Source organism: Haematobia irritans, chromosome 5 (assembly GCF_050003625.1).
Source record: "Haematobia irritans isolate KBUSLIRL chromosome 5, ASM5000362v1, whole genome shotgun sequence".
Classification (NCBI taxonomy): Eukaryota; Metazoa; Arthropoda; class Insecta; order Diptera; family Muscidae; genus Haematobia; species Haematobia irritans.
This window is the reverse complement of record NC_134401.1, coordinates 117101607-117173695: the sequence shown is the minus strand read 5'-3', so window position 1 is coordinate 117173695 and position 72089 is coordinate 117101607. Positions and strand designations below refer to the sequence as shown.

The 72089-nt window shown below is 31.6% G+C and overlaps 3 protein-coding genes across 3 annotated transcripts; 1 reads left to right on the top strand and 2 right to left on the bottom strand.

Annotated features, from left to right (window-relative positions):
* Positions 1-23953: 23953 nt before the first annotated feature.
* On the bottom strand, positions 23954-39528 carry shg (DE-cadherin). Its single transcript, XM_075309515.1, has 2 exons — positions 37354-39528; positions 23954-29434 (listed from the first exon to the last, which is right to left on the bottom strand). Exons 1-2 carry the CDS (start codon positions 38401-38403, stop codon positions 25535-25537), a joined length of 4950 nt encoding a protein of 1649 aa, XP_075165630.1. The 5' UTR covers positions 38404-39528; the 3' UTR covers positions 23954-25534.
* Positions 39529-43103: 3575 nt separating this feature from the next.
* Positions 43104-43941, bottom strand: LOC142238024 (uncharacterized). The gene is made up of 2 exons (XM_075309514.1): positions 43398-43941; positions 43104-43339 (listed from the first exon to the last, which is right to left on the bottom strand). Exons 1-2 carry the CDS (start codon positions 43868-43870, stop codon positions 43126-43128), a joined length of 687 nt encoding a protein of 228 aa, XP_075165629.1. The 5' UTR covers positions 43871-43941; the 3' UTR covers positions 43104-43125.
* A 3555-nt stretch (positions 43942-47496) lies between these two features.
* On the top strand, positions 47497-58514 carry Pof (RNA binding domain-containing protein painting of fourth). The gene is made up of 4 exons (XM_075310534.1): positions 47497-47958; positions 48639-50096; positions 55614-57410; positions 57475-58514. Exons 1-4 carry the CDS (start codon positions 47598-47600, stop codon positions 57693-57695), a joined length of 3837 nt encoding a protein of 1278 aa, XP_075166649.1. The 5' UTR covers positions 47497-47597; the 3' UTR covers positions 57696-58514.
* The last annotated feature ends 13575 nt before the right edge of the window (positions 58515-72089 follow it).

Here is a 72089-nt window from a genome sequence, read left to right as displayed (position 1 = left end):
CTTATTTAAGTGGCCTGGATTATATGTCCAACGTAGGTCCACCTGGGAGACATAGCACCGAGAACTAGAAGAATTGGAAGACGTAACACAAGCCAGATTTTAAGGGGTTAACTCGGCAGAAACTGTAATTGAAACCGATGGTACTTGACTAGAAACAAGAAGTACGCATATGTAATAGGTACTTTTAGATAATATGGCACTACAAAGGACTGAATAGTCAATGTGAGCCTGAAAATAAAGAGGACTGTGGCTTTAAGATAACCTAACCTGCTAGTACTGCATCTAAAAGCAATTTTTAGAATATATGCTATCGCAATGAACGGATTCTCCAAATTATCCGGATGTACCAGACTTCCAATGTAAACCCAACTAACCTATTCGCATGCCCCAATCAATTTTACAAGCTTCTCTTTACATGACACATCTTCAGTATGACTCACGATTTTTTTCTGTGCATTACAAAAATTTTGTTATCACTTTCACATCTCTAATTGGGATGACCCTCATAAAACTTTCATTTGGCTCATTCTAAATGAAATCAGATCGAAGTTTTTCAATAAAAAAGATCTTTATCAATTAAAACCTAATTTTAGTTAAATGTAAATCCAAGCGATTACATCCATGACCCACCCTCTTCATTCATTTATTCTATCAATGCCAAGTAATTGTTTTAATCCCTTGTTGACCATACAAACTACTTTCTACTTTCCCCATGGTTGTTAGTTTGGTATTTTACGCGAGTAGATTGTAATTAAATGAATTGTGATATGGCATTTATTCCACTGCGAATTGCGCCTATATATCTATGGGCTGGTCAGTAAGTTTGATATATGTATTCAACTCCTACTCCTATTTTGTTTTTCTAAATGCATCCACAAACGTCATTCGTTCTTCAATTCATTCATTACTAGAAAACCAGCAATGCATGCAGCAATGAAGGAGAATGTAATAAATTCCAACATTTCCATTAAAACACAACCATTGGGCCATCAAAACCAAACCAACAGCCTGCCTTTCTGTCATCTTGCTTGCCGGCTAACCAGCAATCAACTTCTGTTTCTGTTTTAATTAATTTGTTTTTGTTGATTTTTTTTTTCAACCACTTGTACTTTATGTCACTTCAAAATATAAAAAAAAAACAACTGCTGCATTACTATGAAATATCGCGGAGATAGAGAGGAAGAGGGTGTGTTGCTACTTGTAGTAGCTGCAAGAGGTTTATCTCTACGATCACAGCTTCTATTGCCAATTGCAACACATTTTGGTTTTGGGGTCACAGTGGAGTGTTCAACATGCCATGGTTGCTATAAACAGTCATATGCTCTCCTTAGGCACTAGATGCAAATTTGCATAAGGAACTTATGTATCTGTTTTACTAAATATGCATGACAGATTCAAAGACAGATTCGCAGAACTTATGCCAACTTTTTTCCGCAATCTCATTCCTGAAGTGTTGACCATCAGATTACAACCAGCTTTCAGAGAAATTTCTTCAATATTAAGCTTAAAATCTAGCTTCCTGTCCAATATAACTTCAAAGTTATCACCAAATGAAAGTTGATTGCCATTTAAATTTGGGAATCATACATCTAACCATAGGCACATTTGCAGGATTTATCCTAAATTATTTTACATTATTTCTTCGACCCTTCACAGGCATCCGGAGGTCTCCTCAGAATAATATCTCTAATTGTTTCAGAAAATTATTAACAGGTTGGCTGATAAGTTCCCGGTCTGACACATAGATGGCGTCGCTAGTATTAAATGCATTTATATAGTACCAACCTTCAAATGATTCATGTCAAAATTTTACGTCTGTAAGTCAATTAGTTTGTGAGATAGAGCGTCTTTTGTGAAGCAACTTTTGTTATTGTGAACAAAATGGAAAAAAGGAATTTCGTGTTTTGATAAAATACTGTTTTCTGAAGGGGAAAAAATACGGTGGAAGCAACGACTTGGCTTGATAATGAGTTTCCGGACTCTGTCCCAGCAAAATCAACAATAATTGATTGGTATGCAAAATTCAAGCGTGGTGAAATGAGCACGGAGGACGGTGAACGCAGTGGACGCCCGAAAGAGGTGGTTACCGACGAAAACATCAAAAAAATCCACAAAATGATTTTGAATGACCGTAAAATGAAGTTGATCGAGATAGCTGAGGTCTTAAAGATATCAAAGGAACGTGTTGGTCATATCATTCATCAATATTTGGTTATGCGGAAGCTCTGTGCAAAATGGGTGCCGCGCGAGCTCACATTTGACCAAAAACAACAACGTGTTGATGATTCTGAGCGGTGTTTGCAGCTGTTAACTCGTAATACACCCCGAGTTTTTACGTCGATATGTGACAATGGATGAAACATGGCTCCATCACTACACTCCTGAGTCCAATCGACAGTCGGCTGAGTGGACGGCGAACGGTGAACCGTCTCCGAAGCGTGGAAAGACTCCGCTGGCAAAGTAATGGCCTCTGTTTTTTGGGATGCGCATGGAATAATTTTTATCGATTATCTTGAGAAGGGAAAAACCATCAACAGTGACTATTATATGGCGTTATTGGAGCGTTTGAAGGTCGAAATCGCGGCAAAACGGCCCCATATGAAGAAGAAAAAAAAGTGTTGTTCCACCAAGACAACGCACCGTACACAAGTCATTGAGAACGATGGCAAAAATTCATGAATTGGGCTTCGAATTGCTTCCCCACCCAACGTATTCTCCAGATCTGGACCCCAGCTCTGTTAACAGGTTGGCTGATAAGTTCTCGGTCTGACACATACATGGCGTTGCTAGTATTAAATGCATATTATTTTTATATAGTACCAACCTTCAAATGATTCGTGTCAAAATTTGACGTATGTAAGTCAATTAGTTTGTGAGATAGAGCGTCTTTTGTGAAGCAACTTTTGTTATTGTGAAAAAAAAATGGAAAAAAGGAATTTCGTGTTTTGATAAAATACTGTTTTCTGAAGGGAAACAATACGGTGGAAGCAAAAAATTGGCTTGATAATGAGTTTCCGGACTCTGCCCCAGGGAAATCAACAACAATTGATTGGTATGCAAAATTCAAGCGTGGTGAAATGGGCACGGAGGACGGTGAACGCAGTGGACGCCCGAAAGAGGTGGTTACCGACGAAAACATCAACAAAATCCACAAAATGATTTTAAATGGCCGTAAAATGAAGTTGATCGAGATAGCTGAGGCCTTAAAGATATCAAAGGAACGTCTTTCCGAAGCGTGGAAAGACTCAAAAGTCCGCTGGCAAAGTAATGGCCTCTGTTTTTTGGGATGCGCATGGAATATTTTTTATCGATTATCTTGAGAAGGGAAAAACCATCAACAGTGACTATTATATGGCGTTATTGGAGCGTTTGAAGGTCGAAATCGTGGAAAAACGGCCCCATATGAAGAAGAAAAAAAGTGTTGTTCCACCAAGACAACGCACCGTACCACAAGTCATTGAGAACGATGGCAAAAATTCATGAATTGGGCTTTGAATTGCTTCCCCACCCAACGTATTCTCCAGATCTGGCCCCCAGCGACTTTTTCTTGTTCTCAGACCTCAAAAGGATACTCGCAGGGAAAAAATTTGGCTGCAATGAAGAGGTGATCGCCGAAACTGAGGCCTATTTTGAGGCAAAACCGAAGGAGTACTACCAAAATGGTATCAAAAAAATTGGAAGGTCGTTATAATCGTTGAAGGGAACTATGTTGAATAATAAAAACGAATTTTGACAAAAAAAATGTGTTTTTCTTTGTTAGACCGGGGACTTATCAGCCAACCTGTAGTGCTATCTTGCGCTAAGAGCCATAGACGGTGTACGGTTCCCAGTGTCTCATTTGGTCTTAATGTATAGCTACCCTGATAGTATAGAGCGTGGGGTAACATATCGTTTTTCGCGTACGGAGGAATTCTAGTTACTGTGTGGGTCAATGTTCTCTACACTTGGCAGTGCATCTTACAGCGAGACCTTGCTTAAGATAAAATATAGTAGTTTCGTATTTCGCATCTCTTTTCTATTTGAAGAAAGCGATGGATGATTCAAACGTTAGAGTTCATGAAATGCGTAATCTGGTTCTTTTGTAGTTAAATCTTTTGCGTGTTCCAAAGATAACGGAACATGGCGAGTAAGTGGTAGCATTCCCTGTAGAATTGGATGTATCATTTCCCATATAAGAATGGTTGTCTTTGACATTCCATTCGGATGCCGAAACAATATCTCCGTTTGTGAGCATACCTCTATTGTTCTCAAAGTCATTAGGGAATTCGCGAATATATTCCCACCACGGGTTACTCCTTCATTGAGTCAGAAAGAAGCCTCAAATTATGTTTCAAGTATACAATATCGCAAAACAAAACCGTATACGATCCACCGAAATTGTACGGACTGACTGACTTTCCTCCAATCCCTTAAAATTTCAAAGGGAGAATTTGAGTACCTCGACCTGAGCAGCTGATAATGGTTGTATTGCGTTCAAACAAGACCTTATAACTACTCCACTTTTGGGCGATAAGAAAATCAAAGAAACGTATTCATCGCTAAGAATTCACACTCACAATCGAAGATGTGAGTCTTAGAAACGAAGAATTGTCAGAAGCTATTACCGAAGAAACGGAGCCTCCGATCAATGTGCAGACCATATATGGAATCCTCCAGAGACCTGTCGCTCCTTAGCCAACCTGGTTCGTAAGACTTTAATATTAATTCAGGGTGGTCGGGGAATTATTAGAGATGCAGAGATTCTTGTCGGTCTCTTGTTTGGAACCTCATGAATTGCAGTGGGTATATCAAAATATGGACCATTTCAGGCAAATCGGATGAAAATTGCTGACAGAAGTATTGGGTTTGCGTCGTTTTCTACTTTTTCTACATTTACGACGCGTATACATTTACGACAGTTGCAAACCTTAAAAAGCTCGATACAGACCATCTCTGGTGTGGACCCACAATATCTCCAGATTTTGAATTTCAGGTAAATCTGATTAAAATTACGGTGTCAAGAAACCAAATCAGGAGATTGGGCTATACCAAACCATGGAGCGATACGCACCATACTCGCTACACCTAATTACGGACCTAAACTATCTCTAAATTTTTAGGTATCAGAGATCGGGCTATATCAAAACTTGGACCGATACGTAACATATTCGGCACACTTATTTATGCACCCAAAATACTTCTAGATTTTGAAATTCAAGAAAATCGGATAAAAACTGGGGATGTCTAGACGCTCAAGAATCCAATTCGTGGGATCGGTTTGTATGGTGTCTACACCCTCAAAAAAAAATCGCTTCTCTAACATATGTTCCAAACATATTTTGCAGGAAGCACATATATTATTAGATATTGCCGAAACATTAATATGTTTGTTTTATGTGAACATATTATATATTTGGAAGCATTTTGAGCCCAAAAATATTATATGCTTGGAAGAATTTTCTCCCCACGAAGATTGTGCTCATTCCCTCACATAATTTTCACTTCCACGAAATTTTTAGTTCTTGGCACCTTTTTCTGTAATACGAATAATGTTGAAGAAATTATTCAATTTTTTAATTTTTTTAAATTTTACCTTTCGCCTGGACGGAGAATCGAACCGGGAAACATGCAATTTGTAAGCCAACATACTACCACTGGGCTACGTAGCTGTTACAGTCACCAATACACAATTATCGTTATAAGTTACATTTATATAGAATAGTTTGCAGCACCCACGAGCCCATGCAAACATAACATTATTTAACAGAAACATACATTTGTTGGCCACGTGGAGCAGTGGTTAGCATGTCTGCCTTGCATGCAAAGGGTAGTGGGTTCAATTCATGCTCCGACCGAATCAATAAAAAAAAACTTATCGTGTTTTGTACTTAATTTCATTTTTACCTTTAAGGCCATTAAAAAATGTGTGTTCATAATGCCAAAATGATAAACAAAACACTTGTCCACACATACATAAAATTCTCCTCTCAAGGCGAAAACACATGCTGTTTTTTTCAAATCTCTATGCTCTTTACTCCGAATACTCATTCTAATATTCAAATTAAATAATTGGCCTTATCATAAAGCAGTTTTCCGAAACAACATACAACCGTTTCACAGAAATTGTAAACATATATATGTTTACTCGAAGTTTGAAAATTTATATATGTTTACATTCACACATATTATTTTTATGAAACATTCATGCCCCAAACATAATATATTTTAACATATTAACATATGTGTCCCAAACATTTAGTGTTAGTTTTGGAACATTACATGTTGGCACTTAAATATATTGTGTTTAAAAATTGTGCCCGAAACACATTTTGTTTATATCGGAACATATGAAAAACATATTTTTCTAACAGTGTACATATAAATCTGGACCGATCTTTAAACTTGACCTGCCTGCAGACAAAAGACGAGTTTATGGAAAATTTCAGAACGATAACTTCATTATTGAAGACTGTTGCGTGATTACAACAGACAAACGGGCAAGGTTATATCGTTCTAGAATTTCTACCTGATCTAGAATATATGTAGCATCATAAAATGTGGAGTAGTTTCTCAAGTTGGGCCTCATACTTTTCGTAATCTGTTATAAGAAGAGTTTGCAATATTTCTGTTTCTTTCTCTTCTATAAAAAGGAATTTGCTTGTCATTGAGATCACATAGAATCGGACAGAACTTCAGTGTAGATTCTAAAACGCTCCCCTATCCAACATCGCTTTTTCCACTATACATCACCAAACTGACAATAAAAAACACAGCAATGACCGATGATATCATTCCATCCATCTCAACTCATTCAAGTGATATAAAATTCGATTGAAAACGAGATGCATGTGGTACATTATGGCAAGATTGTCTCTACGAAATAGACAACAAGACAGGTAGCCACTAAGAAACAGCCGTCCAAATAGAAAGACAAGGACGTGCGTATCAGTATTGGCAATCATGATACAACAGCGGTGAGAGTTGCAGCTGCTTTCCAATTTGAATTTCGACAAAAAAGTGAATTTCAAACATTTCTAGCGAATGTTGTTGAACGGCATCAATGTGGTTCGAAGTTTATCAATCGCTTCGATTGGTTGTTTCGATTGTTCCATGTAACCAATGATGTCCATACCACTTTGAGGATATCTATAGTCCATCTAAGATACCTTGCTTTACTCATTACTTGATTTTTTTTGGGTTTTTTCTATTGTTGCATATCGAATTAGAGTCCGTCTGTCCATATGCTCTTGTTTTCATTTTAATTTCCTGCATTTTATGTTAGTTACTCTTTTTTTTGTTTTGGTTTGCAATTGTCTGAATATTTTTTCTCTCCAAGATGTATCTTTGTCCCGTACACTTGTTCGTTCATTCGGTTTCTGACTTTTACTTCATCATTTAATGCAGCAGCATTCATGTGCCGGTCGCATTGTTACTGTTTTCCGTTGCATTTGGTGCTCCAGTCTGGTCATCAATTTGTAATAAGAGCACGCGTTCATGTGCAACATAGCCGTCGACTTGTTAAATATGTTGTTTTGATCAATACAAATTCGTAACGGTGTGGTATGATAACTCTTGGATAAACAGGGGACAATTCGATATCATAAACTGCTGGATCAAATTGTGTTGATCACTAAAATGGCGGATGGTAGCCTCTTGCGTGGGAGTCTAGCGCTTGTAAACATGGTTCCCACAGTTGGTAGAATTCTACCAAAATGGTAGATTTTGTACTGTTTGGTAGATTGGTGGAATTCTTGATGTTTTTGTACATTTTGCAAAATATTCCTTTCGTACTAAGAGATACTTCAATTTTGACAAAATTTTCTATAGAAATAAAATTTTGCCTAAATTTTCCCTAGAAATACAATTTTGATAACATTTTTTTCTGTAAAAAAAAAAATTGACAAAATTTACTATAGAAATAAAATTTTCTATAGAAATAAAAATTTTAGTACATTTTGTAAAGAAATAAAATTTTGCAAAAATTTTATATAGAAATAAACTTTTGACAAAATTTTCTAAAGAAATAAAATTTTGAAAACATTTTCTATAGAAATAAAATTTTGACAAAATTTTCTATAGAAATAAAATTTTGACAAAATTTTATATAAAAATAAAATGTTGCAAAAATTTTCTATAGAAATAAAATTTTGCAAAAATTTTCTATAGAAATAAAATTTTGCAAAAATGTTCTATAGAAATAAAATTTTGTCAAAATTTTCTACAGAAATAAAATGTTGCAAAAATTTTCTATAGAAATAAAATTTTGACAAAATTTTCTATAGAAATAAATCTTTAACAAAATAGTCTATAGAAATAAAAATTTGACAAAATTTTCTACAGAAATAAAATTTTGCAAAAATTTTCTATAGAAATAAAATGTTGACAAAATTTTCTATAGAAATAAAATTTTGCAAAAATTTTCTATAGAAATAAAATTTTGACAAAATTTTCTATAGTAATAAAACTTTAACAAAATAGTCTATAGAAATAAAAATTTGACAAAATAGTCTATAGAAATAAAATTTTGACAAAATTTTCTATAGAAATAAAATTTTCACAAAATTTTCTAAAGAAATAAAATATTGACAAAATTTTCTATAGAAATAAAATTTTGATAAAATTTTCTATAGAAATAAAATTTTTACAAAATTTTCTATAAAAATAAAATGTTGCAAAAATTTTCTATAGAAATAAAATTTTGCAAAAATTTTCTATAGAAATAAAATTTTGCAAAAATGTTCTATAGAAATAAAATTTTGACAAAATTTTCTACAGAAATAAAATGTTGCAAAAATTTTCTATAGAAATAAAATTTTGACAAAATTTTCTATAGAAATAAATCTTTAACAAAATAGTCTATAGAAATAAAAATTTGACAAAATTTTCTACAGAAATAAAATTTTGACAAAATTTTCTATAGAAATAAAATGTTGACAAAATTTTCTATAGAAATAAAATTTTGCAAAAATTTTCTATAGAAATAAAATTTTGACAAAATTTTCTTAGAATTCTTCGTAAAATTTACGAAGAGAATTCTTTCGGTGTAACGAACTTAAATTTACATGAAATTGGCAGCCAACGTAGAGGGTGCATCATTTTAGCAAATGTTAATGTGGTAAAATTTTTTACTACTTTTGCTTTTTCCGATTTATTGGATGGGAAACAGTAATACTTTGTATGTTATTATAATATAGTGCTTAATATTCAAATATGTTGAGGAGAAGATACCTTTCCTTGACAAACCACACTTAAAATACACAAGGGAGGTACACCCTCTCCCCGACATTTTTTAAGACGAACCGTTTTACATATGCATATCCGCCGTATTTGTACCTATAAACGAAAAAGCAAGTAGTCCGATTTGTTTGAAAGAATTCAAATCTTTTCGAATTTGTTTTCAGCACGAAGGATATGGTTGACTAAGCTAACGCAAAATGTTCCTACAAATACGCTTCGGAAGACGCAGCGAAGCGGGCCGGGTTACGCTAGTTTTCTATACAAATAAAATTTTGACAAAATTTTCCATAGAAATAAAATGTTGACAAAATTTTCTATAGAAATAAAATTTTGACCAAATTTTCTATAGAAATTACTTTTTGATAAATTTTTTTTAAAATTTTATATAGAAATAAAATTTTGACCAAATTTTCTATAGAAATTACTTTTTGATAAATTTTTTTTTAAAATTTTATATAGAAATAAAATTTTGCAAAAATTTTCTATAGAAATAAAATGTTGACAAAATTTTCTATAGAAATAAAATGTTGACCAAATGTTCTATAGAAATATAATGTTGACCAAATTTTCTATAGAAATAAAATTTTGCTAAAATTTTCTATAGAAATAAAATTTTGACAAAATTTTCTATAGAAATTAAATTTTGATAAAATTTTGATAAAATAAATTTTGATCAAATTTTGTATAGAAATAACAATTTGCAAAAATTTGTCTAAAAAATTTTCTATAGAAATAAAATTTTGCATAAATTTTCTATAGAAATAAAATTTTGACAAAATTTTCTATAGAAATAAAATTTTGACAAAATTTTCTATAGAAATAAAATTTTAACCAAATTTTCTATAGAAATAAAATTTTGACCAAATTTTCTATAGAAATAAAATTTTGACCAAATTTTCTAAAGAAATAAAATTTTGACAAAATTTTGCAAAAATGTTCTAAAGAAATAAAATTTTGCAAAAATTTTCTATAGAAATAAAGTTTTGATAAAATATTCAATAGAAATAAAATTTGTTATACAATGTTGCCGAAATCAGATAAATAGCATGGTTGCGATAAACATGTTCCATGAAACATGTTTGGTCTGATCATATCCCTTCTCTAGGTGCAGCCACTAAAACCTAAACTTACTGAAATCAGAGAGAGATCTCAATTCCGTTTCCCTTGTTTTCAAACCTGATCGTGGATCTTCATGTGATTGTAATCTGAATCAAAAAGTCGACTTTTTCAATATAAAATTTTAGACAAAAAGACGATTAACCGAAAAATCAATTTTCGCTTGATTTGCCCAAAAGTCTTTTAGTCGAAAATTTGATTTTCGTCTTTTATATTCCTCTACGATGGCCAACATTTCCTGAAACCACAATTGGAATAAAAACCCGATTGAATATCCATCCCCATTAAATCGATCCATCCCTCGTAAATGTGTGACCAGTTAATATTGTACACCAGTGGCACATACAAAATGTTGCCCATATCTCAGCTTGATAATAAATGTATTTTTAAGTATTTTTTATAGAGGCTCTCCATATCTACCGTGCATCATACTTGAATGCCACTACCGACAATGATGCTACGTTGATACTATGTCCAAGTCCAAAGTAGTTATTCGGTTATATGAATGGACTGATGGTTGTGTGGACCACTCGCATATCTCTTGCTAAGTACTTAAGTGAAATTTAAGTCAAGTGTTTTTCTTGGGTTCGTTTTCTCGATTGCATTTGGTTGGTGATGGTGTTGTTGTAGTTCATAATATTATTGTTATTATTTTTATTTTTCCACAAAAAAACAAAAATACCGAAGAAAAATATGCCCCTGGTTCTTCCTTTGCATTCGGCTTGAATTGCAACAGCAACATTTCCAAGCGATCAATGACATGTGTTATTACTTTGGTCGATATTTTCAAAATACTGCGCCTGCATCACTGGCTCATTGGTACCGGAGAACCTACTCCGGAAATTGATTTCCAATTGAATATTGAACACATATGTATACAGGCTAAAAAATGTCTATGGGAATCTTAAGTGTTTCTCATACTAGCAAAATACAACACTTCTCATGTTCAGGAGGAGGGTATGACCGACCAAGCAACTGGCTGGCCTGCCTAGAAGCGTATGATTTGAAAAAGTATTTTTGTTGTTTTTCAATTGTTGCTTCGATTATTCATAAAATCAAATGGAAAAATTCCAAAACATTCGACAAAAAACTAAAAAAAACTGACAGGTTCAAATGTTTAGTTCAAATGAAATGAATCGTGAGTAATTTCAAGTGTTAGAGTTGCATTTTGCTCTCAAGTAAATCATATGACCATATTGGACACTTTAGGTTGAACCAAGTGCATTTAAATAATCGAAAAATGAATTATTAACATTTCATGGAAATCCACAAAATTAATGCAACAGCTGGATGCAAGTATATGCATTAGAAGAAATTCTATATAGGAAGGCACAACTTTAAAAGCACTTCCAGAAGATGCACTCCCAATGACGTTCTTTGTTTTAGCTACCCAGGAAGTTCTTTTAATTCAATTTTTTATAACTTGGGTTTTTCATACTTTTAATGGGTAATTTAACTTTTTTTGTTTCAAATAGGTTAAAAACAGAATAAGAATTCATAAAATGGTACAAATTATTTAAATTTTGTCGAAAAAAATGTTAAATCCAATCTGAAAAAATTGTGAATTTTTGAATATATTTGAGGTCAAACGTTTCCGACAAGCCTTAGAATCCATTAAAAATTATAAAAATTATTTATTTGACAAAATATCACAGAATTTTTTAATTTACATCCAAAACATTGAATTCGGATCACACCTAAAAAGTGATGCAAATTCAGTGCAACGGCTGTTGAAATGGAGGACTTCCGTCCTATGACAAGCCCATGTTAAATTAATCGCTTCTGCGTCAATTTTGCACCACTTCCAGATACAAAAAGAACATTTTCTATGACTCTAAGATAGTCTAGTTGTTTAGTAGTCCAATAATTACTTATCCTCATGCAAGAGCAATTTACTATATATATGTAATATATTCTTGTAAACGGCTAAGATCGAAATATACGTGCCAGATAGGGCAAAATTTTCTGGAACAAAATTTTCTATAAAATAAAATTTTGACAAAATTTTTTATAGAAATAAAATTTTGAGAAAATTTTCTATAGAAATAAAATTTAGAGAAAATTTTCTATAGAAATAAAATTTTAACAAATTTTCCTATAGAAATTAAATTTTGACAAAATTTTCCATAGAAATAAAAGTTTTACAAAAATTTCTATAGAAATAAAATTTTGACAAAATTTTCTATAGAAATAAAATTTTGACAAAATTTTCTATAGAAATAAAATTTTGACAAAATTTTCTATAGAAATAAAATTTTGACAAAATTTTCTATAGAAATAAAATTTTGACAAAATTTTCTAAAGAAATAAAACGTTGACAAAATTTTCTATAGAAATAAAATTTTGAACAAATTTTTTTATAGAAATAAAATTTTGAGAAAATTTTCTACAGAAATAAAATTTGAAGAAAATGTTCTATAGAAATAAAATTTTGGGAAAATTTTAAATAGAAATATTTTGACAAAATTTTCTATGGAAATAAAAGTTTGACAAAATTTGCTATAGATATAAACTTTTGACAAAATTTTCTATAGAAATAAAATTTTGCAAACATTTTCTAAAGAAATAAAATGTTGACACATTTTTTTATAGAAATAAAATTTTGAGAAAATTTTCTATAGAAATAAAATTTTGCAAAAATTTTCTATAGAAATAGAATTTAGCAAAAAAAAAATTTTATAGAAATAAAATTCTGACCAAATTTTCTATAGAAATAAAATTTTGCAAAAAAAAATTGTTCTATAAAAATAAAATTTTGCAAAAATTTTCTATAGAAATAAAATTTTGCAACAATTTTTTTAGAACTAAAATTTTACAAAAATTTTTTATAGAAATAAAAGTTTGCAAAAATTTTCTATAGAAATAAAATTTTGCAAAAAATTGTTCTATAAAAATAAAATTTTGCAAAAATTGTCTAAGAAATAAAATTTTGGAAAAATTTTCCATAGAAATAAAATTTTACAAACAAAATTTTCACAAAATTTTCTATAGAAATAAAATTTTGACAAAATTTTCTTTAGAAATAAAATTTTGACAAAATCTTCTATAGAAATAAAGTTTTGACAAAATTTTCTATAGAAATAAAATTTTGACAAAATTTTCTATTGAAATAAAATTTGACAAAATGTTCTATAGAAATAAAATTTTGGCAAAATTTTCTAAAGAAATAAAATTTTGGCAAAATTTTCTATAGAAGTAAAATTTTGACAACATTTTCTATAGAAGTAAAATTTTGAGAAAATGTTCTATAGAAATAAAATTTTGGGAAAATTTTAAATAGAAATATTTTGACAAAATTTTCTATGGAAATAAAAGTTTGACAAAATTTGCTATAGATATAAACTTTTGACAAGATTTTCTATAGAAATAAAATTTTGCAAAAATTTCCTAAAGAAATAAAATTTTGACAAAATTTTCTATAGAAATATTTTGACAAAATTTTCTATAGAAATAAAATTTTGACAAAATTTTCTATAGAAATAAAATTTTGACAAAATTTTCTATAGAAATAAAATTTTGACAAAATTTTCTATAGAAATAAAATTTTGACAAAATTTTTTATAGAAATAAAATTTTGACAAAATTTTCTATAGCAATAAAATTTTGACAAAATTTTCTATAGCAATAAAATTTTGCAAAAATTGTCTATAGAAATAAAATTTTGCAATAATTTTTTTAGAAATAAAATTTTGCAAAAATTTTCTATAGAAATAAAAGTTTGCAAAAATTTTCTATAGAAATAAAATTTTGCAAAAAATTGTTCTATAAAAATAAAATTTTGCAAAAATTGTCTAAGAAATAAAATTTTGCAAAAATTTTCCATAGAAATAAAATTTTACAAACAAAATTTTCACAAAATTTTCTATAGAAATAAAATTTTGACAAAATTTTCTTTAGAAATAAAACTTTGACAAAATTTTCTATAGAAATAAAGTTTTGACAAAATTTTCTATAGAAATAAAATTTTGACAAAATTTTCTATTGAAATAAAATTTGACAAAATTTTCTGAAGAAATAAAATTTTGGCAAAATTTTCTAAAGAAATAAAATTTTGGCAAAATTTTCTATAGAAGTAAAATTTTGACAACATTTTCTATAGAAGTAAAATTTTGAGAAAATGTTCTATAGAAATAAAATTTTGGGAAAATTTTAAATAGAAATATTTTGACAAAATTTTCTATGGAAATAAAAGTTTGACAAAATTTGCTATAGGTATAAACTTTTGACAAAATTTTCTATAGAAATAAAATTTTGCAAAAATTTTCTAAAGAAATAAAATTTTGACAAAATTTTCTATAGAAATATTTTGACAAAATTTTCTATAGAAATAAAATTTTGACAAAATTTTCTATAGAAATAAAATTTTGACAAAATTTTCTATAGAAATAAAATTTTGACAAAATTTTCTATAGAAATAAAATTTTGACAAAATTTTCTATAGAAATAAAATTTTGACAAAATTTTCTATAGAAATAAAATTTTGACAAAATTTTCTATAGAAATAAAATTTTGACAAATTTTTTTATAGAAATAAAATTTTGACAAAATTTTCTATAGCAATAAAATTTTGCAAAAAAAATTTTTCTATAAAAATAAAATTTTGCAAAACTTGTCTATAGAAATAAAATTTTGCAACAATTTTTTTAGAAATAAAATTTTGCAAAAATTTTCTATAGAAATAAAAGTTTGCAAAAATTTTCTATAGAAATAAAATTTTGCAAAAAATTGTTCTATAAAAATAAAATTTTTGCAAAAATTGTCTATAGAAATAAAATTTTGACTAAATTTTCTATAGAAATAAAATTTTACAAAAGTTCTCTATAGAAATAATATTTTGACAAAATTTTCTATAGAAATAACATTTTTACAAAATTTTCTATAGAAATAAAATTTTGACAAAATTTTCTATAAAATAAAATTTTGACAAAATTTTCTATAGAAATAAAATTTTGACGAAATTTTCTATAGAAATACAATTTTTAAAAAATTTTCTATAGAAATAAAATTTTGACAAAATTTTCTATAGAAATAAAAATTTGTCAAAATTTTCTATAGAAATAAAATTTTGACAAAATGTTCTATAGCAATAAAATTTTGACAAAATTTTCTATAGAAATAAAATGTTGACAACATTTTCTATAGAAATAAGATTTTGACAAAATTTTCTATAGCAATAAAATTTTGCAAAAAAATTGTTCTATAAAAATAAAATTTTGCAAAAATTGTCTATAGAAATAAAATTTTGCAACAATTTTTTTAGAAATAAAATTTTGCAAAAATTTTCTATAGAAATAAAAGTTTGCAAAAATTGTCTATAGAAATAAAATTTTGCAAAAAATTGTTCTATAAAAATAAAATTTTGCAAAAAGTGTCTATAGAAATAAAATTTTGCAAAAATTTTCTATAGAAATAAAATTTTACAAAAGTTCTCTATAGAAATAATATTTTGACAAAATTTTCTATAGAAATAAAATTTTGACAAAATTTTCTATAGAAATAAAATTTTGACAAAATTTTCTATAGAAATAAAATTTTGACAAAATTTTCTATAGAAATAAAATTTTGACAAAATTTTCTATAGAAATAAAATTTTGACAAAATTTTCTATAGAAATAAAATTTTGACAAAATTTTCTATAAAAATAAAATTTTTACAAAATTTTCTATAGAAATAAAATTTTGACAAAATTTTCTATAGCAATAAAATTTTTACAAAATTTTCTATAGAAATAAAACTGTGAAAAATAAAATTTATTTTTGTTTGGTAGGGTTTTGGTAGGTTAGGTTTGGCTCTAGTGGCAACCTGTTTAGTAATCAACCAAATTGGGATCCACATTTTACCTTGTCTTCACCATATATGATACGAGTATACTATCCAATTCGATATCAAGTGTATCAACGAGATATAAATAAAATATTATTATAAATTTGTTGACTCGATTAAATGTTCTTACTATACAGTTTTATATTTTACGCCACCGACTTACTTTGACCTATATATTTTATAGTGAAATTGTAGCAGTAATGCTACAATACAATGAGTAAAAGAGAGTAAGTGGGAGAGAGTAAAGTTTGACATGTATACGAAAAAATAAACCGTTACATGTTTGCACTCTCGTAATCATTCATTATCGGCATAAATATTAACCGATATGGGGAGCATTTATGGAGGTGCATAAGTGGCTGTTGTAAAAGTATGAGTATACATTGACATGGGTTTGTATGTGTCTGTGTTTGTTTGCCCCAGACCCGAGTGTTTTATATTCTCCATTTTCGTGTGGCCCACTTAATTTCCGCTTGAAGAAAATTCATAACAACAAAAGTACGAAATATTTCATTGTTTTGTTTTTGTTAGTGTCTGTCTTATTTATTACGTTTTCATATTACTTTTGTTGTAAATTTAAGCGGGGCGACCCATCAACATTGCGTTGTACATAAACATTTCATTAGTTTATTGCTTTCATTAAACGTTCTTTTTTGGGGGGTTTCATTTTTCGTTTCGTTTTCTAGTTTTTCTTGTTCTTCTATTTTTTGAATTCTCCAAAAATTCAATTGGAATCAAAATTCATGTCAAAAACAAATGATAACCGTTTACGTTATCTTCGAAACGAACGGTTAGTCAATATTTCAAAAAAAAAAAATTGATTTCTCCCCAGAGATCTTATGCCCCCACAAATAGCTTCTGAAGGCCCATGACAAAAAAAAAACATTTAAATTGAATTACATACACGTGGAGAAATAATGGACATTTTAATCGCAAATATATAATACATAATAATTTTAATATTTTTGAAAATTGTAGACTAAATGACTTTTAACACTGAAAAAAATATTTTTTGTCTTCAATCACGAAATTAATTGATCCAATTAAATTTTATTTGAAATGTCTTCAATAACAGAAATGATAGTATCAATCACCAAAGTTAATTAAAAACAAGTAAGTAAAGTCTAAAGTCGGGCGGAGCCGACCACCATTATGTAGACCAAAATTTGTGTTACCATCTCAACTCCTTCAAATTTGTTGGGATTTATTATCAAGGTTTATATTCCCAAATACAAATATTTATATCTGAAACGATTTAGAGACAATTTTTTGCACTTCTACAAAATCGATAGAATTAAAAATTAAATCGGCTAACACCCTGGGCTGAAACACAATGTTAGTAAACAATATGGGAAATATAAAGCTAGAGCAATTTTGATGCAATTGTACAAAAGAGAATTTATGATTTATCGGGCGATACATATGTATTCGAGATATAGGACGCTTTGAGTAAAATTTACAATTTTTGCTATTCAGCAGTGGCGACTTTACAAGGATATTTGTTAAATATCGCCAAGATATATGGTCAGTTATAGGTTGTTATATATTATTTGGCCAATTCGGGCGATATTTCCACAAGTCGGAGCTTTATTTAAAATTCGATCATTCTGTGGAAAATTTGGCATTATAGTATGAAGGATATGACTACGATACGGGAAAATCATCACAGAGTTTTGTTTAAAATGTGGGTTTTTTTTTGCCATATTAGATCAAGATGACACACTTAAATAGCATATTAAATGTATTCTCTGTGGAAACTATCGAGTCAATTGGAGGAAATTCCCATTGAAAAAGAGTCTAAAATATGAAATATTCTACCATATTTCCCCTACTCTGGCGTACATATATATGGGAGCTATATATAAATATGAACCGAGTTTGACCAAATTTGTCATACACAGTTAGAATAATAATCCTGCTATCTCAGCAAAAAACGTAAATGGGAGAATAATGTTGGCCTCCGTGGTCATGTGGGTGTAAATCGGGCTAAAGATATATATGGGGGCTATATCTAAATCCGAACCGATTTCAACCAAATTATGGCACACTTAACAATACCATTAAACGTAGTCCTTGTGCAACATTTGAAGCAAATCAGGACAAAACTCCGGCTTTTTTGGCCATATAAGTGAAAATCCGATAAAAAATATATGGGAACTATATCTAAATCCGAACTGATTTCAACGAAATTTGGTACACTTAATGATACTATTAAACGTACTCCTTGTTCAAAAGTTGAAGCAAATTAGGACAAAACTCTGGCTTTTGAGGCCATATAAGTTCAAATCGGAAGAAAGATATATATGGGAGCTATATCTAAATCTGAACCGATTTGGCTGATATTTTGCATATCTTACGAAAGTCCCAAAATATTTGGCTGCCCGATATTTTGAGAAAATACGTTGATAAATACGTCAATTATGACCAGATCGGTGATAACTATATATATGCCAGTTATATCTAAATCTGAACCGATTTTTTTCAAAATCAATAGCGATTGTCTTTGAGCTAATGTAAAACTCTGTGCCAAATTTCAGGACGATCGGACTGCAACTGCGAGCTGTACTTTGCACACAAAATTACATATACAGACAGACGGACGGACAGACAGACGGACATCGCTAAATCGACTCAGAATTAAATTCTAAGCCGATCGGTATACTAAACGATGGGTCTCTCTTCTTGGCGTTACATACAAATACACAAACTTATTATACCCTGTACCACAGTAGTGGTGAAGAGTATAATTAATTGTTCCAATTAAAAAATTAATTGATACAATTAACTTGTGTGATTGATTTTTGTTTAAATTAACAAATTTGTTGAACCAATTAAAATTTTAATTGAATATATTTTAAAAGTCAATTAAAATTTTAATTGGAACATTTTTGGTGATATTTTTTCTGTGAACTGAGAAATGGAAAAGTCGACATTCGCTTAAACGAAATCTCGTAAAGTGAACAACAAACACCGGTATTTTATTCCAATTTAATTATATTTTTTATCTTATATTTTATTGAATTTTTTGACATAGCTCCGCCGCGAATCTCTGAATGAGATGGCTTTGCAGTCAATATAGATGTTTTAGCAAAAAAAAAACATTTAGAGAGAAACTAACATATGCTCCTAATGTAAAATCTGGATCTCCAATTGTATGATAGTCGTTTTTGCTACTGTCTACTAATGATGATTTTGAGTGTAAGTCCGAACACACATATCTCATTGATTTAAGAACTTTTGACCGTCTTACCGCTCCTATTAACATCTTCCTATTAATGAAAAATGCTTTCATCTTTTCTCTAATATTATTCTCATAAATCCCTATTGTAAATAGATAAAGTAACATTTCAAACATTGGAAATATTCCAATGTAAAAAAAGATCAAAAGCCAACTATCTCTGTAACAGACAATGAAGCTCTAGTGTATGGGTTTCCAGGTCCCCCACCCATCCATCCCACCACTCAGGCAAACATGCAAACACTTCATTTAAAATTTATAGATAAATTTTAAAATGTTTAAATTTTTCTTTATGATTTTCAATGTGTGACATCATTTACTACGAGTATATGTAAGTTCGAACAGTAGTTTTTGTAATGTTTGCATGTCTCATGTAATTTTAGGGTCTTTATGATGATACACTTGAAGAAATTTCTTCATTGTATTGCAATAAAAGTTAAATAGAATTTTTTACTGAGAAATATTTTGAAATTTTCAAACGGACCCATCAAAAAAATTTGGAAGTTCTTCTAAAGGCACAACTTTAAAAGCACTTCCAAAACTGCCCTCCCAAAGATGGTTTTTAGTTTAACTACAGAGGAAGTGTTTTTTAATTCAATTGTTTATAACTCGATAAAAAATTACAAAAATTATTTATTTAGCAAAATATCACCAAATTTTTTAATTCACATCCAAAATACAGAATTCGGATCACACCTTAAGAAGTGATGCAAACTCCGTATAATGGCTGTTGGAATGGTGGACATTCGTCCATTGACAAGCCCATGTTAAATTAATCGCTTCTGCGCCAATTTAGCACCACTTCGCGATCCAAAAAGAACATTTTCACTGCTTTTTGGCGATGCTTTTTTGCTGGGGATTTAAATGACTGTAAAGTAAGATGAAGAGGAAATTAAAAAAAAAAAAACATCCTGGTGGTCATGAAGCCTCCTCCATAAGTTATGTTGTTCGACTATGGTTTTTAGGTTAGTTTATAGTGATAGTCTGATACTTCCACATCAAGTAAAAAAATACCTATTACCGTCGTAAGTATGCAATGATTAGCATGTCAGCCTTACATACAAAGGGTCTTGGGTTCAATCCCAGTTTCATCCGAACACCAAAAAGTTTTCAGGGGTGATTTATCCCCTTTTAGTAATGTTGATTTTCTGAATATATTAAAACATTCATTGTGAAAAGGTGTAACCCTAGGGTTACACTACTTCTTCCCTATTTGTTTTTACACCGAAATTATTGTGTCATGACTATATTCTTCTGCTGTCTTTGCAACCAATGCTGTACTTCCATCGATCATTGGCCAACCTTATCCAATAAAAGCAGATTCTTCAATCACGAAATTAAATGATCCAATTAATTTTTAATTGAAATGTCTTCAATCACAGAAATGATAGCATCAATTAAAAAATTAATTGATACTATTAATTTTAAATTTTGTAATTGGAAAAGTTTCTGTGTTTCTTACAGTTCAATTAATGATGAATAGTGAACTATAAATAAACTTGAAACTTGAACTTTTCAGTTTTTTCATTAAGAGATTTCCGGCAGTCTATGGAAAAAAAGAAATAGTCTTTGGCAACCAGAGCCAATAGTCAATATGCTCTTGAGCCTCTTGTAGATGATGGTCTATCTTCAAACTTGACCAGCTATCGGATAAAAATTTGCAATAAAAATCAGCCGAGTATGCACTTGCCAAGCCTGTGTGTTAGCATGGTAAAATGTCACGTTTTTCTTCACAATTCTGCACAGTACACAATTAGCATATTTGGCCTTTCTGTAGGTATTCGATATGGATCACAATATCGCGTGCAATATCGCGCATTTTCATTTCATTCATTTTTTTATCCTCAGAGGGAGTCGTTTTCAGGGCACCCAGGACGAGTCTCATAAAAAATCCTAGGTAGTCCTTGGAAAAGGGCTTTCGCTGTACACATCATTCAAATCCTCTCTGATTGTCTTTCTTTCTAAAACAGGGCTCGTAATCGGTAACTGTGTGACCAAATCTGTTAGATATCGAAAGATTCATCGTACGCTGCATCCCAACCCAAATTTTAATTAATACTGGAGAACATAATAGACAGCAGTAAATTGATTCCTATGGTGTCCTTTCAGCTGGTTGGATGCCAAAGTACTTATCGCACCACCCTCGAACAAGAAGTTCTTATTAATTTGATAAATATTTTTAGTCTTTTATTAATACGAGTTTTCTAATTTCAGTCGAATATATAGGAATATATCTTTGATATCGTTGCACGATTCACCTTCCAAAAATTAGAATCGAATTACTGGCCAATATTGCTTTTTCGCCGTTTTTTACAATCCTCGGGCCGTTCCACTTTCGCGTTTTGTAAAAAAAAGAAATACTAAAGGGTGATTCTTTTGAGGTTAGGATTTTCATGCATTAGTATTTGACAGATCACGTGGGATTTCAGACATGGTGTCAAAGAGAAAGATGCTCAGTATGCTTTGACATTTCATCATGAATAGACTTACTAACGAGCCACAACGTCGAATTTTCAGTGAATGGGCCCTAGAAAAGTTGGCAGAAAATCCGCTTTTTTATCGACAAATTTTGTTCAGCGATGAGGCTCATTTCTGGTTGAATGGCTACGTAAATAAGCAAAATTGCCGCATTTGGAGTGAACAGCAACCAGAAGCCGTTCAAGAACTGCCCATGCATCCCGAAAAATGCACTGTTTGGTGTGGTTTGTACGCTGGTGGAATCATTGGACCGTATTTTTTCAAAGATGCTGTTGGACGCAACGTTACGGTGAATGGCGATCGCTGTCGTTCGATGCTAACAAACTTTTTGTTGCCAAAAATGGAAGAACTGAACTTGGTTGACATGTGGTTTCAACAAGATGGCGCTACATGTCACACAGCTCGCGATTCTATGGCCATTTTGAGGGAAAGCTTCGGAGAACAATTCATCTCAAGAAATGGACCGGTAAGTTGGCCACCAAGATCATGCGATTTGACGCCTTTAGACTATTTTTTGTGGGGCTACGTCAAGTCTAAAGTCTACAGAAATAAGCCAGCAACTATTCCAGCTTTGGAAGACAACATTTCCGAAGAAATTCGAGCTATTCCGGCCGAAATGCTCGAAAAAGTTGCCCAAAATTGGACTTTCCGAATGGACCACCTAAGACGCAGCCGCGGTCAACATTTAAATGAAATTATCTTCAAAAAGTAAATGTCATGGACCAATCTAACGTTTCAGATAAAGAACCGATGAGATTTTGCAAATTTTATGCGTTTTTTTTTTTAAAAGTTATCAAGCTCTTAACAAATCACCCTTTAGTTCGATTTGGTCGAGAGTAGAAATTCTGGAGAAAATACTAGAAAGCTCTTAGTTGATTTTTACGATAGTCTTTCAGCTGATGGGAAGGCAAAGTATTTGTTGGACCACCCTCGAACAAGAAATTCATATTAATTTTATTACACTTTTTTGTCCTTTAATTAATTCTGGAGAACATAATAGACAGCAGTAAATTGATTCCTATGATGTCCTTTTTGGCTGGCTCGGTGCCAAAGTACTTATCGCACCACCCTCGTGCAAGAAATTCATATTAATTTGATAACAATTTTTGGTCTGTTATTAATACGATTTTTCTAATTTCAGGCTGCGACTTCCAGATTCTCAACAAGGAGATCGGTCTATATGGGGGCCAACCGCAGTCAACAACCACAGTAAAGTCGGGAAATCACACAACAAATGGAGGGATATACCTAAACTGTGATTCCGGAAAAATAATTCCAGCAAAAACTTCCAACTTCTACATGACTCAAATGACAATAAACAACTTCCAGTAAAAATTTGTTGTAATTGTCAAAAATCATTGGATACACAACAGAGCTATTATTTTGTCAAAATAGCTGTTTGAGCTGTAATATACTGGACAGATATGTTTCTCAAATGTCAGATTTACAGCCAATTTCTCATATCCGAAACGAATGCTTTCGTTCGACTAGGATGCCCAAAACAGCTGAATTTATAAAGGAAAATCAGCTGTTTTTTCGAATTTCAGTCGAACGAAAGCGTTCGCTTCGGATATGATAAATTGGCTGTTAGTCTATCTCTGGCTCTCTTTTCTGGGCTTTTGGGAGAGGTAAATGAACTACTTCGGGTAGAACTTTTTTATAATTATCAAAAATGATTGGCTAAGCGAACAAGGCTATTACTTTGTCAAAATAGCTGCTTTAACATCAAAAGCTGCACCACTAATATACTGGACAGCTATGTTTCTCAAATGTCAAATTTGATCTATCTCTGGCTTTCTTTTACGGGCTTTTGGTGGGTAAATAAACGACTTCCGGTAACAATTTTGTACAACTATCAAAAATTATTCGCTACGCGAACAGGGCTATTACTTTGTTAAAATAACTGATTTAGCATCAAAAGCGGCACCTCTCATTTATTGAGTATAAGTTCACAAAGTCCATTTTTCAGTGGGAAAATTTGCACCCCGAATTAATAAACATTTTTAATTCATCCATATAAATAAATTGGAAAAATTTTTGGATCCCTTAATAACGCCGATAAAATCACAACACATATTCGTTTTTTTTTGTAAATTTTAAAAATTTTTCTTTTATTGATTTTTTTCGAGGATTTTTTCTTTTTTTGTTTTCAATATTTTCGTTATTGATGGAGTTTTGTGTTTTTTTTTAATTGGCATGTAAAAATAAAACTATAATTTAATCATATACTTAGAAATATATATGTATTATATATAGATGTAGTTATTATATTTATAGCTAAGAATTTTCATGTTATTGTTATACTTATATAATAAAGATTGGATGTGTGTGTATAGGATGTAAGGGATCTCTTAAATTTTAAATTATTAAATAAAAAAAAAACACTAAGAAAATTTACAGATTTTTGTTTTTATGAATTGTAGTTATTTTCGATTTTATATAAACTAAAAAATATATTAAATATTCGCTTTTTTAAATGGTTTTCATTTTTTGTTTTATTTTATATTTATGTTTGAAAGGAAACTTGTTATAAAATTGAAATTCATAGGCATTTTTTTCGGAGTTAATTTTGTTCATAAAGGTAAGGAAAGAGTTATTTGGATTTAGTATAAAATAGCACAAACTTTTATAATTGAATTTGTTTTGCTATGGTTGGTAAAATATTGTATATTATATACATTTAAATCGATACGAAAATTAGGGTTTTCAGATTTTATATGTAAATGAAAATTAATTAGATTTTTTGTTTATAAATTTCTTAAAAGACATGGAAATTTCTTTATAAATGCTTTATGTGGGGGGAGTTGTTCTTGTTAAAGTAAAATTTATTTTCTATTTATTTATTTATTATTATTATTTCTATTTCTATCGAAATTTTACATGAATCCATGTAATGGTGTAGTATGTTTTTCGTTTTCTCCATATTTTATCAAAAAATATAGTTAACAATAATTAACTGTAATGCCTTTGTTGTAGTTTTCTATATTCTTTAGGTCTTATATTAAACAAAAAATATATTAATTTAATTTCACTTTTCTTTTTTTTTAACTATAATAAAAAATCACTTTTCTGTGTATTTTTTGCTTTAAAAAGAAAAAAAAGATCAATAATTTTTAATAAAGTTATAATTTTTTTTTAAATAATAAATTTAAATACTAATAAAATATAACCAAAAAAATATTTTTTATACACATTCATGAATACAAACTGACCTCTCTTATTGCTAAGCACTCTAACGTTTCTTGTACAGAAAAACATTAGAGGCCAGTAAAATAGTCTATGGGGCCAGGGGAATATGGAGCAAAGCTCCTACTCTCTTAAATAAGTCTTTTTTATTTTGTTGTTGTCGAATTTAATTAATCTACACAAATAAAATATTATTTTGTTTTCCTAAGATATGTCTGTCTATTGGTCTCGATCTCGATTTAAGACTAATGCCACATCTAAATTCAATTTTTCTTTATCTGTCTCGAGTTTTTGGAAGATCAATCAATTTTAATTAGCTGTCTGTTTAACTAGTACATACATACATATCTCTGAGTTTCATTTGTTTCTCGTTTACTGGTGGTGGTGTGTTTCGTTTTTGTCTGTCTGTCTTTTTCATTTCGTTTTAATTCTCGTTTCGTTAAGAGTTGTCTATGTTCTTCTTTTTTCGTTTGCTTTTTATATACGCCATCCTTGATCATCATCTACATTTGAATCGGTATCCGAAGGCTCTTCTCCATACATATCAGCCAATTTACGGAAACGTGGACCAAAATTAGATAGATAATCAAAATTGAGATCACCATCATCGGTACAAGAGGCCAAACTTGATAGAGAGCCATCCGAATTACCATCACCCTCATAGGCATAGTGTCGTACATCATCGATGGGGAAAGAGGTTATTTCACGATCACAGTTCTCCTTTTTATCACCCAGAAAACCTCCAATATCTGGTATTTCTTGGGGATTTGGTGGCATAGCATGTAGGGTATGAGGGTCTTTGTATAGGGTTTCTCCATAATAGGGCTGCGTTGTTCTCAACACATTGAGATCATAATCGGTATCACGTTCGCCACCACCTTCATCTTCATAGTTGATAATGGTCTCGCGTATATCATCGATATCCTTTTCATGCCAACCATTCTTTTGTTTCTTTTGCACTACCACAGCCAATAGGATAATCAATAGCAAGACTATGCAAGAGATAATGGCTATTAGGAAATTACGATTAATGCCCAAACTAACGGCCACGGCCACTGCTCTTTGACAACCAGAGTCAATGTTGCGCGATATAGCTGGAGAACCCAAATTGTAGGTGTGCTCGTTTATGGTTAAATTCTTTATACAACCAAAGAATCCCTGTTGTCCTGGGACATAAGTCCAATTGAGTTGATGACCCAAATTAACTAAATCCACAGGGGTACCACCCAGTTGTAGCGGAGAGTTAACATTTAAAAATTCATTTGGTCCTTGGGGAGCACCCAAACTCATACAGGTCGATAGTCTACAATTATCCACGGTCATTTCGATACTGGCCTTTTGCAAAACAATATCCAATTGATAGGATTTGCCTGCTTGCAATTGGATATGGCGATGATCTATGCGTATTGTGCCCGAGCCATAGTCCACTGTCAGCACCGGGAATCCCTTTACCAATTCCAAAGCCAAAAAGTCTGACAAAGGCAATAGGGGATTGTAGTTAATTGGTCCCAAATACATAATTAAACCATGATCTGTTTGTGGAGCAATTTCCAAACTTATTCTGGTATTATCACATGCCGAAATGGGCTCATAGAAGGCATAACCATTGCCATAGAAACCCACCGAAACCAATTCACAATGGGGTCCAGCAAATCCATCTATACAATCGCAAGCATCATCTTCACCCAGCCTAGGTGTGCCACCATTCAAACAGTAAGGACGGCCCTTGACCTCACAAACACATTGGGCTTCTATGAAGGCATTCACACCCACAAATGAGGTAGTATTCGAGTAAATCATATAAGGCACTGCTGACTTGTGTAGCGTATTGGTACATGAACTTTCACACTTGTACTTCTCAATGAGACACTCATCAATATTGACCATAAGTATTTGTACATCCAATTCATTTTCTAATTCCATTTGATGTTGGGCCACAATTCCATTTAATTTCTCTGGGGCGTAATAGGGTGAACCATGAGCCGAATAGCGTACATCCAAAGTGTTATTGGCATTTTGCAGGACGGTGAAGACATCAACATTTTCCACAGAGGTATTAAAGAGTCGCGCCAAATAGAACTGCAGGCGATCCTTCAGCGATAAGACATCATCTCCTTGGGCATAGCGGGGTACACTAATGAAATCTTCTTTGGTTAAATTATAGAAACGTATACTGCCACTTTTGTCCACAGCCTCTTCGGGTAATTCACGAACAATAACAGTCACATCAGCATCTACCGAATGGCGTGGTATGAATGCCGATTCTTCGGTTACGGTAAATTGTAGATCATAGGTTCCCTCGGGAGTACCTTCTAAATAGGTAACCATACCCGAGCTGGGATTCAAACGGAAATTATCATGAGGTATACCTTGGGCCCATTGGAATTCTTTGTCATCCAAATCCCAATCGTCTAAATCATCTACAAATACTCGACCAATTTCTGTATCTGGAGCCTCACCCTTATAGTTGTAGAAGGTTATACGTGACGAACCCTCAGACATGGCATTATCATTGACATCTCCAATAATCAAATGTAAAATGCTGACTTGACTCATCTTCGGTTGACCCGAATCGCTAATGCGTATGGGTATAAAATATTCCTTTTGTTGTTCACGATCAAATTGAACATTGGCAAAGAGATAGTCGTTATCAATACTGAATTTATTTTTAATATCTTCTGAGGCTTCCGAATCAATGCCATAGGTATAGGGTGGACCATTTTGGGGTTCATCATAATCGTTGGCCTGCAATTGCACCACTTGGCCAGGATTGCGATTCTCTTGCCACACCACAGGCATTTTATTAACCAAAAAGGGTGCATTATCATTGATATCCTGCAGATTTATGGTAACTGGGGCCACAGACTTGAGGCCCGTACCATCCTGATCAACGGCCGCTATCAATACTTGCCAAGACTTATGACCATGTGGCAAATCACGATCCAAAGGTTGTATCAATCGCAAACAGCCCGCGTCATCAATGCTCAACATTTTCTTATGCTCATCTTTCACCACAAAATACTTGATATGCTGATCAACATTACGATCCTTGATATCCGGATCATAAGCCTCAATATTCAAAATACAATGATCGAAGGTTTGCTCTTCACGTATGGTTATGGAATAGTTTTCCTTAAAAATGGGTGTATTATCGTTGACATCTTGAATTTTTATAATGACTGTGGTATAATCATCGAAACTGCCATCAAAAGCTCTGATCTTCAGCATATACTCGGTGATGTTTTCATAATCCAAACGAGAGTTGACAGTGATTTTACCTGTCTGTTCTTCAATTTTAAAGGCATTGCCTATATTACCACTCTCTATGGTGTATTTGATTTGGGAAGCATTGTCCTCATCCACGGCAGTCACCTCAATGACTATGTGATTAATATTGGCATCTTCGGGTAATTGCTCGGCCACATATTCGGGACTTTCGAAGGTGGGCTTATGGTCATTTTTGTCGGCAATTTCTATGCGAAACACTTGCTGACCACGATTGGGTTCACCATTTTTAATCAAACTCGAAGGTGAATTGTCACTGGCTATAACTTTGACATTGTAGAAATCACGTTCCTCACGATCAAAAGTGGTAAGAGCCGTAATATTACCCGTCTTGGGATCGATTGAAAACAAATCATGATTATCGGCCAATTCAAAGGAGACAATATTATTAGCCTCAGTACCATCCATATCGAAAGCTCGCACCTGCATTACCGGTGTTCCGGGATTTTCATTTTCCAAAATTGTACCCGTCTTGACTTCAGTGAAATAGGGAATATTATCATTGACATCCTCCACACGAATCTTCAATACATGCTCAGCCACCAAATCATAGGTATTGCGAACACTCATTGTCAGCGTATAATCGGTGACAGCTTCATAATCCAATGATTTTCCCAAACTAATGGAGACAGTGTTCTCCATTTGATTGAAGACAAATGTTTTCTTACTATTCGTTTGCTCCGTTCTACCGGTTATTAATTCAAATATAACTTCCGGTTTATTGGGTACATTGGAGATGGCTTTCAGTGTGACAATCGGTGTGGAGTAATCATTGAAATTTTCTTTCAAATAGATAACATCATCGCCCAGTTCGATAAATTGTGGTGGTTTCTTCGATGATTCGACAACACGTATACGTATTTCTATTTGGGCATCTTGCGGTGGATCTGGCACTATGTTGTAAGCCCTGACCGTAATGGTATAATACTGACCTGGCCTCTTATCGATGGGTCGTGTTAGAGTTACAATACCGGCTGCTTTGTCGATTTTGAAGTAGGTGTGATCGCGTTCATGAAGGATTTCATATTCGATAATGCTGTTGTTGCCGTCATCCAAATCATTGGCTGCAATACGCATTACAACCGCATTGGGCTAAAAAGAGAGCAAAAAAGGAAACAACAGATAAATATTTTTTCGAAATTTTTAATTGTGATAAGATTTAGTATTGGGTTAAAATATTTCTAAAATTTTAATTTTTATTAAAAACGGTATCATACAGAGAGCCCTCGAATGACTTCGAAATTTAGGGAGGAAAATGATCTAGCAGTAGATTCTGTAAAATCAGAACTTTTAGGGGGACTCGTAAGACCCACAGTGAAACCAATCTCTATATGTGACAACGAATATCTTTTAAGGTAAATCAATCGTATTTATAATGTCAATAACGAAACCATGGGGTCTAAAATCCAAAATAGTGAGCAAATAATAAAATGAAATTAGAGTCATAATTCGATAAGGTGTTCTATTCTGATGGTGGACCGTTCAGCAATAAAATATTCCGCCAATTTGGGACAAATTTAGCGCACGGCCTCGTTATGTATCTTAGGCAGGTTTAGTATAACAAATACAGCTAATGTAATACCTAATGCCATATTGCATGTATGACTGGTCTATAAATCTATTGCAACTTTGCAGTAGGACTTCAAGAGCTACGCGGTCAAATTGCCATACCTGACAAGATGCTTCTAACCTGACGCGCTATAAACTGAAATTTAGCATCGCACTCTAGTGGGGAAATACCAACTCAGAATAGGTTAGGTTAGGTTGGGTGGCAGCCCGACGTATCAGGCTCACTTAGACTATTCAGTCCATTGCGATGGTGAACTTATCTCTTCTTCTCCAACTCAGAATAATAATCACTGTTTCCCAAGTCGAAAACTGTAATAGATTTCCTCATATCTCTCAACAAAATGGCTGAGCTGTCCAAATAATATGGGAACAGCAAAGCATTTAAATAGGCAAGTCTAAGGACTACCCTACATATGTCCGAGTATCTAGAATCCCCTTGTATGGCTCTGGCCACCTGAAGTTAATATTGCAAAGCGAATATCAGTAATTAATACACACATTAGATTCTCAAGACGTCAATTAGAACCCCTGACCTCTGCTGCAGCTTTCAAAATGAGGAGCAGAAGTAAAATTCAAACCCTTCATGTGTGTACACTGTTGCCTATTTGGCAACAAAGTTTGGAGGCTGGCCCTGGACAACCGGAAGCTGGGGGAAATACAAACTTGATGTGTCAATCAGTGTTCCCAAGTCGAAAACTGCAAAAGATTTCCACAAATCTCTCAACAAAATGGCTGAGCAGTTCTATATTCAAATAATATGGGTACACCACAGGAAATTGCAAGGCATTTGCACTGGCAAGTCTCAGAACTACTCTACATATTTACAGGTATCTAGCATCTCTTTGAATAGTTGGCCACCTGAAGTTCATATTGCTTGACGGGAATAAAAGAAAATTATACATTCATTAGATTCTAATGACGTCATTTAGAAACACTGACATCTGGGCAGCTTTCATAATGTGGAATATTTTATTGCTGAACGGTCCACCATCAGAACAGAACACCTTATCGAATTATGACTCTAATTTCATTTCATTATTTGCTCTCTATTTTGGATTTTAGACCCCATGGTTTCGTTATTGACATTATAAATACGATTCATTTACCTTAAAAGAAATTCGTTGTCACATATAGAGGTTGTTTTCACTGTGGGTCTTACACGTCCCACTCAAAGTTCTGATTTAGCAGAACATACTACTGCAGCTTTCATAATGTGGAGCAGAAGTGAAAAAAACAAGCCCTTCTAGTGAGTACCCTGCTACCTATCTGGGAACAGAGTTTGGAAGATCGCCGACGACAGCCGGCACCGGTCTTGTCTAAATATCTTTGTCTTCATGGGACGAAGAATTTTCAAATCGTCTTTTCAAAGTAGCGACCTGGCCTAAATCATAGGCGAAATAATGGCGGTGCATCGTTTAAGGGATCTTGGGAAACTTTAGTTCAAGAGTCTATTAGGGTGCGATCAAGAATAAATACAAACTATAAAACACATTGGAAGTTTGTGTTAAATAAAGCGTATGCCACGAATTGCATACAGGTTTTGACAATTTGAACTTGGAACCCAATTTGCCACTCGATATTCTTTTAACTCCCACCTGTCATGAAGCTTGGTTAGTTAGCTAACCAACCATTAAACCGTACTACACAAATATACATGTAATTCTGACTATATGTACATACACCAGTTAGGAACTTAACTGCTAAACTTTATCCAAATTTATTAAATGTCATCATCATTAAAGTTATTATCAAAATTTTGTATTTAAGTTTCTTTTTTATTCTTGTATAATTTTTGCGCTATTACATATTCATTATTTTTCTACACAATTAATTATCTTTGCGTTGTAATTGTTACTTACAATCAAAACTATTTCCAAAAAACACATTTTGGTTAACGACCCAAATGAAATAAATATGTGAAGTTTGTTTAGTTACACATATTAAAAAAAAACCTATTGATTTTGTTTTGTATTTTTTCTTGGAAAAGAACCACTATACAAAAAAACCTTAATTCGTTCTTAGCAAAGGCTAACTAACTAATAATATAGTCTACTGCTATGCTTAATGTTTAAGAGGTCGATTTGTTATGCTTCTTCAGGTTGAAGATGCAATAGGGTGTCCATCATCTAATTTTGCGTTTACAAAATTTAGGAAGGACGGTTATTATTTGCCAATTTTTTTCCAATCTTTATTTTTTTTTTTCAATAATTTAAAATTATTTTAAAATAGATTGATTATCTCTTAATATGGCATACAAATGCAGGAAGAGTTATTCAAAATATCCGGAAACATATAAAACACACTCTAATGTAACATCATATGTCCATTCATATGTAATCTAAAAATACTAGTGGGTTTAAGTAGAAGACAATAGTTTCAAGGTTCTTTTTCCCCTGGACTAATGGCAATTAGTTTATACTGAGTGCAGTGAACTCAATTAGAAATGGCAAACAATAGAAGAAGAGAAGAAAGAAGACGGTAAACTAAATTTTCATGTAACATGAAATAGGAAAAGGGAAAATGTAGATAAACAAACAATTCTTGGAATAGGGATTGTAATCAGAATAAAAAAGTCGACTATTTGAGGTTTGCTAAAGTCGATTTTTTTAATTTGAAAAAGTCAAATTTTCAGCCATTGCAAAGTCGGCATTTGACAGCCTAAGCCATTGTGTGGTTAAGGTATTGGGTTGACCGAAAAGAAAACGGTGATTTAGCATACTTTGACATTTTGTTTAACGGTTTGTGAGCACGGTTGCCACAGTTGGTAGAATTCTACAACAATTTACTAAATTTTAGATTATTTACTGTTTGGTAGATTGATATAGAAATTAAATAAATAAAAGTTTGACAAAACTTTCTATAGAAATAAAATGTTAGCAAAATTTTCTATAGAAATAAAATTTGGACAAAATTTTCTATAGAAATAAAATTTGGACAAAATTTTCTATAGAAATTAAATTTTGACAAAATTTTCTTAGAAATAAAGTTTTGACAAAATTTTCTATAGGAATAAAATTTTGAAAAATTTTCTATAGAAATAAAATTTTGACAAAATTTTCTATAGAAATAAAATTTTGGCAAAATTTTCTATAGAAATAAAATTTTGGCAAATTTTCTATACAAACTTGACAAATTTTCTATAGAAATAAAATATTGTCAAAATTTTCTATAGAAATAAAATTTTGACAAAATTTTCTATAGAAATAAAATTTTGACAAAATTTTTTATAGAAATAAAATTTTGACAAAATTTTCTATAGAAATAATATTTTGACAAAATTTTCTATAGAAATAAAATTTTGACAAAATTTTCTATAGAAATAAAATTTTGACAAAATTTTCTATAGAAATAAAATTTTGACAAAATTTTCTATAGAAATAAAATTTTGACAAAATTTTCTATAGAAATAAAAATTTGACAAAATTTTCTATAGAAATAAAAATTTGACAAAATTTTCTATAGAAATAAAATTTTGACAAAATTTTCTATAGAAATAAAATTTTGACAACATTTTCTATAGAAATAAAATTTTGACAAAATTTTCTATAGAAATAAAATTTTGACAAAATTTTCTATAGAAATAAAATTTTGACAAAATTTTCTATAGAAATAAAATTTTGATGACATTTTCTATAGAAATAAAATTTTGACAAAATTTTCTATAGAAATAAATTTTGACAAAATTTTCTATAGAAATAAAATTTGTCTAAATTTTCTATAGAAATAACATTTTGACAAAATTTTCTATAGAAATAAAATTTTAGCAAAATTTTCTATAGAAATAAAATTTTTGCAAAATTTTCTACAGAAATAAAATTTTGGCAAAATTTTCTATAGAAATAAAATTTTGACAACATTTTCTATAGAAATAAAATTTGTCTAAATTTTCTATAGAAATTTTCTATAGAAATAAAATTTTGATGAAATTTTCTATAGAAATAAAATTTTGACAAAATTTTCTATAGAAATAAAATTTTTCTAAATTTTAGCAAAATTTTCTATAGAAATAAAATTTTGCCAAATTTTTCTATAGAAATAAAATTTTGACAAAATCTTCTATATAAATAAAAATTTTGACAAAATTTTCTGTCCTTGAAGGAGATTTTTTTAAATAAATTTTGAATAAAATATTTTTCGATTTTGAGCACTTTTATGCAATTTTATTCTATTTATCGCATGGCCATAGCTCGAAAAATGTTGCGATTTTTTTTGCAGTCTTCAGCAAGGTTGTAGCTCATGACTTGTAGCTCATGCTCAAAACCCCAAAAATGTCGAACAAATTACCACTTTTTTCACCGATTTTTTCCGTTTTATTTTTTGTTACTTTTTATTTTTTTCTGTTTTGTACACGAAACAACAAAATAAAATCGTATTTAAATACCCATTTCTTTACAAATTTGGAAATAGGCGATATATTTAAGTTTATCTTTTTAAAAGTTGAAAAGTACCATGGCTATTTTTTAGTCAATTTTGAAAAGATATTAAGCATTCAGACAATTAATTACCCGCTGATATATTTATGCAGTTTCGGGTGGAAAAAGGAACATAGTAAATAGGTAGTGCCTAGGAATTGCCTAGCAATATTTAGGCCTTGTAAAATTTCTTAGTAATATCCTTAGATTGTTTAACCAGAAAAGTTTAATACCTATATGGACTATAGTCCATTGAAAGAGAAAAATCGCCGAAAAATAAAGATTAACTGGTGTTTGGAAAATATTTGTAAATAAAATTCTTAAATATTTATAGTTTTCATGCGGAAAAAAGAAACATCTTTTTCATGTGAAATGGTTGATTTAGTTGGTCTTTGGTTTAATGCAAATCCCAAAACACAATATAGTGTTAAACACCTTACACCTCAAGTCAAGGATTTAATAATCGATTTACGATACGGGATATGGGACTTTTCCCAAATATTTGCAGGTAGTCTTTATTTGTGTACCTAACGATAATAAAATTGAAATGTGTTGTTATGTAATGTCCATGTGAGAAATGGGGTTTCTTCAATTATTTAACGGGTAGAAGAGACTTGAAGTTAAATGTGGGATTTTTAAGTTAAAATGTGGGATTTTAAAGATCCATAATCTACTGAAAAAAAAAGACAGATACAATTGCTAGCTAAAGGTGAGTATTAAGTTCGAGTTTAGCAGCTAAAATAGTCATTTTTTCACTAAAGTGAAAACTAACTCAGTAAAAAAAGGCATAAAATTATACATATTTGTTGCAGATTTCATTATAACTTGATGGAGAATAGCCCAAAACAAATTTTCACAAAGTTTGTATTCCTCAACAGTTTATTAAAGAAAAGTAATCGTAAAAAATGACGATTTTAGCGGCTAAACTCGAACTTAATACCCACCTTAAAAAACAAGAATTTTTTTTTTAAATATAATTTCCCTAAAACATATTCTAGTTTGGTGGTAATAGCTCATTTACATTGGGGTCGAAATCTACTATAAGTGAATATTAAATCCCCTTTTTACAAGGCAAATGATGGATTTTGGAAGTGTAAAGTGAATAGGTATGACAAAAAAAAAACACATTTAAGAATTTTATAGGATTAAAAAAAAAAAAAATTCTCAATTAAGGCAACAGTAACGATCATTTTAATGGTATTAGTTACATTTTAACTATCATATAACAAGAAATAGTTAAAGATATTTTTATATTAAAATTTTTACCAGTAACGTTAATTTTGCTCCAACGAAGCTTTATAAAACTGAGTGTAAATAAAATGTATTGCAAATTTTGAAAATCCTTCGTCTAACATTTCAAAGTTTAAAAATTGTACAAATTTTTGTTCACTAGACCTAAAATTATAAAAATATGACAGCAGAAAGAAAAACCAGTTCTTATTGCAATATTTTCCTATGAGCGCAGGATATTTGGACCAAAATTATTGGTATTTTTAATGATCCCATTATTTTTCCCGAGCCCCATCAGCATAATCGATATACTGATATATAAATATGCCATAAGGAATTATATCAAATAATTCCTAAATTTATTTTGAATATAATTTGAGATGCGTATTCAAATTTCTACCTGTCGGTATTGTCATGTGCAAGTGGGTCATGGTTACCATTCATGTTCTCTATAAGAATGTACAGTAATGTTTTTCCGAGTACCTTTTTCAATTTCAATTAGAAAATCTCCCAAATGTGGACTGTTTGCAGCTGACAAGAAATGATTTCCAATTTTGCTGTCGTGTTGTAAACACCATCTTTATTCTACCTATTATAATATAGGAGACTCTCAAAAAGAATATATGTATTTAAATTCCATGTTTGTATTTTAAAACATGTACTCATTTTTTATGCATATTTAAAGAAAACTAAATCCTTAAAAATATATTTGGGTATCCCGACATGAGTTTTGAAGAAAACAATATGAGGAAATTTTAAATTCTCGTTTTACATGTTCGTTTTGTGTAAGAGAATAACCGGCAGCTGGTATTCTTAAGAAGTAAAGCAAAAAAGGTCCAAACAACAACAAATGCATGCATATGTCACTAAATCCTTGAAAATGCAACAAGCAATTAATGTTACTTTTGTTTTTTTATAAGGGATGATTGCAAGTACTATAAGAAAAATAGAAATGTCCTGAGAAGAATTTTGGGTTTTTGTTATCAAATCAAAATTTGATAAGTGGTAGAAATTTGAAGATCATAAGAGGTATAAAAATAAGAAAATTAGGTCATTGGCGTGTTTGGCGTGTTTGGATAAAAAAACGCAAAATTAATAAATGTATCGTAATCGCTTTTCCAAGGAGACTGGTGGAGCATTGAACAAAATAATTAGCATTTTTTATAATATAAACATTGAAGCCCTAATAAAAATTCCACCAAATAATATAAAAAATTAAATTCACTTTAAGCATAAATGTGGTTATTAAGTTCGAGTTTACGGAGCGTACTAAGTTCGAGTTTAGCCGCTAAAACCATAAATAAATCTGCAAAACCAGAATAAAATTATATCATATTGTTACATATCTTGATGGGGGAATGTTCCAATGCAAGAATTGAAAATATTTATGTGTTTCTGTGAAATGAATTTTTTAATTAAAGTAACCGTAAAAAATAATCAAATTAGCGCGATTATGTCAACTTAATACTGGTCTTTAGCCGCTAAAATCAAAAATAAAAATTGTTTTGGTAAATGTTAAAATGAATTATTAAAGAAAAGTAACCATGAAAAAATGTCTATTTTAGCACGGTAATGCGAACTTAATAATGGCCTTAAGGACCAAAATGACGCTTTCGGCTAATCCAAGTCATTTTTTTCTTTCTCTTTGAAACCGACGAAAATAATAATAAATTGCAACTAAAAATATTTAACCTTTCATCAACTAATAAGCAGTAATCCAGGGGTCCGCTTAATTAGTCAAGAAAAGGTTAAGAATGCCTTCTTTTTTTTGCAAATCTTCCAAAATTATTTGTAGCTTACCTGTATGTCTTCCGACATTGATTCATCGTAGCGGCCTTTGTTGAACACAGGCGGATTATCGTTAATATCCTCAATGATCACTTTAAATGTACAAATATCATCTAAAGGTGGACGACCATTATCCGTTGCTTGCACAGTAACATAAACGGCCTTCTCATGAATGGGTTCATCACGATCGAATGTATGTTCGGTAACAATGACACCGGTAGTGGGATTTATACGAAATTTTGGTCTTTCCGCAGCCGATTGAACTAAACTATATTTGATTTCTTGACCCGGATCAGGATCTTCAGCTTGTACCATAATCACATACGTATTTTCAGGTTGTTCCTCTTTAACCGATGGCTTATAGCCAGCACAATTTTTGAAAGCCGGTTTACGATTGTCCACAACCGAATAGCCAACTTCATTGGAATTGACACTGTTTTGTGATGGGCTATAATAACCACTAGACGATGGATTAAGACCACGCGGCGTCATTGGTAATGCGCCCGAATACAATGACGACACGGAATCACGTTTCGAACGTAGGATATTATCAAAATTATTAAATGTTGCATTTACCGCTGTATCATAGGAATGGTGATTATTTTGTTTCACATAATGCTGTTTGTGACATAGAACATAGGCGGGTAATGAAGAGCTCAGACATAATGCTATTAAAGTTACAAGACATAACGATAAAGCATTTGACTTGTGGTATGGTAGCTGCAGGTATTTCCTTCTCCGGCTAGTATAGTAAAAATGCTGCTGGTGATGGCAGATGTGTTGATGATCTTGATGCGGGGAACATGAAGACAATAACGATGATGATGATGGTGGCGATGTCACCAAGGATAATTTTGGCAACGTCGTTGTAGTTGTAGATGTGGTTACTGTTGCTTGCTGTGTTCTTCTAGATGATTGTGTCTCTTGTGTGGTGGGCGGTGGTTGTAGGCGTGCCAGGGTATTGGGATTATTGCTGCTAATTATGTTAGGGTTGGTATTATTGTTAGACGAAGCCATTTTTATAGCTTTACCACTCGCTAATAAGCGTCGATTAAATTCCATAGGAATACTTTTGATTTACACCATATACAATATTGTAGAAGTAGATTTTGTTATTTAATTAAACGAAAACGTCAGCGATTTTTATTTTTAAACATTTTGTTTGTTTTTTTGTTTCAATCACGGCTTTGTATAAAACTTGAATTATATGAGTCACCCAGTATTTCTAAGCCCGGTTATAGCGACGTTAGTGGTGTTATCGATGGCTCGGTAATTTTGATTGATCAGGGAGATTTACCAAAAATTGCACTCTCACAATTTTCTTTTTTGTTTTCTTAATTTAAATTACTCACTTTTTCATAAAAAAATCTTTTGTTTCAGCTAAATTCGTTTTCTTTATAATTTTTGATAATGTGCATTACCACTAGCCAAACTATTTGTTAACGTCATCGCATTTTCATGGCAACCGGTATAGACTTCACAAAAAACGGTAATACACCAACAAAAAAGAGTGGAGAAGGGAGATAACACAAAATAGGTAAGAATAAAATATCTCCTCTTCGTCCGCTTTGCTTAGTACACCACTTCATACACCATTCACTCACTCACTGTTGGTTTCTACATAACTCGCTTGAATTGCTGTTAACGTATTTTTCTGTTTCTTTGGTCATTCGTATTTGTATTAGTAATACTCTCTATTGACTTAAAGCCCACAATGGAAACAGGTAAATCCAGGTAAAAATAGTGGTTTACTTCACTCTCAGCGTTTTTAGTTTTTTTGTTTTTGGTGAACAATGGCCGCTTTTGATGCGAACCCGTGTGTGTGTGTTGAAATGCAAGTACAATAGCTATTGTTGTTGTTGTCGGGCATATATTTTCACTGTTTACTCTTAACAATGGTAGTATAGTAAAATGGTTATTGGTAGTTGTTACCAATATTCAAAAGAAGAAATAGCAACTTCTTTTTACACATCATAGAAGATTTTATTGGAGTTGGGTTTTGTTAATATATTCGTTCGTTTATTTTAGTAAACAAGGCACATATTTATTATTCTTTTTATTTATTACTTTGTTTTTTATTAAACGATCGCGTTGCCGCTAAGTCGTACTTCTCTTCGTGCTTGTTTTTTCTTGTTTGTTTCGTCCGCGCCACCGTACGGCACGACCAACTCGCGTCACTACAAAAATCGAAATAAAATGAAATGAGCATGAGAGCGGAATCCAATAGGTTAATCGACTAACCGATTACCAGTTATTCGGTATATGGTAAGAAATTATCGAATGCAACAGTTTATTGGCGCCGATAGAGGGCTTGGACAATCGATACTTAGGATGATCATTTAATGACTATTCTATTCCGTTAATAATTGAATTTAAATACTTTATATTAATGTAGATAGTTTTTAAAATATAATAGTTGTTTTTTTTTCTAATGCATATTTTTAATATGTTATATGTAGATATAGTCGATTTGAATTTTTTTTATTATTATGTGTTTTTTTATTATTATTAATAATTATTATTCTTCTGTGTTTTTATTATTATTAATAATTATTATTATTTATTTCAACTTTATTAGTAACATAGCCTCACAAAGGCCATATTCGTTACAAAATTGGTTAAACTTCAAATATTTCTTAAAAACTAATAATAATAACTAAAAATCAAATATATATGATATCTATAACGTATCTCTATTTCCTACTGGCAAATCAATTTAACGTTAAAAATATGAGACCGTTAATGTAAACTACTAATTCGCTAAATGTAGAAAAAATAACAATGATAATAAAAATACAAACAAAATGTACATGACACTAAAATGATTAAACTAATAAAAAATTGAAAGAAAAAAAAAACAAACAATAAATTTATTGGATAAATAACAATTTTATGCATTAAAAAATTTATGGCAGGGTGGAAATCGATGAACCTTCATATTTTCTTAAGGTGGGTATTAAGTTTGAGTTTAGCCGCTAAAATCGCCATTTTTCACGGATACTTTTCTTAATTAATCCACTTTAAGGAATACAAACTAAGTGAAAATTTGCTTTGGGCTATTTTCCATTAAGTTATAATAAAATTTGCAACAAATATGTATAATTTTATGCCTGTTTTTACTGATTTAGTTTTCACTTTAGCGATTTTAGCGGCTAAACTCGAACTTAATACCCACCTTTATTGTTTGTATTTGATTTCAGTGCATTTCACACTTAAAGGTGGGTACTAACATGAAGTTTAGACGCTAATAATCGATTTTAAAGAATGCAAACTTTATGAAAATTTGCTTTAGACTATTCCCCATCAAGTTATAAAAAAAATTGCCTCAAAGGGGTATAATTTTATTCTTTTTTTACTGATTCATTTGTGATTTTAGTGGCTAAACTCTTATTTAATACCCACTCAAAAAAAATTAAACATTTATCCACGAGGACAAATGTTTAATTTTTGGATTGTTAAAAACATGGATTGTTAAAAACATTGTGGATTGTTAAAAACATTGTGGAATTTCAATTTATCCATTTTATTTTTCAATAAAGGTGGTTATCGAATACTTAAAAATATTCCGCATACATTGGTGCCACCTACTGGGCGAATGTTTAGCTATAATTGATTTAAAAATCGTTGCAACAAATCCATGCTGAAATAAAATGCTTTTCATGTAGAGGGCGCAATAAATAATAGTATTTAGAATATTATTATTTTACAACAGCTCAAATTTAATTTTTATACTGGCAAAGCCAAAATTTCTCCTTCCTCTCAATAAACAAGCAAATATATATCCCCACCGAAATATTATCTAAACAACGCCATCTGCGGGGTGCAGACAAAGTACATCGCAGGGCATCTTAATTGGTCTATGGTTGTAACGGCATTGTATGTGCAAAATTGCGAGTTGGATCTAAGCATGTGCAAATTTGAATTGTAAAAAAATTTATTTGATGATAAATTGTCATATGAAAGCTATAAAAAATGTTTGTCCAGTATAGAACATAAAAATAAGTCCCAAATATTTGAGATGAATATGGATTTCACGTTATTATTGCAAAGAAGACAAAACCCGACATAACTTATAATAACACCTGACCAATAATAGACACAATATATATAAATGCAATTGGAATTTTAATCTCTACCTCCTACCTCCGAGATGGAATTCCAAAATCATTAAATGACTCAATTTTTAAGATATAGCGATCATTTCCAAACACATGCGAAAAAAATAAACCGGATAAAAAAGAGAGCTTTGCGCGTACTGTAGGAAATCCTAATCCAACCTAATATTTAGGGTACTACAAACCTTGTGTTTATTTTTAATGTGGTTTGGAAAAGTTGGCCCCATTGGAGTTAAAAAATATTGATGATGAAGCGATTTGCTCTGTTGTTACTCTGAAATTATGATACTAAACAATACCACATCACCTTAAGGTGGGTAAGTTCGAGTTTAGCCGCTAAAATCGCTAAAGTGAAAACTAAATCAGTAAAAACAAGTATATACAGCAGTAAGTTCAGCCGGTCCGAATCTTAAATACCCACCACCATGAATCAAATATTATAGTTTCCTTAGTTCAACCAGTAAACTTCCCGAAGATAAATTTAAAGATTCTACCTACGAAGACTATATCATTTTCTGGATTTATAAGAATCAATTTTGTTTGAGTTTTAGAGGAATCATAAACATGTCGTGTAAGCGTGCAAGAAGATGATGGAATAACTCTTTAATTTGAAATTTTAAATCTGTAGATTTTTACCCCCATCATTTAAATGATTACGAGAAGTAAAATCTGCAAATTCTACTTTCAGTTTCAAGCAATTTTGATGATCAGTGTGCCATCTATACTTTACCTGCCTCAAGAAGACAAATATGTCAATATGGAGGCCTTACCAAATGGGCCGATAAAAATTAAATCCGATACACGGACCGTAGAAGCTTAAGAAGTAAAATCTGGGGATCGGTCTATATATCAAAACATGGACCGATACTCACAATTTTCGGCACACTTTTTTATGGTCCTAAAATAACTCTAGATTTCCAATTTCAGGCAAATTGGATAAAAACTACGGATTCTAAGAGCCCAAGAAGTAAAATCGGGAGATCGGTCTATATAAGGGCTATATCAAAAAAGGAACCGATATTCACCATTTTTAGCACACTTCTTTATGGTCCCAAAATACCTCTAATAGTTTTTATCCAATTTCAGGCAAATTGGATAAAAACTACTGTTTCTATAAGCCCAAGACCCCAAATAAGGAGGTCGGTTTATATGGGGACTATATCAAAACCTGGACCGATATAGCCCATCTTTGCAAAATTTCAGCACGATTGCTTCATTATTGAAGACTCTAGCGTGATTATAACAGACAGACAGCCAGACGAACATGGTTATATCGTCTTAGAATTTCTCCTTGATCAAGAATATATATACTTTATATAGTCGGTAAACGATATTCCGATGTGTTACAAACGGAATGACAAACTTATTATACCCCCGTTACCATTCTATGGTGGTGGGTATAAAAAGCATAAAATTATACATATTTGTTGCAAATTTTATTATAAATTGATGGGGAATAACCCAATGCAAATTTTCACAAAGTTTGTATTCCCTAAAGTGGATTACTAAAGAAAAGTAATCGTGAAAAACTGGCGATTTTAGCGGCTAAACTCGAACTTAATACCCACCATTCGATTAGAAATACCTACTCTGTGCATAGGAAGGATCCACATTTAACTAAGGGCTCTTGAATGCTAATAAACTTGATTATAACATTTAAACATATAATTTATGATTCATCTTTCTTTGGTTTTGTTAAAAGTTGTTGAAATTCAACGGGTGTTTTAAAATACTCCTCCAGTAGAAGCGATGTTTTTCTACCCAACTTATATGTGGCACCATTCCAAGGACTAAAGAAGTATGTCACTTCCTTTACATCGCCTTGATTGAAATGATGATGAGATACTGCACCCGGCAATTGCGAATGGTAAACAGCCAAATATCTGAAAACAATGAATATAGTAAATATGTTGTTACTCAATAATTATCATGGCCACATACTTTCCATCATTTTTATATATTCTCAATGGAAATTTAGACACTACTAATCTCAACACAGCATTGATGGCCAAAAATCCCAGAGCAAAATAGTAAATATCTTCTGTATGCATCACTAGTGTTGTTTGAGTAACGCTAGCATCTAATAGTGGCTGGTTACTGCTGAACTGATAAATTGCTGCTGCTCCAATTATTGTTGCTGTCAAACTAGAAACATTCATTGACCAAGCAACATATGACTCCATTGGTGCTCTATAAATTAATTGATGATTTGAAGGTACTTTATCTTTTTCTTGATACTGTTGTTCTTTTGCCGGCGAAGTTGTCGGTCGTGGCAATTGTTGGTTAAACCATGACACTTGAGGAAATGTCCTGCTATGTATGCTAAAGAAATTCACGTTGTCCCAAATTGATTTTCGCGCTAAGCACAAGGATGCTTTCCTAGAATAATGCGTTAATTTCAATAAACTTGACATCCTGTGTTATGTGAATAAGACTTTTATTTAAAATCAACAAATTGAGGTTAGATTTAGTTTGTTTATATTTGTAATCAGCTGATTACATGATATCAAAGTTAACCAGCCTGACGGCGTTAATTACAGGGCAAGGTCTAAATGGAAACGCAAGTGTGCGCAACACTCTTGATATATGTGATTTCCGTAGTGCCCAACTGAAAACCCAACAAACACAAGGATGAGCATTTTTCATAGGTAACGCCATATCAATTTGATAATGAATCCCATCTTCAACATTAATTCAAATGGTCTTTCAAATTGCTTGCTTTCAACAAAATTTCCAATACGTTTGAAGTATTAAAATGAAATTTAGTTTGAAAAGTTGTTGCTAACGTGTTGAATTTTACTGTTGGGAACGCGATTTTCTCAACAATTTCTCAAATTGATTTCTAATCTAATTCTTTGAAAAAACCCAATAAACACAGGATGAGCGTTTTTCAAATGCAACAACTTTTCAGTTTGAGGGTAAATATAATTTTCAACTTAAATTCAACTTGACTTGAAATAGCTCATCTTCAATACATCTTCAAATTGTTTGCGAATAACTTCCAATTTGCCAAAATGTTGACGAAATCTTTGAAAAGGTGTTGAAGATAATATGGGAAAACTTTGACAAAACACTACCCTAAAATGCAACGAAAAAACCATGTGGTTTGCAATACTTATTTGTGCAACGAAGTTCGTGGTCAATTGCAAGAAATTAAAAAAATGGAAAATTTTAGACAAATAACCAAATAGTTTATAAAAATAGGTAAGTGAAAATAAAAAATGAAATAAAACTTTAAGGAAATCACTAAATGTATATCTCCTTGCAGAAAACTAAAATTATGGATTCTACGTTCTTGAAAACATTAAAAAGCTGACCGATGAAAAAATGGTGGACAATTAACTGGAACTGCTTCAAATAGTTTATAATAATTGGTACGTCAATATGAAACATTAAATCAACACTTTAGAGAAGTCACTAAATTTAAATTTGTTTGCAGAAAACTAAAATCTTTGGATGCTACATTCTTGCAAACATTAAGAAGCTGACCAATGAAAAATGAGTGGCTTATCGACAAGAAAAAGTTTTCAGAAACATTACAGGGGCAACCAATTAAAATTGTTAAAAAAAATTGTTGAAATCAACAACTTCAGGATGAAAATGTGCATCACATCGTCAGTTTAATTCATATGCTATTAACAGTTTAAAATGGATATTTTGTGAATTCCTTCTGCTGGAAATCAATTCTAACACGTGGTCCAGTACGTTCCTAATTTCAAATTGCCCGCATGTTAACAAATTTTAATGCTGTTTTATGACACCAAAAGGAAGGAAATCGAATTATCAATGCAAAAGTGTTTACTAATAATGTTTAAGATATTTAAAGTTTTGTTGTTTGTTCTTTTTTTTTTTGTTCTTATTTGTTGATATGTTTAATAAGATTATTATTTATCAATTGGTATTGTAGTGTATTATGTAGTGAAGTGTATTATTATATATTTTATTTTGATGAAAATGAATAAATTATACAAAATTCATAGAATTTTGGCTTTGACTTTCAATTTGAAGTGGGGATATCATTCATAAAAATTTAGGTTGAAAAGTATTTGCAACGATGTTAATTTTGAATTTGACTCGCATCGAAAATTGTTTGACAAACCCTGCCAGCATTTCAAAGTTCCATTTCATCCTCATCGCTACCGCAGACTCGTAAGTGACACTGCAACAATCGCTAACTGTGATAGTATTTTGCCATCACTATTCGCATGAAAGTATTTTGCCATCACCATTTTATATTTTGTGAAACACCAAGCACATCTAGCTTCTTATAAGTTATTTAAATAAAAACGATAATGAAGTGCTAAAAACATAGTTATTTCGCTTAAAATTGTGAAAGGTATATTGGTGAACAATTTTTGACTTTCCAAATGGAATAAAGTGATAGTTTTTCAAATATTTTTCCAGACACGCTGCCTCCATTGGGAATAAAAGCACTGGCTGATCGACAACATGTAACTTGCAACTTGTAACTCAACATCAATCTTTTATTAATGCATAAAAATATGTTAAATGTGATGTGATAGTCGTATAAATGTCATATTTATGAGAATTTATAAATGTTTAATAAAATTAATAATCATCTAAACAATCGGGTTTTACTTGACCACAATGATTTTTTTACAACTATCTTAAAATTAACTTTTTCTGATTGTTTGAAGGGGCTCTTATTGGCGTCGTTCTAAATTTATTAAAAAAGGCACCTAATAATTGCACTCATGCGATACTTTTTTGTAGTAACTTGGCGTGGTACAACTTCTCAATAGTGACGGCGCTTTTCCGAGGAGTTTTGGATATCGTATACGACTGTTTTCGACGTAGTGGGGATTTTCAGAAGCGCCCCAAATTCAAAAAATGTTGGCAGGGAAATTATCGAGTAGCGATGCATTTCAATTTGAGGATAACACTTGACATATTATTGCTAATGTGTTGAATTTCACTGTTAAGGGTAATGTCTGTTTTTTGTTGAGAACGCGATTTTCTCAACAATTTTTCAACTTGAATATTACCCTAATCCTTTGAAAAAATGTTTGAAAAATTGTTGAAATTTAGCATTTTTCAAACGTTTGTGTTTATTGGGAATGTTTGAAAGCGTATTGAATATAAGCATTTCTCCAATGCTTGTGTTTATTGGGAAAGAACTGAAAGCATTTGTATGCATTTCATTTGGCTTGTTTTCTTATAGTACTCGATAACTAATCCAGCAGGAACTAATGGCGTTTTCTTTACTTATAAAAAATGCGCACCTTTTTTGCCTTTTGCCCGGAGAATTTACTTTTTAGGTTATTTTCTAAAAATAACAGGCAAAAATGCGAAAAGGTTTAGAATTCTGTTGTGAAAATAGTGCCACGCATAGAGGCAAGTTGGGGGCATTTTCAGCATTGACAACAAACGAAAGCGTTGCGATTGCCCTGTTTGCTCCTTTGAATTCTTTTCTGGTCGCCGAAATGATAGCAAAATATTGCTATTTAATATTGGCGTTTCACAAAATACAAAAATGGCTCTTCTAATAATAATGATGGCAATTTAAAGATCATTTCAATACATTCTGAATTTCGACCAATATCGAATTTGTCGACCAATATACATTAGACAATAACATTTCTTTGAAATAAAAGTTTTTGTACATAATGAACTAGGAAGTGTATTTAGCCGCTAAAATCACCATTTTGCAAGTTTTCTTTTCTTTAATAATCCATTTTAAAGAATATAAACCTTATAAAAAGTTGCTTTGATCTATTCCCCCATCAAGTTATAATACAATTTGCATTGAAAATGTAGACTTTTATACTTCTTTTACTAAATTATTTTGATTTAGCGGCTCAAATTTAATAGCAACATAAAGCTAAATTTTTGCAATTCTGAATACCGAAACATGGGGGATAGTATTGATGACGCCTTATTAAACGACGACGTGATTGTGCTTTGTGTCTTAAGATTTCATTCAACAGTTTTTTTGACATACGCTTATACTCGTGCGACTTTAAATAGGACTCATGACGCGAACGAAACATCTCTGTCTTCGCGCATTAAAGGAAAACAATTGGAATCCTGTCCGTAAGTTTTGAAGTCGTAACCGAGGACAAAATGTGATTGTGCAAAAAGAATATATAACAGAGGTCAGGTTTTTTTCAACTATGTACTATGAGTCAATATAAATGCTATCCGAGAGTTCCTTCAAGAGGATATCAGTTTGGAGCAAACAACAAGGCACACCATTTGTATGGATATCACCAAAGTAACGATCAATTCAGCCGCACGAAGCAACATCGTAGCGCGCCATATTTGCGTATACCAAATGATACAGAAGCCCCTTTTTTGCATGACTTTAAAACAACGCAAAAGAAAGGTAAAGAGAAACTACAGAGCGTATGTTGGGAATCAAGTATAGGGAGCTCTTCGACACAGCCTCCATTGCCTCCAACACCGGCCCCAGTAATTCCACCACCACCTTCGTCTCCCAAGGAGAATTCAGATGAGAACAATGGAGGAAAAGTTAATCCAGGTATGAATGTAATATTTCTATTTATTTAGTTAAAATTCCACGAGGATGAAATTCTAATTAGAAAATTTATAAGTGAACTACAAGACACTAATTTGCAAGTTAGATTGAAAAGCTCGTCCTTTTTTTGTATGAATCAAACATCCTATAAAAAGCCACCTTAGTAAAATGGCCTTGCATACATAAGGATACAATGCCATTTTCAAACGAACGACCAAACGTTTTTCAGTGATGGTTTATCATCTCTCGGTTGGAAGCATTTTTGAGTTTCATATAATGTAAACCATGTTCTATCTGGAAATGGCGTCTCAATTTTAATTTAATATTTAAAGGTGGGCTATGTGCGATCATATAATGCAGAAACCACAGTATCTCAAGGGCAAATTGTTGAATTTATTCTAATTGGAAATGTAGGCATCGGCGTCAATTAAACTGCTGTATTGCTACAATGTGTTAACTTCCAAATAACCTTTTGAAGCCGAAATAGTAGACACTCATCGTGGAAATAAATTTTCATATGTGTCCATAGTGGTACAATAGAATAATGGCAGGCTCACTAAGAACTTTGGGTTACCATGTTTCAACTCCTTAAAAATAATATTTAGGAATTTGGACGAAAGTGTCCCAATTCAATTGTGTTCTTTCGTTCGTGGATGCTAAACTGTATTTTTTCTCCATTTCAGCACCTATGGAATCATCGACGAAACCAAAACGGAAGCACAAAAGAACACCTCGAACAAATGCTTCTAAAGATTGGAGCATTGAAAAAGCCCAAATGGCTTACGAAGCCGAACAAGAGTTAACAAAAGATTCCTGCAAAAACCCAGTGCTGTATTTACGTTTTCCAGATCCTCCATTATGTCGTGACATTGTACAAAACTATTGTCCAGACATTGAAAATGTACATTTTCCACAAAATTCTGCTCCAAGATTCTGTTTTGTCTATCTCAAGGAACATGCTCAGGTCAACGAAGCCATAGAACAAATTTCGAAAATTCCTTTTGGCACAGGATTTGTAAAGGCTGAATTAAAGCAGGGCACTCCTACAAACTCGACTAACTGCACGAATGTGGATAATATTGATCCTTACACTTTGTATGTGGGCAATCTACAACCGAATATTGCATGTAAAGTTCTTAAAGAATATTTTCATGGCTCTGTCCGTATTGATATAGGTTTTGCTCAACGTATGAAAAATACAAGATATGCCTTTATTCGGTACAGTAAAGTGGAGGATGCCATTGCAGCCTATCGGCGCATGATTAACACCGAAATTGATGGACGTTCCTTGATTTTAAGATTTCGACGATTGGGAGATAAATCCAATGGTGATGGAAAAAATGAAAGTCCTTCAGCAAGCTTACATGAGGAGGGAGAGAAAGAGCTTGGTAATAAAAAGGAAAGTTCTATAGTACTTTCTGAGGTAATGGAAACTCCGACAAGTGATAAATGTGTCGAAGAAAATTGCAATACTATAGAAAATGAGAGCATTGATAAAAGAATGGGCGAGCATCCAGTTCCATTGGAGGTGATGGAAACTCCAAAAGCGACCACAAGTGTTAAATGCGTAGAGACAAATTTGAATTCTTTATATTCTATAGAAAATGAGAGCATTGACCAAAGCTTGGGAACAAACCCAGAGCCTTTGGAGATTATAGCAACTCGCAACAAATCGACAAACTATAAGCAATTAGAGGAAAATTTGGTTTCTAATTTAGATTCTACAGAAAATGAAAGCTTTAAACCAATAAACATGGAAGTGCATCAACCTTCTTGCAATACTATGGATGACGCAAGTCACACAAATCATTCGCAAGAATCCGAAATCATATTCGAAAATGATTGCTGTCAGAATATTACAGAAAAAAGGGGGCAAAGTCAAGCTATCGGCGAATCCATGCAAACTGAAAGCAATGAAATTCCTATAAATGATCAATGTGAGAACTCATCTAAAGAAATAGAAGATTCAGTAAGCAATGAAATGGTAACTCAAAATGAAGAGGAAATTGTTTTGGAACCCAGGTCCACTTTGGCAATTGACGAAATCAACGATATTCAGTCAAATACTCAAGAAATGGAAAATATTTCCAAAAAGTCTAAGCCAAAGAATAATAATGAATGCGAAATTGTATCGGCAGCAGGTATGTTTCATTTATTTATATTTATTTAAAACGCATGCTTCTATATGCTCTAAAAGTATACTTATTACATTGGAGTTTTACATTAAAAACTTGATACAACAACCATTCCTTTTTAAAAAATCTGACAACGATGAAGCTAATAATTTCAGACATTGTGTCAATTTTGGTTTCTAGAAAACGATCATCCAAAAGTGGATTTTATTTACATGGTACACTTCCGTAAGTGTACTTTTCTCCTTGATTTGCGATTTTTAGTTCAAAATTTTGGGAAATGATTCTAGAAAAAATAAAAGTGAAATATCATAAAAAGAGTATTTAAGAGTATTTAATCAAAAACATGACTTTTTGGGCGTTTTTCTAGAAATATTGTGAATAAAAATATTACTAAAATAACAATTCCCTTTTTTATGTGGCACCCATTTCCCACACTTTAGGATCTTTCCTAAACAGTCGGAAATTATTTGTTGTACAACATTTAACATTTTTTTTACTCAAAGTGTCATCTCCATCCAATATCGTTTTTAATTTCGGCATCTTAAAACTTTATGGTGGTTTTCCACGTTCTTAATTTTTCACATCAAAATCATAATTTCTGAACCGCTGAAACCATCTTTTGCATGTTGCCTCTGATAGAGCAAGATCACAATATGTCTTGAAAAGCTTCGATATAAAAAATGTCAAAATTTTATATTTATAGAAAATTTTGTCAAAATTTTATTTCTATAGAAAATTTTGTCAAAATTTTATTTCTATAGAAAATTTTTTCAAAATTTTATTTCTATAGAAAATTTTTTCAAAATTTTATTTCTATAGAAAATTTTTTCAAAATTTTATTTCTATAGAAAATTTTATCAAAACTTTATTTCTATAGAAAATTTTGTCAAAATTTTATTTCTATAGAAAATTTTGTCAAAATTCTATTTCTATAGAAAATTTTGTCAAAATTTTATTTCTATAGAAAATTTTGTCAAAATTCTATTTCTATATAAAATTTTGTGAAAATTCTATTTCTATATAAAATTTTGTCAAAATTTTATTTCTATAGAAAATTTTGTCAAAATTTTATTTCTATAGAAAATTTTGTCAAAATTTTATTTCTATAGAAAATTTTGTCAAAATTTTATTTCTATAGAAAATTTTGTCAAAATTTTATTTCTATAGAAAATTTTGTCAAAATTTTATTTCTATAGAAAATTTTGCCAAAATTTTATTTCTATAGAAAATTTTGTCAAAATTTTATTTCTATAGAAAGTTTTGTGAAAATTGTATTTCTATAGAAAATGTCAAAATTTTATTTCTATAGAAAATTTTGTCAAAATTTTATTTCTACAGAAAATTTTGTCAAAATTTTATTTCTATAGAAATTTTTTTAAAATTTTATTTCTATAGAAAATTTTTTCAAAATTTTATTTCTATAGAAAATTTTTTCAAAATTTTATTTCTATAGAAAATTTTTTCAAAATTTTATTTCTATAGAAAATTTTATCAAAACTTTATTTCTATAGAAAATTTTGTCAATATGTTATTTCTATAGAAAATTTTGTCAAAATTTTATTTCTATAGAAAATTTTGTCAAAATTCTATTTCTACCCGTGTAAAAATTGGTGGATCTGGCCAGATATTATTAGATCTCCTGCCATATCTGATTAGATATGATAGTATATGTAGGCAGATCTGGTCAGATCCGAAAAATGGTAATATCTGATCAGATCTAATTCTAAAGGAATTAGATCTGACCAGATCTCAAATTTGGCCCACATCTAATTACATCTAATTTGATATAATTAGATGTTAATATATCTAATTATATATAATTTTATCTATAAATTTCCAATATTACTGAAATTACAGTAATTAATAAAAAGATTTATTTTAGGTTTTATAATGAAAGTGTATTTAATACAGCAAGTTGGCTCAAACCTATTTACGTTATATCTACGCCTAGGAGTAAAAGTATAAGAATTCAATTAAAAATATATATACATAGCCACTACGTTTCTGCGGCGTTTCTGGCGTTTAAATTGTCCAAGGCATTGTGGCATTGCTCTCTTCACACATTTTTTTACATTAGTCTCCCAGTTCCTCTCTTTGGCTACTCGGAATGAAACTCTGAAAAATATAACATAAAAATACAGAAGATTGAAATAAATACAAATAATACATATACTTACCAATAATTACTTCTCGTGCCCAATAATTCAAACCAACGCTATAAGGAATCGTTTGTTCGAAGTCCCTAATACCATACATGAATAATATATCCGTTTCATGATGCAAACCATCTCCAAATCATTATTTTATCTTTTTGACTTGGATAATACTACATTCTATCGCAAATTCGAAAATGGCGTGGCTACAAATCATCACGTTGATACTCGGTCTCCTTAATCTTTTCGTCCAACTAGAAAGGGAAAATATTAAATATATAAAAATAGGACCCAAACGATAAACTTACCTCATCACTTCTCATACTCCTTGATCTTCGTCGAAAAATGAGAATACATTAAATTTTTATATGAATAAAACATAAAAATATCAAACTCGCATTATCCAATATTTGATACCAACATTTTGTTTTAAATTTAATAACAACAACCGTTGCTAATGGTGATTGTTATGTGATGATATTTTTGAAAACAAACATACAGTTGTGTCTGAACGTAAGAAATTTTGAATTTTTAAAATGATATTGAAAAATGTTTATTCGAAGTGTCACAACATATAAAGATTGTTTGATTATGTTCACCACTAGTTGTGATTTGTGACCAAACATATTTAATTGTAACAATATATATCACGTTAACATTCTCGTAACAAACATATTAATTTTACACCCAAACATACACATATTTTTTTTATCCGTATAGCAGTACTGGTTCATGACTTAATGCGATACATATAATTAGATATGGAGCTACATATAGTATATATAATTAGATATGATGTCATATATGAAGATATACAATTAGATCTTACCAGATATGACTGATACAATTAGATATAACAATATATATAATGAGATCTTGAATCAGATCTAATCATATAGAACACTATATATAACATATCTCCGTAGATCTATTTATATCCACAACCATATCTGAACAGATGTAATTATATATACTTTGATATTATTAGATATGATCAGATCCACCGATTTTTACACGGGTATAGAAAATTTTGTCAAAATTTTATTTCTATAGAAAATTTTGTCAAAATTCTATTTCTATAGAAAATTTTGTGAAAATTCTATTTCTATAGAAAATTTTGTCAAAATTTTATTTCTATAGAAAATTTTGTCAAAATTTTATTTCTATAGAAAATTTTGTCAAAATTTTATTTCTATAGAAGATTTTGTCAAAATTTTATTTCTATAGAAAATTTTGTCAAAATTTTATTTCTATAGAAAATTTTGTCAAAATTTTATTTCTATAGAAAATTTTGTCAAAATTGTATTTCTATAGAAAATTTTGTCAAAATTTTATTTCTATAGAAAATTTTGTCAAAATTTTATTTCTATAGAAAGTTTTGTGAAAATTGTATTTCTATAGAAAATGTCAAAATTTTATTTCTATAGAAAATGTCAAAATTGTATTTCTATAGAAAGTTTTGTGAAAATTGTATTTCTATAGAAAATGTCAAAATTTTATTTCTATAGAAAATGTCAAAATTGTATTTCTATAGAAAATTTTGTCAAAATTTTATTTCTATAGAAAGTTTTGTGAAAATTGTATTTCTATAGAAAATGTCAAAATTTTATTTCTATAGAAAATGTCAAAATTGTATTTGTATAGAAAATTTTATCAAAATTTTGTTTCTATAGAAAATTTTGTCAAAATTTTATTTCATTTCATGTTAGCCTGATAATGAAACAGGCAATTGACGTCCAAATGCATTATATCTAATTATACAATTATTTTTCGAGCTTTATGGACAGATTAAAGAACATGGTTAATAGAGCCATTGAAAAGAAAACGCCAGATACCAATCTATACACGCCTGGACTGTACATGTTTCGGTTCGGGCGAATGAACCTTTCCACAGCCTTTAGTATAGATCTGGCTGGGAGAGATAACTCAATTTTGGGCCCTTTATGGTAACTCCTTATGGAGAAAACATTTGGGAAATTTCCTCTTACAAATTGAATCATCTTTTCTCCCACTGTACATCATCTTTTCATATAACTTACAAGTCCCTTAATCTTATTTTTTTTTTATTTCGTTTTGTTACATAGTAATGCAACAACACGAAATTTATTTTTAGAAAGCCAATTTGTTATCTGTCCATAAAGCTCGAAAAATAATAGTATAATTAGATAAAATTTTATTTCTATAGAGAATTTTGTCAAAAATGTATTACTAAAGAAAATTTTGTTAAAATTTTATTTCTATAGTAAATTTTGTCAACATTTTATTTCTATAGAAAATTTTGTCAAAATTTTATTTCTAAAGAAAATTTTGTCAAAATTTTATTTCTATAGAAAATTTTGTCAAAATTTTATTTCTATAGAAAATTTTGTCAAAATTTTATTTCTATAGAAAATTTTGTCAAAATTTTATTTCTATAGAAAATTTTGTCAAAAATTTATTTCTATAGAAAATTTTGTCAAAATTTTATTTCTATAGAAAATTTTGTCAAAATTTTATTTCTATAGAAAATTTTGTCAAAATTTTATTTCTATAGAAAATTTTGTCAAAATTTTATTTCTATAGAAAATTTTGTCAAAATTTTATTTCTATAGAAAATTTTGTCAAAATTTTATTTCTATAGAAAATTTTGTCAAAATTTTATTTCTATAGAAAATTTTGTCAAAATTTTATTTCTATAGAAAATTTTGTCAAAATTTTATTTCTATAGAAAATTTTGTCAAAATTTTATTTCTATAGAAAATTTTGTCAAAATTTTATTTCTATAGAAAATTTTGTCAAAATTTTATTTCTATAGAAAATTTTGTCAAAATTTTATTTCTATAGAAAATTTTGTCAAAAGTTTATTTCTATAGAAAATTTTGTCAAAAGTTTATTTCTATAGAAAATGTCAAAATTTTATTTCTATAGAAAATGTCAAAATTGTATTTCTATAGAAAATTTTGTCAAAATTTTATTTCATGAGAAAATTTTGTCAAAATTTTATTTCTATAGAAAATTGTGTCAAAATTTTATTTCTATAGAAAATTTTGTCAAAATTTTATTTCTATAGAAATTTTTTTTTTTGCAAAATTTTTGCAAAAGTTTATTTTTATAGAAAATTTTGTCAACATTTTTCTTCTATAGAAAATGTGTGAAGCACCCCCAATTTGGAGATATTTTTGTTTTGCAATATCAACCAAAATGATAAGAATTGTACCAATCTACAAAATATACCATTTATTATAGAATTCTACCACCTGTGGCAACCGTGGTATCAGCATGTTTTCCTATTTTCACCTATGATGCATGCAGTATTCGTAAACGATATGATACTTGTTCAATGTTCTAAATATAACGAGAATATTTTTTTCATATTTTTGTTTATTTCTAGATATTCGAATGTCCAGGGATTCAAATGCAACCTCAGAAAGCATAAAATCAGAACTTAATTACGAAGAAATAGAAAACATTTCTTCTACATTTTCTGAACAACAAAATGATCACGTCAAAGCAGAAAAATCCAAAATGGATGATGATTATGAATTCTTTTCAAGAGTAAAGAATCGTAATACTAATGATGGGGTATCTAAAAATTCCATTCCCAATACACCATCTGTGGATGTTAGCGGGGAAATATGTTCTGAAATGTATCAACGATGCATTGATCTGAGTGATAAAACTAATGATGAGCCAGAAGTTGCATCGTATTCTAAGTCTTTGAGCCAAAATAAATCACTGGCGATATCTGTTAAAGAAGAATGTGATCACGAATTGCCTGTTTCTCCTGTCAATGAAATGAAGCAAGAATCCAATGATAATGATGTATTGATCATTGATACTGATGACACCAATATATTGGAGGCTAATATAGAAGAAGAAGATGTTGGAAATAACCGAAAAGAAAAATTATCAAAGACGGCCAAGGCAAATAAAACTGTGAAGAAACCAGTATGGAGACAAAGTAATTCAGAGAAAGGCAAATTTAAAAATTGTGAAAAGGAAGCCAACAAGTCTTCTAAAACGTCCTTGGAATCTGGGACTCTGCAATCAGAAAACTCTTCTAGAGTTAGTGACAACGACGAAGACATAGTACCCAAAAATGCATTTCAAGCCCAGAGAAATGAAAAACTTTTGACTAATATTAGGATTATACATCCACTGGAAATTAAGGAGGAATCACTTGAATGGGGAGAAGAAATTGCTAATTTAGATACAAATAATATTGGGGAAACAGCAGGAAATTGTAACCGTTATCCTAATGGGAATGGTACCTCTGATTCTAAAAGAGAAAAACAAAAAATTGTTATAACAGATCCATTGCTTCCTGATGGAGATAAAAAGCAAAGCGACTCTAGACAAACTGGAAATAATTTGTTAATGGATGGAAAAGAGGATTGCTCCATAACGGATAACTCCCATAGTGATAATGAAGATAATGATGTTTTAATAATTGAATCCAATGAAACCTCCAATAAGAAGGCATATGTCAATGAGAAATATAACAGAACTACTACAAAAAGTAACCATCAACATTCACAGACTTTACGGCCCACACATCCAGAAGTCAAAGAACAATTTTTCGAAAAGAAACAAGTTTCTCAAGATTCGATATTCGAAAAAAGGAATAAAACCAAACCTAGAGAATATTCACCCATTTCTTTTCCCCCTGAAGCAAAGGATCAAAATGAAAAGACAAGAATTAGAAGACGAATATCACCTATAAGAGCTCCTGGAGGTGATAATGAGGTCTACATATCACAGAAAGTTAAAGGTAAAACCTCTAGAAACATAACTCTTGAGAAAGGAAATCACAACCTTAAGCCTTATTCAAGTCGGGAATCCCATAATTTATCCCATTGCCATGAATCTGGGGAGGAATGGTGTGATGATGATATTGTGCCTGAAAATAATGCTTTAAATTCTCGTCAAAAGTCAATAGCTTTTCTTGATTTGACTTTGGAGGATGAATCTCCACAGCTCATTGTAAAACAGGAACTTGAAACAGAGGATTTATTTCTTATGCCCAAGACAACAAAATCTCAAAAAAATGAAACAAGGATTACAGACAAAAATTTGGGCACTTCAAATAATACGGATTATTGTCATCTTCCGGAAAATTCCTCCCTTCCTGAAGGACATAAAACTCATATAAGCAAAAGATCTTTGGAAGCAGATGATAAAGATGATGGTATGCAAAACATTTTTATTTAATTTTTATAAAAATATATGAAAAATTTTTCGTATTTTTACAGATGTAATATTTATTACCGAAGAAATTGCTCCCAAGCAATTAGATCAACAAGCTAAAAAAGTTGAAAATCGACTTTCCCTACAATTGGCTCATCGTAAAAGGCCTTCGGGAACACAAAAAACTCCCGTATTCAATAATAATCAAAAAGTCTCACGTTATGGTGATAAACTTGATCGATTATTTGATTTGCTTGACTCTGATTCTGATGCGGAAGACTTGTGATATAAAATTCTTTATATAAGAGTACCATGGATACAATCATGAACCTTACTCTGTTCGAGGACATACCGCAATCTGGCCATGAATGTAATGACTGGCAATCACTGGAAGGCAGAGATGTCGAACACATAAAGATTGCCACATAGGAATTGATGGCTGTAATTAATATTTACCTATCCTAGATCAAGATTGAACCATACGATTAGAATTGTTCAATTATGGCATTAGTTCTCTGCATTGATGATATATTCGATGAGCTAAATGTCTACATTTGTAATCGGTACAACCAAAAGTCTTCAGTCCATTGAAGTAAAAACATCCTATAGAATATGGTTGCCGGCGGTATTAGAGTTTTCCCCCAAATTTATTGCAAATGGGTTGCCATAAAAGTTCTAATTGTCACAAGGTCAAAAGTGGACAAAAGGTCCTCAGATTTTATGCCGTGGTCACTTGAGAAATCTGGTTGAATACTAATAAGACAATTAAGATGCAAGTGGTTCACTATACAGGACCAACGGCTATTCACCGAAAAATATAAATACCAACTTCTCACCTCATACCTCAAACGAGCGACACGAAGTGGAATAATATGCCAACCTGTCAGAACGCTGCCCTTAGAAAAGCGACATAAAAGAAGTAAACCTTTATGAGAAAATCAAGATCACCTCTTGTGTTGCTATCGCAGTAACCATCCAAATCACCATCTTGTCGATAGGCAGTCATCACCCAGGAATGTAAGGGTTGACCTTAGCCTTCTAGAGCGCGAGATCCAGCGTTACAAAAGAATGTCTCTAGATCAGGCAACATACCACACAAGTCTGAGCAGGATTCATGAGGATACTGTAGTTGAAGCTGTGAGAAGCTACAAGGTTAGTCCTGTAGCCTAACCTCGACCACCGCCCATAGCTCCAGAGGAGGTAGACCTTCCGCGTCAGACAAGGGTAGTTTTAGCCCAACTAAGATCAGCCAAGTGCAGCCGCCTAAAATCCTACCTTTCAGTGATTGAGAGCAGTGTAACTGATATGTGTTCCATCTATAGCCAAGGATGACATGACACTCGTCACCTTTTCGTTTGCCTAGCAAAACCTACCCGACTCACCACCAGATCACTCTAGACATATGCCATCCTTGTCGCATAGTTCCTTGATGTGGCCACTAGCTGAGGTACCAAAGCATATAACAAAATAGATGAAAGTGTTACAATAACATCAATACAAATTTCTGTTATCGAAACCAAACACATAATGGTGGCCACTCCCTTTATTGGGCTAAGATGTAACTATAAATTCCAACTGAAATATTTTTGTAGGAACCACTCCGATCGTCATCTTATTATTCAACTGCCCTCAGAGATGTCATGTTGGATCGCCGCTATAACAAAGATGATCTAAACGAGGTATTATATCACACAGGTTTAAATATGGGAGACAACGGCTCTACGATTCCATCCATCGACTATCCCAATTTCCTTGGGGACAGATTTGATCATCTTTATATAACCTTTGCTCATACCACTTGGGAAGTCTAACAAGTCTAACAATTTTTTTGGGTACGAAACAAGCAAAGAGTTGTCTCCACAAATTTTTTTTATACAACTTACTGTGACGGACGTCTTAGTGGTTGCTGCGATCAAAACCTTAAAATTCCTCCAACCGAAGCATCTTACGGATTACGTTGGGGTGTTGGGCTCGAGAGAATTTCATTCGGATCATCTCACCATTCGAGAACACATATTTTGGACACAGAGTGAGTGGATATTATCACTTAAACTTTTTCATTATCAATAAATCAAGTCAAAATAAAAAAATTTTGACTGGAAAACACGATAGAGACAACTGCTTTGCTGTGTTGTTAATAGTTTTGTTTACAAATACTGCCAACACCAGCTGGTCGTTTCTATCAAATAGTGGTTACGGGTTACCTACGTACTGTAGTAACAGCGTAGCAAAAAAAAGTATTTTACGATATCACCTGTTGGTAATGTCGTGCGTATATGGTGTGTGTCCTTGCTAGACATATACATATACTGCATTAGCGACATCGAGCACCCAGTGATAGCCGTTAAATATGAGTAACAGCAGAGATGCAACCCCAAGAAACAGCATTGGTTCGCTGAGAATAAATAAACTCCTTGAACTTGAAAGGACAAATGCAGAATTGTTAGCCAGAAATGAGAAGTATGAAAGACTGTGCTATCAACTTCAGCAGGATGTAGAAAATCTTAAATTACAATTAAATCAACACCAACGTTCTGATTCGTTTGAAACTGACGAAGAGGAATTACACCATGAAGTCGGCCGTTTTGATATGCAGGCACAAAATGAAAACAGTACTTTACCCCCAAATCCATCTGAGGAGTGGCAATTGGTAAAAGGTGGCAAGAGGAATAGGGAAAGTCCCAATCGTACAACTGTTAATGATGCTAAAAAACAAGCAACGTCAAGCAAATACTGGCTCAGCAAGGAAAACCAGGTTTCTGAAAATCAGTTCGAAATACTTAGTAACCATGTCGAGACTACCGAAGAAAATATTACTGTACAGGAACGATCAAAGCCTCCACCAATTTTTGTGGACAATGTTGAAAATATTCAGCCATTAATGTCGCTTTTGACTCAAAGCGTTCCAGATCAGTACGAAATAAGATCTCTTCGAAACAACCAAGTAAAGATTACCTCAAAAAATCATGATGCCTACAAGAAAATCGTCGAGGAACTTAAAGAAAAGGATACGGAATTCCATACATATAAACCCAAGAATGAAAGGGGGTTTAAAGTAATACTCAAAAATATTCATCCAACTGTCGATATTGAACAGTTGAAGGATGAACTATTTAAAATGGGACATGAAGTTACTAATATTTGGAATATTAAACATCGTGTTACCAAGAAACCTCTACCAATGTTCGAAATTGTATTATCCACTAAGACAAACAATAAGGATATTTACACCATAAATAAACTAATGAGTAGTATTGTTGAATTTGAGCCACCTCGTCCCAAGAAAACAATACCACAATGCTCAAACTGTCAACAATACGGCCACACAAAAACATATTGCCGGAAGAAACCAATATGTATAAAATGTGCAGGAAATCACCATTCTAAATCATGCCCTCGAAAAAATTGGGCTAATGAAGTGAAATGCGCTCTATGTAATGGAAATCACCCAGCAAACTATAAGGGTTGCAACATTTATAAGCAACTGTACAAGAAACAATACCCCGCCTTGCGAACTAATATCGAAAGACAGGAAACGATTGATACCGAACAAAATGTAGAGCAACCTTCCACTAGTCAAAGATCCCTTACCATGAGTTCCAGAAATAATACCACATATGCAAATGCTGTTTCTACCTCTAAGATCGGCCACCACTCTCAAAACCAAAATGCTGTAAAACCACCACAGACCAGCGAAAACGAATCTCGTCCCCAACATCCCCCATCCCAATTACCATGCCAAATTTCTTTCCCCACACAAAATACCACCAACATCAAGGACATGCTCAATAGCCTAAATGTCCTAATGCAGCAAATGACTAGCCTTCTTCTAAATATAACTGCGCAACTCTCCTAGTTACAAAAATGAGCCAATTAAAAATAGTTTTCTGGAATGCAAATGGATTATCAAAACATACTTTAGAACTGACACAATTTCTAAAATTAAATCAAGTAGATATACTATGTGTATCGGAAACACATTTCACTCAGAAAACATATTTTACTATACCTTATTACGATTTATATCATGTAAATCACCCAGACGGCAAAGCAAGAGGTGGATCGGCTATACTAATCAAGAAGAATATTAAACATCTCCAAGGAATTCCTTATTGTACTCATGAAATTCAAGCTACTAATATCATAGTTGAGGATTGGCATGGGCCGTTGACGGTTTCTTCTGTTTACTGTCCTCCCAGGCATAACATAAAAAAGGAAGTATATGTAAATTTCTTCAGCACTCTTGGACAAAAGTTCATAGCTTGTGGAGATTACAACGCTAAACATCCTTTATGGGGATCTAGGCTCGTAACTCCCAAAGGAAGACAACTATTGTATGCTATTAGAGAATTAAACCTAAATGTTATATCCTCTGGCACCCCAACATATTGGCCAAGTGATTCAAACAAAATCCCAGACCTAATAGATTTTTGTGTCTCGAAGGGTATACCTGAAAAATCACTTCGATGTATAACATGCAATGAACTTTCTTCGGACCACTCACCCGTGTTCTTGATAATGGACTCAAAATATAAAGTGTGCGAAGAGAAGTGTTCACTTCATAATAAGAAAACAAATTGGCATTACTTCCGTTATTACATAAGTAATAAAATAAACACCAATATTTCATTGAAAACAGACAATGAAATATCGGAAGCAGTGGAATATCTGGTCAAGCTTTTACAAGAGGCATCATGGAATGCAACTCCTCAAATAGTTTACAAAATGTATTCAAACACCCCTAGGAAAGTTCAAATCAAGCTTGCAGAGAAACGAAAAGCAAAAAAAGAATGGCATAGAACGAAATCTCCTGAAGATAAGAAAAAATTAAATAAAGCAACAAGAGAGCTTCGAAACCTCTTACAAAATATTCAAAATGAAAATTTTGAAAGAGACATCCAGAACTTGGGGCCAAATAAGTCTACGGACTATTCTCTTTGGAAAGTAACAAAATCGTTACAAAGATACCCTAAACTAAATCACCCTATTAGAAAACCAAATAACTCTTGGACAAGAAATAATTTTGAAAAAGCAGTCACATTTGCAAACTATTTGAGTGAGGTTTTTACCCCAAATACAACCGACACTGTACCTGAAAATATTCATGAATTCCTCAGTGAACCACATCAGCTCGAGCTACCCATAAAAAAGTTTACAAAAACTGAAGTTAACAAGGCCATCAGTAACCTTAAAACAAATAAAGCACCTGGCTATGACTTAATCACACCAAAAGTGTTAAAAGAACTTCCAAAAGAAGCAATAAATCTTTTAACATTTATTTACAATGCCTGTTTAACTCGTTGTTTTGTACCCTTGCAATGGAAAGTTGCACAAATAACTATGATTCAGAAACCTGGTAAACCCGCTGACCAAGTGAAATCGTACCGTCCTATTAGTCTTTTACCAATTTTTTCTAAAGTGCTCGAAATACTCTTTCTACAGCGACTAATGCCAATCGTCTCCCAACTAAATCTAATTCCAAACCATCAGTTCGGATTTAGAAAGAAACATGGTACAATTGAGCAAATTCACAGACTAGTTGAGACAATTAACAATGCATTCGAGTCTAAAAATTTTTGTACAGCTGCTTTCCTCGACATATCCCAAGCATTTGATAAAGTCTGGCACGAAGGTCTTCTTTACAAGATCAAGAAAATACTACCAATAAATTATTATATGTTTATATCATCCTACATTCAAGAACGACACTTTTATGTTCAAGAAGCTGGTGAAATGAGTCCCATTAAAGATATTCGGGCCGGCGTACCTCAAGGCAGTGTACTCGGTCCCCTACTCTATCTTTTATTCACATCGGACCTCCCGAAATCCTCGAAAGCTATTATTGGAACATTTGCTGATGACACAGCGATACTGGCTGTGGACAAAAATGAAATAAATGCAAGCAATACTCTCCAGGACTATTTAAATACGTTGTCCTTATGGCTCAGCAAATGGCGTATAAAAGCAAATGAATCTAAATCAACCCAGGTAACATTTACTTTGAAACACAAAATATGCCCACCTGTATACCTGAACCAAATACAGATACCTCAACGTAATGATGCACTGTATTTAGGAATATACTTAGACCAAAAACTGAAATGGAGAAAACACATAGAGACTAAAAGAAAAGCTCTTGATATCCAATTCAATAAAATGAAATACCTAATTGGTTACCGATCTAAGCTTTCGTTGGAAAATAAGATTCTTATCTACAAATGTATAATAAAACCTGTATGGACTTACGGCATTCAATTATGGGGAACCGCTTCAAATACAAATATAAAAGTGCTACAACAGTTTCAATCGAAAGTATTGAGAACAATAACAAATGCTCCCACATACATAACCAATCAACGCCTCCATGAAGAATTGAATATAAAGACAGTAAAAGAAGAAATTGTATCTCAACTTTTATCCTACAAAATAAGAATTGACAACCACCCAAATCCGCTTGCTTCAAACTTAATGTCAAGTCGAGAAACGTTTAAAAGACTTAAAAGGAAAGCCCCGCAGGATTTACTAGTTTAAGTCATTATATAATATATGTGTGAATATACATACATGTATATATGTATTTATACATAGGTATATGTGTGCGTAGACGCACATATGAATTTAAAATTTAAATTTAATATTTAATATGGGTTGACCACTGGGTCGACACCATTGAAGTACAATTTGCAAAAACCACGAATAATGTCAAATATCAATGTAAGATAGATCGCATTAATAAAGTACATAAAAAAAAAAAAAAAAAAATCGCACGAAAGAAATACCTGCATAATAAAACTGGAGTGTAACTTATAGCTGCCAAATGTATCGACGTCTTATACATAGGTAAATCTCGAAAGAGAGGTCAAATTGAATCTTAATAATATAGGGAACGAGTATCTGTAGACGCTCGCCCCACATATATTGATCTCATCAATTCATCATTGTAAACTCACCTCAAGTTTCTATCTGGTCATTAGCTAAGTAATTTATTTGACACAAACACCAATGGATCAATTAATTCCAGGTAAAATTTCATAAATTTATTTATAATATTACCTTTTATTAAATCTACTTAAATTGTTATTAATTATAGATTAGAATTTAAAAGAAACAAATCAAATTTAAATGTTGACGTTATCATGGTACACTTTTATGTAGTTTTTGCCACACTTTAAAAATGAATTTTTTGGTAGAAATCAACCCTTTTGAACCTTGACCTAAGACCGAAGAGTTAGTGAGTACATAAGTTGGACTTTTATAGGCATCTCAATCGTTATTAGTTTTGACCCAACGAAGATTGTGTCTAATGATGATGGTGATAATTTCTTTGAATTATTTTTTGACAATGGCCAGCCATCTCATTGAGAGATCAAATATTAATACATGTCCTAATTTGCCTGAATATTAAATATCAGTCTGTGTATTATATCAGCTACTGCATATCTATTAAAACTAATTTCTGTTGTATAATGGCCGTCACTCAACTGAATGGCGTCTTCTCTTGATTTTTCGTCTTTTCTGTATCTCATTTACAAATACATACATCTTATAAGTATTCATTAACTGATATTCATACATAGGATTGTATTATTATTAACAATGGTTCCCCCTTAATTAATTCTACTACAGCTCGGCCAACCTGACGATACTGACCGACCCAGTCACCAGATACTTAAGCTAATTACATTCTACTATATACAATATATTACAAAACAAGGAAGAGGAGCCCTAGGCAGTTCAATCAGAATCTTCGGGTCTCCAATGCCTTATATTACAGGCTTCAATAACTCCATCGTAGAGTATTTGCGTAATCTGACAATTCTCAATGTCCTTTATAACGTATCTATCATTTGGCAGCACCTTGTGAACTTCGTAGGGTCCTTTAAACTTCGGGATCAATTTCTTATTGACTCCTACTGTTGTGTCTACAGTCCTTATAACAACAAAATCACCTTTCTTAAAAGTGTTCACCTTCACACCTTTGCATCAGCCCGTCGTTTACTATAATCTTGCGACCTCGCAATATTACCTTCGGCATTTTCTCTTATTTGCATAATATCCCCCCCGGGTCTAAAAAGTTCTCTTCCAGGAATTCTGACAATTTATTTATTACTTCCCCTCTCTGGTTAACACCAAGCAAAACTTTACTGGGTGTATCCACTATTGAACGAGTCACTGTATTATTAAATGCAAATTCTATTTTACTTAAATGTTTTACCCAATCCGCATGTGCTACAGGCTCACTTAATTTCGCTAACATTCCTACTAATGTTCTATTTACTCTTTCCACTTGACCATTTGCTTGGGGTGAATGAACCGCCACCTTCACGTGGTTTATATTCTTTTCCCTTAAAAATTCTGAAAACTCCTTTGATGTGAAGCAACTCCCCTATCGGTTATACATCTCACAGGTCTGCTATAAAAATCGAAATATTTTAACATTGCCGCCTTAACCTTTTCGGTGCTTGTCGAAAGAACAGGGTACAACCTAACAAATTTTGTAAACGCATCAATTATTACTAGAATGCTTTCTTTTTGACTGCAATGATCGCAGTGGACCAAAGTGGTCCAAATGAATTGTATGAAATGGTTTGGACTCCTTCGGAATATTATGCAATACCCTTACATTCGGTCTATGGGGGGCAGAGTACATAATACATTTCACCCAACTCTTACGGTACTTTTCTATTTTTTTTATTTCGTATCTGGCAAAGCTGACAGCGAATTTGTGCTTACTTTCGAAACGTTCCTCCATTTCAGCAATTTCTTTCTTTAATTGAAGGATTTGAATCTTGGCTTCCAAATCTTTTTCCAACATATCCAAATAATTTGGTTTTACTTGACTAAACTTTGTATCACTTTCCGCCATCTTGTCAATTTGCTGCAAGTAATCGTATGTTTTTTGGTTGATTTTGCTGTCAACTGTGCAGTTTCATCAACTTGTTGTCTGACTTCGCTCACTTCATCAATTCTTCCTGATGTCGACTGCGTTATTTCATCAGCTTGTTGCCTGGCGTCACTTTCTTCGGCTAAATTTTGGACATTTTCCTCAAATTGCTGCTGCACCTTTGTTGCTCCAACAACATTATTTACCAAATCTCTTAACTGGAAGATTGTTGCAGTCTTAGGGAAAATTATTTGCAACGCTCCCAGTTGGGAAGCCAACTTTTTTCTTTCCATTTCGTTATTCTTTCCTTTTAAATTAAGTGAAACTCACTAATTATCTGGTTCAGTTTTCTTATTCAATCTGATTCTTAAGTTTTTCGTAAGTTTTTATGTTTACCTTAAGTTTTCCTTTAAATTTCTTCAATTTCTTAAGTTTGGTTATTTCCACCTTAGTTTTTTGTCTTGTTGGCTTTTTGTGTTCGTCCCCTATTTCCGTTTAGAACATGTTCATACATTGTCTTAAGGTTGAGTTACATACCATGCGATAATGCGTCCATTGATTGAAGAGTTGAATTTTCTCTTTGACAGCAACAGTTTTGTTAGAGTGCTTCAAACTAAAAAATTTCAACCCTTCCATCAACTCACGGATTAACGCATGATATTTAACTCAACTTCTTTCTTCTCATTCAATTCTGTTTATAGCTCTGGCTCATCTGGGATCGCTGCATCCCTTATCCTCTGTATATCAATGTCTTATTCATATCTTGTCTCAAACTCTTCAATAATACTATGTGCTCGGCTTTCATGCTTTCATCAGTTCCCGCTGCAAAAATCATAGACACTTTTTTCGACAATTCATTTATCGTTCGTTCTAACTCCGTCGCTTTCATTTGAGTTGTCACCTCTAGTACAGCACCAACCGACGCATAGGCAAATTTGATGTGAATAAATTCAGGTCTATTTTGTGTCACTGTTTGGCTACTCTCCTGGTTCTTCTTACCTTTCTTAATAGTCAACCGGAAGTTGACATGGCATATTTAATACTATAAGCTTTAGCCCTTGCTGTGCAATGTCTGTGGTGGTGGTCTCCTTGGTGCAGCTTGGCCGCGGTGGTCTCCTTGGTGCAGCTTAGTGCATTTTTCTTACTGATTTAGTTTTCACTTTAGCGATTTAAGCGGCTAAACTCGAAGTTAATACTCACCATAACATGTGAAAAAAAAGTAATTATGTCTAACAAAATTTCTTCAATTAGTCGATAAATAAGTACTTATATTTGGGTTTTGGCGTGATGTCAGCGTTTAGTTTAGTTAAAACTTTTACAATTGCCTCATTTGTAAAATTAACCAAAATTGTTGTTCCTATATGATAAAGGAACATTATCCTATTATAAATCAATTCATATCAACAATAATACATCCATTACTCATTAAAAACCATTGGACATTGATGGAACATGCATTTTCAACGATAATTTTATGGAAAATTTACTATTTAAAAAACCGTCAATTAATTTGTTTAGCAAGCGTTGTTTCGACGTTGGCTTCCAACGCTGTTACAACGCTCAATATTTATAACCATCGAAAATTTCTGACTGTGTGGCTTTGGAATCACTACCAATGGTGACCCCCAATTGCTGGTGTTAACCTTAGTGATGATGCCATCCTTTTCCTATCAACTATGCTTCTATTTTCTCACGCAGCGCGAAAGGCACCAGTCGAACTTTTCCATAATTATGTCAATCGAATTTACCATATATTTTCCATTGCCAGAACGTTCCAGGTCGATATCATTTAGATTTATGTTTAAGTGGCGAACCACATTCGCCCTAACAATGAACCACTTACAATTCTTTCTTTTTTTATGAAACCACGTACAATTCTTCCTTTAATGTGTTGTTTTTATATTTTACGTTCACGTCCACAACTCCAACAGGCTGGAACACATCACCGGTATACGTTCTGACCGAAATGTTTGTTTTCCTTAAATGCATTTTCAGATGTAATGTAAACGAGTGATCATAAAGTCATTTGAAAATTCTTCAAGAAAGAATTCCTCGTTAAAGGTAAAGTTCGATCTGAATGTGTCGTAAAATTGCCTCGTTCTTGTATGACTATTCCCATATCTCAATTTGAATGTTGGGGGTATATTTTCTATGTTATGTTTTTTTTCTCTAACAAATTTGATTTTTTTCTTTTTGTTGCTAGTGAACTACAATCCTTCTTACAAAAATCAACTTAATTTTCTGTATATATTACCAGCAAGATAAATTCAAAGGTGTTGCTTATCTTTCCATTTATATGAAAACTCTATTTTTATTTCATATTTTCCACCTTTGTGTCATATCTTGTATTTGATTATGAACCACTATTTTGAGCACGTCAATGTTAATATATTCTGAAAAAGTTTTGAAATTATAAATTAGAATTTAAATTTGGAAAAATTACATTATTTTTGGATTCTTAAGGCCAAAACCCTATAATATAACATCCATCCATTTTACTGATTATTTAATTTTAATGGAGTAAATCATGACAAATCAAATTATAAAATTTCTTTGAAGCGAACCACATATGGGCATGAACCATTTCAAGACGGTTGCTCCCATATATCAATATATAATAGTAATTTTCAAATCTAAGAATTATTACAACAAATTATTAAAAAATAAATGTCTATAAAATGGCAAATTTCTTAAATGACAAATACAACACTTACCAAATATAATCTCCGTAATAAAAGAATTTTTGGAAAATATATTCCAAAACAACACAAAATAATTTTATCCAATTTTCCCTGCTTGTCTCGTGTTGAATTCGTTTAAAAGTGATGCTTTGACGGCGTTGGCATTTAACATATCGACGTTGACATTTGTCAAAACTGATGCGTCGACTTCCTAGCAATAACTATCCAGTAAAAACTAGCAAGGGAGTAAAAGTGATTTATTGTTATTTTTTAAATAATATATGATATTCCTTCATAGATTTATTATCTTCCTATCCTATCCTTCCTAATCCTATCTATGATATTCCGTCATAGATTAAAGAATTTTTTATTTTTATTTTACTATCATTATTTATTGTTTCTTTTTTTATTTGTTAGTCTTTAAAGTATTTTCACTTCAACTTGTTGTTCACTTTTTTTGTTCCCCTATCCATGGTTAAACTCCTGCGCCAGTTAAGTTTGATAATCAATTTCACGAAATAAAAAAAATGTATTTTCATGGCTATCTATTGCTTATCTTTCCATTTATATGAAAACTCTATTTTATCGCATATTTTCCACCTTTGTGTCATACCTTGTATTTGATTATGAACCACTATTTTGACTACGTCAATGGGAATATATTTTGAAAAAGTTTTAAAATTATAAATTACAATTTAAAATTGGAAAAATTAAATTATTTTTGGATTCTTAAGTCCAAAGCCCTATAATATAACATCCATCCATTTTACTGATTATTTAATTTTAATGAAGTAAATCATGACAAGTCAAATTACAAAATTTCTTTAAAACGAAGCACATATTCCCACTCTCCTAATTTCCACTCATCTTATGGGCATGAACCATTTCAAGACGGTTGCTCCCATATATCAATATATAATAGTAATTTTCAAATCTAAGAATTATTACAACAAATTATTAAAAACAAAATGTCTATAAAATTGCAAATTTCCTTAATGACAAATACAACACTTACCAAATATAATCTCCGTAATAAAAGAAATTTTGGAAAATATATTCCAAAACAACACAAAATAATGTTAACCAATTTTCAATTAATCCATTTTCCCGGCTTATCTCGTGTTGAATTCGTTTAAAAGTGATGCTTTGACGGCGTTGGCATTTAACATATCGACGTTGACATTTGTCAAAACTGATGCGTCGACTTCCTAGCAATAACTATCCAGTAAAAACTAGCAAGGGATTAAAAGTGATTTATTGTTATTTTTTTAAATAATCTATGATATTCCTTCATAGATTTATTATCTTCCTATCCTATCCTTCCTAACCCTATCTATGATATTCCGTCATAGATTAAAAAAAAAATATTTTTATTTTACTATCATTATTTATTGTTTCCTTTTTTATATGTCAGTCTTTAAAGTATTTTCACTTCAACTTGTTGTTCACTTTTTTTGTTCCCCTATCCATGGTTAAACTCCTGCGCCAGTTAAGTTTGATAATCAATTTCACGAAATAAAAAAAATGTATTTTCATGGCTATCTATTGCTGATCTTTCCATTTATATGAAAACTCTATTTTATCGCATATTTTCCACTTTTGTGTCATACCTTGTATTTTATTATGAACCACTATTTGACTACGTCAATGGGAATATATTTTGAAAAAGTTTTAAAATTATAAATTACAATTTAAATTTGGAAAAATTAAATTATTTTTGGATTCTTAAGTCCAAAGCCCTATAATATAACATCCATCCATTTTACTGATTATTTAATTTTAATGAAGTAAATCATGACATATCAAATTATAAAATTTCTTTAAAACGAAGCACATATTCCCACTCTCCTAATTTCCACTCATCTTATGGGGAATTTTATAAATTATTACTATTAAATCCACTGAACGACGCATTGGAATTACTACTGTTTGGTAAAATCACTATTCAGCTAAAAATTAAAGGTTGTAAGATGTCTTTTACATTCCTTTGTTTAAATTAATATTTGCATCCCTTTTCTGTCGCATCAGATTTTAATTTAACATCCATACCAAGGAAAGGACAAATATAATACACCAAGTGTTGAGTAAACACCTAACGATTAACGAAATATCGAAAATTTGCATTTCTTTTGTAAGCTCAGTAATATAACCTGAATGTCGCGCCATATTGGGATTGCCTGTTATATAATACTGGGAATATAATCTCCCAATTTGGTACAATGTTAGGTAAAAAGAAGTAGCGCTGATGGGATGATTGTGTCGCCAATTGGAGAATAGTTGCTCCAAGCGTATTGTTGTGAGCGCCTTACAATTGATTCGTTCCACGCGATGTATGGCAAAAACAGCTACAGCGGCCGCTTTTATTCCCATAAGGAAAAAAACTAATTTTTTAAAAGGGGCATACCTTCGGAAAAAATCGATGTACTCGTCAATCGTTGCTATAATAATAAAAAATAATATAATAGATATTGAAATAATGCCATATAATTACCAATGTCACTATGCACAAGAGTTTCAAAGTCGTATTTTCCGAAATTTAATTTAAGGAGATTATGTAATTTCAACAATATCTCTTTGGTTTCTGCACTATGGCATTGCAAATTTGCAAATTCTTCAGTAAAGAATTCCTCGTTAAAGGTAAAGGTCGATCTGAATGTGTCGTAAAATTGCATTAAAGAAATAGGTTTGCGTACTTACAGGAGGAAAATATGCACTGTTGTCATTTTGAGGGATTAAACTTATCTTCTTGTAGGTTCTTCCCATTTTAAGCGTCAAAACGTAACCTCGTATAAGATGTTGTCTTTCTTGTTTTTGATGAATTTTCAGTTACATTAGCAATTGTTCATTATTTATTGTTTCCAGTTTGGTTTTTTAGTCTTTAACGTATTTTCACTTCCAACTCACTTTCGTTCACTTTTTTTTCGTTCCCCTATCCGTCGTTAAACGGGGCTAACGACTGCGCCAGTTAAGTTTGATTAACAATTTACTGAATTAAAAAAAAAAAAAACATTTTTATTTGGACGACTGTCCTGTCTACCTGCAAGTGAAAATAATTATTTTTTTAATAAATTGAAATTTTGGTTTTCTTAAAAACTGACGAAATACCGTTTATAGA

Bases quoted from the DNA above. Each gene is read 5' to 3' on its own strand.
- shg (XM_075309515.1), bottom strand. From the start codon at position 38,403: ATGGAATTTAATCGACGCTTATTAGCGAGTGGTAAAGCTATAAAAATG. The intron at 29,435-37,353 runs GTAAGCTACAAA...CTCTCTTTTTAG, and splicing joins CAATGTCGGAAGACATACAG to CCCAATGCGGTTGTAATGCG.
- LOC142238024 (XM_075309514.1), bottom strand. From the start codon at position 43,870: ATGTCAAGTTTATTGAAATTAACGCATTATTCTAGGAAAGCATCCTTG. The intron at 43,340-43,397 runs GTATGTGGCCAT...CATTGTTTTCAG, and splicing joins ATATATAAAAATGATGGAAA to ATATTTGGCTGTTTACCATT.
- Pof (XM_075310534.1), top strand. From the start codon at position 47,598: ATGAGTCAATATAAATGCTATCCGAGAGTTCCTTCAAGAGGATATCAG. The intron at 50,097-55,613 runs GTATGTTTCATT...GTTTATTTCTAG, and splicing joins CGAAATTGTATCGGCAGCAG to ATATTCGAATGTCCAGGGAT. The intron at 57,411-57,474 runs GTATGCAAAACA...GTATTTTTACAG, and splicing joins AGCAGATGATAAAGATGATG to ATGTAATATTTATTACCGAA.